This window comes from Sorex fumeus, unplaced genomic scaffold (assembly GCF_029834395.1).
Source record: "Sorex fumeus unplaced genomic scaffold, SorFum_2.1 ptg000058l, whole genome shotgun sequence".
NCBI classification, from domain to species: domain Eukaryota; kingdom Metazoa; phylum Chordata; class Mammalia; order Eulipotyphla; family Soricidae; genus Sorex; species Sorex fumeus.
The window spans coordinates 3284335-3356423 of NW_026606115.1; positions in this window are offsets into that span (position 1 = coordinate 3284335).

Here is a 72089-nt window from a genome sequence, read left to right on the forward strand (position 1 = left end):
CCCAGATATCACAAGTTAATGTTTCTATCCCATGAGAGTGTCCTCACTTCAGATACCAGACATATTGCCTAGATGACTGCAGGTAATCCCATGACCTCTTCAGCATGTTTTATAGTTCTTCTGAATGACATATACCTTGAGTAAAGTACTTTACTTGTAATTACTAGTTTATAGTTAATGGTTTAAAATAAACAAAACAGTCTAATAGAAGATGTCTACAGGCAAGACATGGATGGAGAGCACAGAGCTGCCATACACTCTGGGAACTACACCTTCCAAGTATGTCAGTCTGCTCATCCGAGTTGAAGATCTCTCCAGGACGTCTTTTTGAGTTTTTAGAGAATTAAATCTCCAGTTTTCCCTCCTGTCACTGGAGGTCTAGGAAACCTACTTCCAATCCTCTAATTATATGTTTATTTCTCCCAGAAACACTAACCTTCACCCTGAAGCTAAGTCTTCCATATCTTGAATTATGCATTTGCATAATCTCAGATGTTGAAATGCCTTATTGTGAATACTAAAAGACACTCCTATTACACAGAAAAATCCATGAATTTTAGAAGCTTTGAGATAGGAATCAGGGGCAAAGACCAAGTACATACTTTTAATTACACTACCACTGGTTATATTGTTTTACTTATCTCCAAGGCCAAGAACCATAGACACAAAGAAGTGAAGAAACTTGCATAAAGTCACAAGACTTGGAAGTAGGTAGTAGAGCTAGAAATTGAACCTAGGGCTGTTGTTAAAGAACTACATCTAAATAGTATCCTTTTTATACCACAGAGTGGGTGACTTGATAGAGGGAAGGGTTGGTGCACATATGCTGCTTATATTAAACAACGGAGAAAATAAAACTTACAAGTCAACAAAAATGTTTAAAGCTTAGCTTGAATAAATACCAACATATTAAAATTAATTGTTGAAGACTATTTTTATTTTTGGTTTTGGGATGACTTAAATTCATATGTCTCCTAGTCATCTGATGGTGGTTGGGGTTGAGGAGAGGGATGAGAAGAATTCAAGTATCAAGGGAAGTTGAATTCATCACATTTTGGTGGATTGTGTGTGCACAATTTTCCATACTTTGCACTGAAGATACTCAGTGAAGCAAATGTAGAATAAGGAAGGATTCAGGGAGAGAAACTTACCCACAACAAGACTAATTCAATCTGGAAATGTATCCCAATGGTACATCTTATGTTTCACAGCTATGGTGCCTTTGGATTCCATCCTAGAACAACAACAACAAGCAACAAATAAAGATATATAAAAAGACTAGGAGGGAGACTGCAATGCCTCAACCCATTAATATTAAATCAAGTATCTTGAGAGCCATATTAACCCACTACTATTCATTAATTTGAGGAACCAGCCTTGCTCTACTAGGTAATGAGTAGCCTAAATGTAATTTCTCAGCCTCTACAATTCACCAAGTTACAGGAAAGTCCTGAGAAATGGGTCATTTTATTTATTTATTTATAAATTAATTATTTTTGTTGCAAAGAATGAATCAGGGGTCTTGATACATTCAAAGCATGTACTCTTCCATTGTGTTACATCTCTGGTCTCCATCTATATATTTTAATTTTCTAATTTAAATATTTTTAATTAGAAAAATTTCCCCTTTATCTAAACACCGTGTTTTATAAAGCTTTTCTTGATACATTTGTTACAGGCATTCAATATTCCAACACCAATTCCACTACCAGTGTGACCTTCCTTTTACCATTGTCCCAATTTAGCCAAGCACGCTCAAGCATGCCCCCTTATAGGCACAAAATAATTTATTTTATACTGCTTGTTACTACTAAATGGCTAATGAAGTTATAAAAATACTTCAGTAAAATAAAACTTGTGAAAATTGTTATATCTCATGATGGGATCATTAAATCCTTGTCTGAAGACTTGCTAAGTTGTTGTTGCTAGTTGAGCCTTCTGTTTTTATTGAGCTTAGTTGACTTCTATGTATTTTCCCATATACTTTGGTGTGATCCTACTGGAATGTTAGTATTGTAGAATTTGGAGGCATAACATGGCCACAAATGAGACCACATGCTCCAGAAACTACAGACTACTTAACTGGGTTGCGTATTTACATGGCGATAGTTGTAGGATGTTGAAGTAGCTGCCAGAGCTTCCAGAATTATGGGGGATATTTGCCTGACCAAACTCTGAAAAGACCCCAGGGATCTTAAACTGAAGACCAGTGTACCTGGAATTACAGAAAGTTTAGCCTCCCTGCAGATCTTAGTTGTGAAACAGAGGAGTTGGATCATTGGCATGCCACAGGAAACTGTGGGGTTGTGAGTGTGGCTGAAAGGGCTTTGGCAGGGTGATGACTCAGCCCAATTCACTGGAAAAGGGGCCCAGAATTTTAAGTCAGGAGACCAGTGAATTGATGAATACTTGTGGCTTATTGACATCTTCCGAGATTTAATCATGAGTCTGTAAATCTGGGCCTATGGATGAACTTACTAGAGGTGTTTATGGGACCTGAGTGTACCTGTTGGGAGTTCTGAAAGAATGGTTTTGGGTTAGGGAAGGCTGACTACCCAGAGTGTATCATTTTAGTTTGATAGTTTTCCAAAGAAGCATGAAGTGAGGCTCCATTTCACAGTTGGAGAGGCAACATTGTAGCTATTTGTTGGTCAGTTAGTTTGTTGTTTTCCACTGTATTCTCAAATATGAGAGAAAACTATAGTAAATAAATGAGATTGAGTGGATGTAATAGACTAGATGAATCCAGAACTGAGAGAGCAGCAAAAACAGTGGTCAGTAGAGAGAGTTGGGTGTACAGTGTGTTTATGTAAAGGAGCCAAAGAGTTAAGAAATTAACCATTGAAGAAAAACATGGATTCTTTTTTTTTACTATTTCTATACATTTTATTTTCATAAGTAGTTCACAGCAGTTTATTACAGATAATATTCAAACACCCACCTACCCAGTGAGCATCTTTCCATCACAATAAGAGGAAAGTTATTTTTATCTAATAGGATAAAAAGTGTCAGTCATCCCAAATTCATTCTGGGTCCATTTAAGCCCATATATTCAAGAATACAAGCAAGTATGTTAAAACCAAACACATGTTTGCTACTTTAGGTACATCAGTGGGCTAGAGTATAAGATGTTGTGCAGCCACAAATGCAGCTGTGCACTCCAGGAAATACCACATTGCTCTCTTCTGGAAGCTTTGTTTTATAGTCTCTGGATCTTGGCTGCTGATGAGATTACATGGCACCGGGGACAGTTTGTGAGTGTGACTGCCAAGCTACTGGAAAACTGGGGAGATGGGTGGAGAAGGCTTGGAGATCTCAGCCATGGGTCCCGCATACCTGGTTTCCTCTGCTGGTTCCTTCATGGGTGAGGCTCGTCTGAGTGTGTGGAGAGTGGCCTTGAGCATGGCTGCAGCTGGGTCTGTATGTTTTCGGTTGCTGGGTTACTGCTTGGGGCAGGGAGGGAAAGTCAACCCGCTCCCCCTCTGAGGGGCCCCGGTAAAGACAGCCTGCTGTGGGGTCGGGAGATTCACGTGATAGATTCATTTAGCCTTTTTGGAGACTGAGCTTTTAGCTGTTTTCTTGTAAAGCTGAGAAATGGCTTGATAATATAAAACTTCATGTTTTCATCTTTTTGTGCCTCATGAGGCACGAAAAACATGGGTTCTTAAAGGAGTCTTAGCTAGAGCAAACATTTTTACAGTCTTGAGCTCAATAACGTCTATTCCAGTAAAAAAGACCACCAAAATCCAAGACAGCAAGGTGTAGTGAGATACTGGAATACAGGATTTGAGAACCAGGATATTTGGATACTAATTCAATATCTGCAATTGAATATTTAAGTGCTTTGTTACAAAACAATTATCCTTTCTGACTATTTTATTATCTCACTGTGATAAAATAGATGAAGGCTCCTTGATATATACTCCAAGAGCACAGAAACATTAATTTGTAGATATATATGCACACCTATGTTCATTGCAGCACTGGTCGTAATAACTGAGATCTATAAACAAATCAAGTGCCCAAGTCACTTGAAAAACTCAAGATGTGGTGTATATATAACGGCATACTATTCAGCTATAATAAAAGATAAAATTTTGCATTGTTACAACTGGGATAGAACTGGAGGTTGTCATCCTAAGTGAAGTGAATCAGAATGAGAACAAAACATACCAGATGGTCCCACTCATATATAGAGTGTAAAGAAACACAGCAAGGGAACAGACAAAAATAGCCAATAAAAACAAACCCTAAAGTTATACCTATAGAATAAGTCAATAGTGACAGGACTGACAATAAGGGACCTAGGGTTGAGGGATATCAGCACTCTGGTGATGAGTATGGTCCTTTGTAAACCTAAACATTAATAATAATACTATTTTAAATTATGGTACATAATTAAAAGATTTGATTGGGAAACAGAAGAAATGAAGATAGTAAATGAAAAATTAGGATGGAATAATAAAATATTATTTTTTAAAAAGAAAAATGAGGGGGCTGGAGCAATAGCACAGCGGGTAGGGCGTTTGCCTTGTATGCGGCCGACCCGAGTTCGATTCCCAGCATCCCATATGGTCCCCTGAGCACCGCCAGGGGTGATTCCTGAGTGCAGAACCAGGAGTAACCCCTGTGCATCACCAGGTGTGACCCCAAAAAGCAAAATAAATAAATAAAATAGAAATTTTAATGTCTAATAGGTACTATACACATAAGTATACTCATTAAATATGATTCTACTCATCATCTAAAAAAAGAAAAAAAGAAAAATGAATGGAATTAATTTATCTTTCATACCAGCCATTTCGTTAACAAGGCAAAACTTTATATTGATTCCTGCCTTCCATCTTGTCCTTCCAACACGTTCTTTTATATTACTCTTCGCTGTGGGAAAATTTCAACTTAATTCTGAATTATTATATAATCTAAATTGGGAAAAACTTCAGGAAGCTAACATCTCTAAAAATTCCATGACTTCTTCCGCAGCGAGCACCAGCCCAACTAGTCACACCCCCGCCAACAGGTCTGTACAGGCTTGGCGCCCCTCCCCACCTAAACATGCAACCCTGAAGGCCAGCCACCACTGGAATCCTGGCCTGAGGCACCTGCCTCCACTTCCACAGCGAGTGCCAGCCCAACTAGCTGCCATCCTGCCCCAACAGGTCTGTACTTGCTTGGCGTCTTATCCCCAAATAAAAGCGCGAGGTCTGTGTACTATAATCTGCACTGGCTGGAGGCATGGCCACCACTATAGGGGGCGTGGCCTCCTCAAAAGTGGGCATGGCCTTCTCTGAGGCAGGCAGCCAGTCACACAGCCACAGTTACATTTCTCACTCCCAGCACTCTTGACTTTCATCTCAGCCTTTATCAACTAATTCTGTGGAAAAAATCCTGACCACCTCAACTACAATACAACAATAATCCACTGGCCTACTCTGATTCTAACAAAAGACCAGTACCCAAGAAGCTGTACAAACCCAATATTAAAGAGCACCTCCTAAAAAAGCTTCAGTAGATGTCCGTCACAAGCCAAAGAATAATGCCTGAGAGGAAGGTAAGACTCTAGAAATGAGAAGGGTGACCACCATAGACCGACCTTATCCAGAATCCTTTTCCATGATAAGAGGGAACAGCGCTAGTGAATTCCAGGGTTTTACCACTAGACAATGAAAACAACATAAAGAAACAGCGCAAATCTCCACTACAAGGAGAGGATGAAGAAAAGAGTCCCAAATCCTCAACCAGGGTTATCCACAAATATACTCCCTCCAATAAAGAATTCCGAGACGAAATGCAGAGGATGTTCAAGGAACTGTTCAAAGAATCAATTAAGGAGATATTCAGAAAACTAAAGGAAGAAATGAAAGAAATAGTAGAACAGAGTCTAGAAAATACAGAAAAAAACGAGAGCAGAAATAAAAAATCTAGAAAAAGAAGTGTCACAAATAAAGGATTCGGTAGATGAAATTAAAAACTCAGTAGGTGCCCTCAGCAGTAGGATGAATACAGCTGAAGACAGGATCAGTGAGCTTGAAGATGAGCAACAAAAATCGCATAGGGAACAACAATGGGAAAATAACTCAAAATAGCTCTAAGGAGAATCAGAGACCTAGCGGATGATGCCCAGAGGAGCAACATTAGAATCATCAGAGTACCAGAAGGACAAGGAAGCAACCCCAATGAAAAAGCCACAGTGAAAGAAATCATTTCTGAAAAGTTCCCAGAGTTAAAGAATGCAGACATCCAGATCCAAGGAACCACAAGGATTCCAGCTAAAAGAGACCCTAATAAAAACACTCCAAGACATATCATAGTCAGAATGATGGATGCTATGGACAGAGACAAAATATTGTAAGCATCAAGGTCAAAGAAGGAAATAGCATACAAAGGAGAACCCCTTAGATTTATAACAAACCTATCAGAGGAAACCCTCCAAGCCCGAAGACAATGGTGGGATATAGCAAAAAAAAAAAACTCAATGAAATGAACGTCAAACCAAGAATACTTTATCCAGCTAAACTCCCACTCGAACTCTATGGAATTATACAATGTTTGTAGATAAACAACAACTCAGTAACTTCATAGACTCAAAACCAAATCTAAAAGAATGATTAAAGGGGCTCCTATAAGATAAGAAGGAAAACACTTAGAAACATAACCTACCCCTACAGAAAGATGGCACAAAACCCCATGACAATAATCTAGCTCAATGTCAATGGTTAAATTCATCAATGAAGAGACAGAGAGTGGCAAAAAGAATCCAAAAACTGAAACCAACATTCTGTTGTATACAAGAAACTCATCTGAGCAATCAGTGCAAACACAGACTCAAACTTAAAGGATGGAAAACAATTCTGCAAGAAAGCAGCTCCCTCAAAAAAGCTGGGGTGGCCATACTAGTATCTGACAACATTAATTTCAGGTTCAAAAAGATTAGAGGGGACAGCGAAGGCCATTTTCTATTTATCAAGGAATAGGTACAACAGGAAGAAATCACACTTTTAAATGTATACGCACCTAAAGAGGGAACAGCTAAATATTTAAAACAACTGCTAACAGATTTTAAGGAGGACATTGCTACCAACACAATAGTATTTGGAGACTTCAACATCACCTTATCACCACTGGATAGATGAATACTCAACAAGGAAACATTGGCTTTGAAGGAAGAAATAGAAGAGAGAGGGCTAATAGACCTGTACAGGGCTTTACACCCCCAAACGAAAGAACACACATTCTTCTCCGGTGCACACGGAATATTTTCCAAAATAGACCACGTGCAGGGCCACAAAACATACCTCAATAGAATCAGGAAGATAGAAGTAGTATCAACAATCTTTTCAGACCGCAATACACTGAAAATAGAAGCGAATCACACAAAGACATCAAGAAACAAATCAAACACCTGGAAATTAAACAACTCAATGTTGAACAATGAGTGGGTCAGGAAGTAAGTCAAAGACAAGATCAAAAGATGCCTGGAAACGTATGAGAATGAAAACACGAGCTACCAGAACCTATGGGACGCAGTTAAAGCCATGCTAAGAGGAAAATTTATAGCATTGTAAGCATTCCTAAGGAAAGAAGAAAGGGCCTACATAGATAACCTAACCACACAGCTTGAGATCTTAAAAAAAAACAATAAAAGAACCCAAAATTGACCGAAGGAAAAAAATAATAAAAATAGAGCAGAAATTAATGACATGGAAACCAAAAAGATAATCTGAAAGGTCATTTAAACCAAGAGCTGGTTCTTTGAGAAAATAAATAAGATTGATAAACCACTAGCAAGACTTACAAAGAAAGTGAGAGAGAACCCTAATAAACCAAATCAGAAATGAAAAGGGGGACATAACTACAGAAACCAATGAAATTTAAAAGATCATCAGGGACTACTTTGAGAGTCTGTATGCCACGAAACAAGAGAATCTAGAAGAAATGGATACATTCCTGGATTCCTATACTCCCCCAAGATTGAACCAGGAAGACTTGGGAGACCTGAATAGACCCATTCCTATCAAGGACATTGAAGCGGTAATCAAAAGTCTTCCCAAAAACAAAAGCCCAGGCCCAGACGGATTCACTAGTGAATTCTTCCAAACATTTAAAGAAGACCTTTTGCCAGGTCTCCTAAAGCCTTTTCAAGAAATTGAAAAAAAAACAGGAACTCTCCCAAACAGCTTATAAGAGGCACATATCTCCCTAATACCAAATGCAAACAAAGACAACACCAACAAAGAAAACTATAGGCCAATATTCCTGATGAACAAGTATGTGAAGATCCTCAACAAAATATTAGCAAATAGAATCTAACAACCCATCAAAAAGATCATACAACACGACCAAAAAGCCTCTTCAACAAATGATCCTGGCATAACTGGACAACCACATGCAAAAAAATGGGTTTAGAACTCGACCAAACACCATGCACAAAATTCAGATCAAAATGGATTAAAGATCTCAATATCAGGCCAAAATACATAAGGTACATTGAAGACAAGGTCGACAAAACCCTCCACAATATTGAGGCTAACGGTATCTTCATAGGTGATACTACATTGAGCAACCAAGTGGAAACAGAGATAAACGAATGGGACTATCTTCAATTAAGAAGCTACTGCACATCAAAAGATACAGTGACCAGAATACAAAGACAATCTACAGAGTGGAAAATGATATTTACCCAATACCCATCTGATAAGGGATTGATATCAAGGATATACAAAGCACTGGTTGAACTCCACAAGAAGAAAACATCTAATCCCACCAAAAAGTGGGGCGACAAAATGAACAAAAACTTTCCCAACGAAGAAATCCAAATGGCTAAAAGGCACATGAGAAAATGCTCTACAACACTAATCATCAGGGAGATGCAGATCAAAACAAAAATGAGATATCATCTCACACCATAGGGACTGGCCCAAATCCAAAAGAACAAAAGCAACCTGTGTTGGTGTGGATGTGGCCAGATAGGGACTCTCCTTCAGTGCTAGTTGGGATGCTGAATGGTTCCGCCCTTTTGGAAAACAGTGTGGACGATTATCAAAAAATTAGAAATTGAGCTCCCATTTGACCCAGCAGTACCACTCCTGGGAACATATCCCGGGGAGGCAAAAAAGTACAGTCTAAGTGACATCTGCACTTATAAGTTCATTGCTGCACTATTCACAATAGCCAAAACCTGGAAAAAACTTGAGTGCCTGAGAACAGGTGACTGGTTAAAAAACTTTGGTACATCTACACAATGGAGTACTATGCAACTGTTAGAAAAGATGAAGCCATGAAATTTACATACAAGTGATACTACATGGAAAGTATCATGCTAAGCGAAATGAGTCAGAAAGAGATGGACCGACATGGAAAGACTGCATTCATCTTTGGAATATAGGTTAACAAAATAGGAGACTAATACTCAAGAATAGCCTAGATAATTACCAGGAGGTTTACTCGATGGCTTGGAGGCCAGCTGCACATGCTAGGGGAAAAGGCAGCTCAGATAGAAAAGGGAGCACCAAGTAACGGGTGTTGAGAGGATCCTCCCAGAATGAGAGATGCATTCTGAAAGTAGACTATAGACCAAACATGATTGGCTCTTTTGCAAACCACCCAAAAAGATAGAGAGAACAAAAGGGAATGCCCTGCCACAAGGGTGGTGTAGGATGGAGGGATGGGGATGGGAGAATACTGGGAGCATTGGAGGTGGAGAATGGGCACTGGTGGAGGCATGTGTATTCAATCATTGTATAACTGAAACCCAACCACAAAAATTTGTAAGTCTACAACTGTACCTCATGGTGTTTAACTTATAAAAATTGAACAAAAAATTCCACTACTTAATGTTACTCCCAGTGGTGCTCTGGGTCTATGTGATGTAAGGGACTGAACCTAAACTTCTCACGTGCAAATGCTGCTTTCTGCCCATTTTAGCTATCTGAAATTTTATGGGATTATGGCAAATGTGAGGATCTAGTCTATTCCTGAAGTGGTAAATTGAATGGATAAAATGCATTAACATTCCAATTGTTATTGTTTATCCGCAAATTAAAAAATACCTGACTAGGTTCTCTATGAAAGTTACATCTTTCGTTTGCACAAATAAATCTGTGGGGTATTATTATTTTCTTATTGCAATGTTTACAGATGAAGAAATGAAAACTGAGAGAGGACATACTTTCTTATAGAACAGCAGAAAGGAGATTATTAAACAGGAAAGGGCAATTCCAGGGGCCGAAACAATATTATAGTGAATAGTGCATTTGCCTTACATGTGGATTAGCCGGGTTTGACCCTTAGGCATCCCATATAGTTCCCTGAGCTCACCAGGAATGATTACTGAACACAAGGCTAGGAGCAACCCCTGAGCTTCGTTGAGTATGACCTTTAAAAAAACAACAGTTAGTTCTAGAGGCATGATAGGTTGTTCTTGTAGTGATTGAGAAGAGTAGAAACTTGTACTGGAAACAAGGGTAGGGCCTGAAACTGTGGAATGATGGAATGAGTTTCTCCCATGACAGGGTTGAATGTTAACCAATTTGCTTAGAGGAGAAACAATAATAATCTGATGTTTGGAAACCAGACCAATGGGAAAAGTATCAAATTTACTCAATTTGGTTTGGTTTGGTGGACTCATTAATTTCTTCAAAACATGACATTTTGTTTTCCCAGTGAATTCTTTGTTATTAATAAAATGCATGTACTGGATTTCTGTGGCTTGCCTGTAGAGAGGAATGCACTGTTTCTTTATAGATATGTTTGCCACAAAGATAGTGTTTAGTCTAATCATTCCCCTTCAGGGATGCACTGTACTAAATTGATTGACTGATTTGATGTTCACTACAGTTGATATCATTTTAATTCATTGATATTTAGAGCTATGCCTGGTAGCTTATGTCTTGGAAGCAATCAATAATTTTATATTTAGTTTGAATTTAGCTGTAACAAAATGATGGAATGCTGGCTGATTGTGTCTTCATATTGTAAGTAAAATTTATTATTTCTATGTCATGATCAGAATAAATGAAAAATAAAATTCTTATATACCTAGTATTATCTCCCAAAAGTCACATTCACTGCCAGAATGAGAGAGACAGAATATGGATTTTAATGTGAGATCATCCAATTTTCAAATGACAGAAACTCTTTAGAAAAACATAAATGATCAGGTAGAACTTGTTTATAGGCTCTAGTTTGCATTTTTTACTTTTATTTTCTTTTGTGTTCCCCACCTGGCAGTTCTCCAGGGAACCTCCCAGCTCAGTTCTCAAGGTAACTCACAGAGGTGCCAAAGGGTCTACGAGTACCAGACTGGATGTCAGGCCCCTCATAGGCACGACATGCATTCCAGCTATCTGAACTACATCCCTACTACCTATTTTGCATCTTTTGATTTAAGTAACACTTTAGAAGCTTGTCTTCTTTATCCCACCCTCCATCACTACCCGTGTAGATTCTAATTCTAAGTTTACATAAACAGGACAACAAAAGACAGCCTGTTGTTAGAGAGAAAGCATCAATTTGAAGAAAAATAAACTAGAGGGGAAAGCAGGAGGAAATGGATACCATAATCTTTCTTCTAACCAAATAATTGTAGCTTGGGGTTTCTCCTTATCTTGTGGAATACCATTGAATTTTATATTTAAGGACAATAATTACTCGGTGTGGGAGGCACACCCAGGAATGCTCAGGGTTTTCTTCTGGGATCATTCTTGAAGATGCTTTTGGGACTATATGCAGTGTCAGAGTTCAAACCAGAGTTAGCTGCACGTAAGCAAGACATTTAAACCCTGTACTATCTCTTTAGATTGTAACTAATTTTTCTTATTTTTTGAGTGCCAGTTATTTAACCCAGGGCTCACATATGAAAGGCAAGTGCATTCCCACTGAGCTGCATTCCCGGCCCTCAACCTGTTGGGACACAGTGGGTATTGAGATGTGGGAATGTCCAGGAAAAACTTTTTTGTAGAAATGTACTCCAAGTTTCTCCTTGGGTCTCACCGTTATAATTCTTTCCAGGTTACAGATTCCAGGGTCTTTTCTGGTTTTATTTTTATTAATTATATTATATGGGGTATCCCAAGTGGTATTCAGGATGCCTGAAGTTCACTCCTGAAAGTGTCTTCAGACTAGTAATGCTAAAAGGCTTCCAGGGATACACCCAGAGGTGCTGGTAAGGAAAGGGGTGGTGGCATGCATTGCCAGATCTTAAATTCAGATCCTTGTGCATGCTAAACACGGAGATAACTTACCGGTCTTGTGCTACAGCAATAAGTAAAACTTTCCTTCCATGATTTACAAATGAATTGAGTCTTGGTGATCTTGCAGTCTTGAAAAACTTGACTGCCCCAACCTTCATCTGTAAATGGAAAAGTCCAGACATTGGTGTACAGGCCCATTGCAAAGGGCTTTTAGTAATTGCCCAGGAACAGTTAAAGGTCAAAATGAGACACTTTCCTATTGAGTGACTTCTCAGTGAAATATCTGATTTGTATTGGGGTTTTTTTTTTATCTTTGGAGGGTGGCTGAGACTAGGTTTGGTCAATGAGGGCAATGGCAAAGCACTGGGAAACAAGGCAACAGGAGTGGTGTCATTGAAAGGTCTAGCCTCCAAGTCTTAATTAAAGCCCAAAACTGTTGATATGGGGGGAGTGAAGTGATAGTACACGGCAGACCCTGGTTCAATTCCCAGCATCCCATATGGTTCCCCAAGCATCGCCAGGAGTAATTCCGAGTGCAGAACCAGGAGTTTCCCCTGAGCATCATTGGGTGTGACCCAAAAAGATCACTGTATCACTGTGTCACTGTCATCCCATTGTTCATCGATTTACGCGAGTGGGCGCCTTGAGTAGGAGTTCAAGGAGCTGGACCCAAAAAAGATACATAAATTAATTAATTAAATTAAAAAATGTTTTTCGGCCAGTTTGTTCAATAGGAGATAATTTGTTCTCAGATTTACTCAAAATTCATGATTTTTATTTCCAAAATTATTTTAGAAAGTGATTTTTTATTTTATTAAGTGATTAAGTGTGCCTACCTGCCACCAATAGGAGCCATGGACCAGACTCTCACCCTGACCATCCATGATTTGGCAGCACTTTAAAAACTTAAACCGATAACCATCCCGATCACACAGCTTTTTCTCCCAGAAGGGAGCCACATGATACCTGCCATAGCTATGCCACCGGACCACGTGCCAGGCTGTTTCACTTGGGGCACTCCAGAGAGGGGGTATGAGTGACATCCCTCCCCGCTCCAAGGGACCCAGCCCCGGCAATGGAAAATCTCTAGAACCCAACTGCTGCCATGCTAAAGGATGCTCCCCACACACTTGGGCCGAGCCTCACACACAAGTGAATGTATACCTGGACCACTCGGCTGTAAATCATAAGACACTCCCAACCCATTCTCCATAAGTACCACACCACATTTGATGGAGCTCAAATAGTAGGCAACAAATCATAGAGGGAAATATATCTATATATGCATACATACATATTTTCAGATATATATACAAAAGCTCACATCACTCAACCTTTAACAACATGGTAGTGATAACCTAAAGAATGTCTTAATGGCCCCGGCCAAAACAGAAAAATCTTCACACTGTTTTCTCTGTAAATACATTTTTGTAGCATTTTCAGTAATTTTTTTTATAACAGATAATACAAAATATATTATTTCGGTTGTGCTTTGGAACAGGAAACATCCTACATTTGGTGGTGGGAAGGTCTAATGATGGTGGGATTGGTGTTTGAATATTAAACGTCCATTGTACACTGTCCTCCCATTGTTCATTGATTTGCTCGAGCGGGCCCAGTAACGTCTCCGTTTTGAGACTTGTTGTTACTGTGTTTGGCATATTGAATACATCATGGGTAGCTTGCCAAGCTTTGCTGTGCAGGCGAGATGCTCTCGGTAGCTTGCCGGGCTCTCTGAGAGGGGCAGAGGAATCGAACCCGGCTCGGACGAGCCGGCTGTGTGCAAGGCAAACACCCTACCACTGTGCTATCGAATCAAATATTGTGAACTACCTTATAAAATAAAAAAAATTAAAAGAACTCCAAACTGATAACCAGATTGATGGTGCAAGGGTTAAGGTGCTGGACTTTCACAAATTAACCCTAATTTGATCCTAGCAACACAAGGTCCTCAGAACATAGACCAGGAGTAGCCCCCAGTTCTGTGGGGGATTGTCCTAATCACCACCACCAAAATCAAAAACCCTAAAAAACTAGTTGAAACGTCAACTTCTTGGTGGTCCCACAGTACCGAGAAAGTAATTATCTTGCTCTTAGAGAATGTACAATAAGAATCAACCAGAAAAACACACATCTCCCATACATTCAGACCTTTATTGCTATCCTGTCTAGGTCCTGTGAGCTTTCTTCATTTTATTAAGACAGATACTTCCCAAGGCAGCCTTCAAACTTTATCATATATAATTTAGGGTAATATTGGGTAAGAAGGGTTTAGGCCACACTAGACCACGCTTAGGGATTACTCCTATATCTGTGCTCAGGGAACCATATGCAGTGCTGGTAATAGAACATGATTAAGATGCATGGAAAAATGATCTTACCTGCCATACTAATCTCTCTGTTCCCATATCTATATCTTGAAGAGTAATTGTTGACATTCTGCTAAACAACTTTCCTGTATTTGTTGACTTATTTGACTGAACTGGGATTTGTTGGCAGCCCCTGACTTAATTTCTGAATCATTGAATAAGCATCTTGCATTGGGATGGAATTTAAAGCAGGATAAGAAAGCCTTGCTTCTTAGACTTTGAATTCTTACTGATATATGTTAAAAATGATGCCATGGAGATCATAGATCACGGTCTATTAGTGAGTGGAGCTATCCTTCTAACTTTCTTCCAGTCTTTATATGGAGGCAGCGGTGATTATTTCAGAATTTTGTACACATTTTAAGTGTCTTGTCTATGAATGTATGTTGAAAGGCATCTTGTCCACCAAACCCCTTATTTTACACATAAGAAACCAGACGTCCAAATAGAAGTGGTAACAATAATTTAGTGTCAGCACTTGTAGACAACTTCAATGCTTCTGCTATTCTTTTAAATTATTTTTATTTAATTACCATGAGTTGCAAAGTTAAAATGATATTTGTGATTGAGTTTCAGTCGTACAGTGTTTCAACATCAATCCCTTCACCAGTGTCCACTGCCCTACATCAATGTCTCCAGTTTCCCTCCCACCACCCGCATCCCCCAGCAATCCTCTATGGCAAGCACATTTACTTTCCATGATTGTTCCAGTATTCCTTTCCCTTACTTATTACCCCCACCCCCGCCAGTTCACCCCAGTGGCAAGCTTCAAATTGAAGACTAGTTCTACTGCTCTTTATTTCTATTGCCTTTGAGTATTTGATACTCTCTGATGAAGTTTCTTTATACCCCACATATGAGAGAGATCATTTTGAGTCTGTTCCTCTCCCTTTGAATAATTTCATTCAACATGATAATCTCCATATCTATCCACGTAGCAGAAAATTGTATGAACCCATTATTTTTGTATGGCTAAACAGTATTACAGTTATTTATATTACCATAATTTCTCTATCAAGTCATCTGTTTTAAGACATGTGGGTTGTTTCCAGAATTTGGTTATTGGGAATAGTGCTTCAATGAACATAGGAGTGCAGATGTCTTTTCTTCATTGTGCTTTTGAACTCCTGGGTTATATTGTCAGGAGTGGAAATGCTGGATCATACAGAATTTCAATTCCCAGTTTTTTTGAGGATGGTTCCTATTGTCTTCCAAAAATGCTCAACCAATCAATATTCCCATCAGCAGTGAATGAGGGTGACTTTCCCCACATCCTTACCAACACTGTTTTTTTTTTTTTATGAGTGCCAGCCACTCTGGTGTGAGGTGATATCTTTGTTGTTTTGATTTTTCATTCTCCTGATCCTTAGGATATAGAGCATTATTCATATGATTTTTGATCATTTGCATTTTATCTTTGAAGAAGTTTCTATTCTTTTCCCAGGTTTTATAGGGTTGGATGTGTTTTTCTTTTATTTATTTATTTTTTATTTTTTATTAGTGAGACACCATGAGGTACAGTTGTAGACTTTCAAATTGTTTGTGCTTGGGTTTCAATTATACAATGATCAAATACCCATCCCTCCACCAGTACCCATTTCCCACCACCACGGATCCCAGTATCCCTCCCACCCCCCATCCCCCCCATCATCAGGGAGATGCAGATCAAAACCACAATGAGATATCATTTCATACCACAAAGACTGGTACAAGATGTGTTTTTCTTTTTGAGTTCTAATGGTGCTTTTTATATCTTGAATATTAACTTTTGTTAGGTGAGTAGTGAGCAAGTAGTACCTCCCAGTCTGTGGGCTGTATTTTATTCTGGTCATCATTTACTTTGAGGTTCAGAAACTTCTTAATTTAATGCAATTTTATTTGTTTATCTTTATTTCTACTTGCTTGATCAGTAGAATTTCATTCTTTTTAATTTTTAAAAGTGTACTATAGAAGCTTCGGGCGAGGACCTAAAATTCTGAGTCTCTGGAAAGAGACTCTTTGGGAGGTCCATGACTAATCCTATCAGTTAGAGGGCCTGACTTCACTGAGTCATCCGGTCATTCTTGGGTCATGCTAACTGACCGATTTTTGGGTGGGGAATAGGTGATGTAACCAGAACCCATGCACACTGACCTGGGGTCCTCAGGGGTATGTTGAACTGAACAGTGAAACAGAAAGCTTGAATACTGGTGAGTCAGTGTGTGTGTGTAAGGGGGAGGGATCTGGGTCTGGGGATAATATAATTCTGATTACTCAAGTGAATTTAAGAAATCATGGTTGGAGAGAAGTTTTGGGGGTGGATGGGGAGCCTGACACTCATAGCGCTGTGGGCCAACTTTGAAGAGATGGATGAACTTGGAAACAGAACAAGGAAAAATGATTTTTGTAATCAGACGAGGAAAGAAGAGTCCAGAATAAAGGCCAAGGAATAAGATGCAGTTGGGCACAGAGACCATGAGCCATAAAAAGATGATGTGGGAGAAGGATGATAGATTATAGACTCTTGGACTTGAATGCTGGCTCTGAACCTCATTTCAAGATGTGCCTCCAATAGGCCTCCATGGATTCCCAGGACAGGAAAGTTACAATCTCTGTTAAAGAAGGAAATAGAGTCAAAGGAGAGACCTACATTTGATGTGCATTCCCAGTCAGATCAGGATCCAGATAAGGGTCACAGGTTGCAGCTATATGTTTCATTCTTAATGATCTCCTTTAGCTTCAATGTCATGAAGAGTTCTGTCTGAATTTTCCTCTGTGTACCTTATAGATTCAAGTCTGATATAGAGGTCTTAAATCAATTTTGATTTGTCTTTTGTGCATGGTGCTTGAAAGAGATCTGGGTTCTTTTTGTGTTTTGGTTGTGACTGACCAGTTTCCCAATACTACTTTTTGAAGAGGCTTTCATTGTTTCACTCATTTTTTTACTCCTTTACTGAAGTTTAGCTGTCCATATACCAGAGGATCTATCTCTCGATTTTCTTTTCTATACTATTCATCTGAGGGTCTGTCCTTAATATAGTACCATGCTTTTTAAGTTACTACCACTTTATAGTACATAGTACAGTTTGAGGTCGGGAAAATTGATGCCTCCCATCTTCTTTTTCTTGAGTATGTGTTTAGATATGTGTGGAGGTAGATAATGTTTCATATGAATTTCAGGAGTGTTTGACCACTTTCCTTGAAAAATATCTTGGAAACCAGGTTTTCCAGGGTATCACCCCAGATCCCACTTTGCTGTTTCTGTGCTATCTGCCACCCTGGACCAACAAAGCCTCTCCCAGAACTCTCTGGAAACCAAAACTGCATGAACGTGGTAACGCTTTCATACCCCCAACTTTAAGGGTTGGGTTTTATATATCTCCTCAAATATGCTTATTTTAACACTCCATACAAGTGGATTTATTAGAGACTGAACTGCATGACCAGTGAAGTAGCATCCTAAGTAAACATATAATATAAAAATAATAGATTATAAATAGTACTTCTTCTTCTAACAAATTACATCAGACCTCAGATATATGGCGTCCTAAACTCAAATTTTAGCAACAACAAATCATTAGGAACAATGGTATTGCAAACCACAATGCCCAAAAGAAGAGAGAGAGCAAAGAAGAAGAGTGCCTGCCATAGAGGCAGGCTGGGGGAGTGGAAGTGACAGGAAAGATACAGGGAATATTCATGGTGGGAAACATACACTGGTGGAGGGATGAGTGCTGGAATATTCTATGACTAAAACCTGATAATGAAAAATTCTTGACTGTATCATTGATGAAAAATACAAATCAATGTTCCATGCAATGGTGAATGAACTAAAGCAATCAGTGGAAGAAGAATTCAAACAAATTAAAGAGGAACTGATACAGGGTAACAAGAGTCCCTGCATATGGAATTGAAGGAGTTAAAAAATACAACCACAAGTCACAGCAATAGAATTCAACATATAGGTGACCATATCAATGATAATGAAGACAAAATATTAGCCATCAATAATAACAAAATGAAAAAATAAAGTAAATAAATGAAAGAGAATGTAATATTTTGATGGATATTAAAAAGAAAAATATTTGATTCACATGAATACCAGAAGGAGATGAAAAATATAAAGGCAAAGAATAGTTTGTCAAAGAAATAATAACTGAGAAGTCTCCTGATATCTTGAGTGAAGCTCCTGCACAGACTCAAGAGGCCAAAAGAATTCCAAACAAAATAGTCTAAAATATAAGAATGCCAAAACATACAGTAATCAGAATGGTAAAATAAAAAGAAAAAGATACTATTTATAGCAGCAAAGAGAGAAGAAAGCCCTTAAATATAAGGGAAACAACGTAATAATCACAACAGACCTTCCGCATAACATCTTACAAGCCAGGAAACACTGGAATGACATATTCAAAGTACTGACTGAAAAAATTCAAGTCTAGAGTCTACTATCCTGCAAAACTACCATCTATATTTGGGGCGAGGGTTAAGAAGCTTTTCAAAGAAACAAGAGATAGCAGAATTTGCAACAGCTATACCAATCCTGAAAAAATTACTGAAAGGTCTCTTAAAAAAAAAACTCTCCCCCAAAATAATTGGTATACACAAAAACACGGCAACACGCCTATTTATGTCAATAATCTCTCTGAACATCGTGTACAAAACACCCCTTAAGAAGGCATAGAATGACCAGACCCATCAGAAAAGAAAATCCATTCTTTTTCTTCCTACAGGAAATATATCTGGACTCTCAGGATAAATACAGTCTTAGAGTGAAAGGATGGAAAACAATCCTACAAGCCAAAGGAAAAGAAAATAAGCTTGGATAGCCGTACTTATATCAGACCAGATTCCATTCAATATAAAGAAAGTAATTAGGGACAATGATGGATACTACCTATTGGTTAAGGGAACAATAGCTAAATAAATATTATCATCAATATCTGTGCCCCAAATGAAGGCTCAGAAAAGTTCATAAAGCTTCTGCTCACAAATATAAGAAAACATATTGACTGAAACACAATAGTAGTGGGAGACTTCAGCACACCACTTTCTCCACTTTCTCCACTAGACAGATCAACTAGACAGAATAATAGTAAAGAGAGAAGAGCCCTAAATGATGAGATGAAAGAATTGGGATTGTTGGACATATACAGAGTTCTACATCCCAACCAAACAAGAACATAAATTCTTCTCTCATACATACAGAACATTCACCAGGATAGATCACATATTAGGGGCACAACTCACACATACATACATTTATGAACATAGAAATTGTACAAACTACATTCTCAGAGCACAATGCCATGAAAGTAGAGATTAATCACAGAAAAAAGATAGGGAAAACTTATAACACTTGGAAGCTGAACAAAACACTGCTAAAAATAATTGCATTAAAGCGGGAATCAAATAAGAGTTTAAAAAGATTCCTTGAAACTAATGAAAATGAAGACACAGCTAACAAAATATAAGATATAGCAAGAGCTGTACTAAGGGATAATTTTATAGAAATGCAGAAAGAAGGAAAAGTCCTTAATTTACAACCTGAATGGACAAACCTCAGAAATCTGGAGAAGAAACAAGAAGCAGATACAAAATAGCAAAATGAGCAAAACAATAAAAAATAGAGTAGAAATTAACAGCATAGAAACCAAGAAACCAAGAAAGCAATTAAAAGAATCTAGGAAACCAAGAGCTGGTTATTTGAAAAAAAAGCAAGATATATAAACCTTTACTTAGACTCATGAGGAAAAAATGAGAAAATGTTCAAATAAATGGGATCAAAGGCAAAAGGGAGAAATTACAACAGATCCTTTGGAAATTCAGAATATAATGAAAAGTTACTATGAGGAAATTTATGCTCTTTTTTTTTTTTTGCTTTTTGGGTCACATCCGGCGATGCTCAGGGGTTACTCCTGGCTCATGCACTCAGGAATTGCTCCTGGCGGTGCTCAGGGGACCATATGGGGTGCTGGAAATCGAACCTGTGTCGGTCATGTTGGCTGCGTGCAAGGCAAATGCCCTACCCGCTGTGCTATCGCTCCAGCCCCAGGAAATTTATGCTATTAAACTAGAGAACCTAGAAGAAATGGACAGGTTCTTAGAGTCTTATAATCTCCCAAAGCTCAATAGATAGCCTAAGCAGGCCAATTACAAGTAAGGAAATACAAAAAGCAATGAAGAATCTCCCCAAGAACAGAAGTACTGGTCCAGATGCATTCACTGGTGAGTTCTATCAAACCTTCAGAGAAGATTTACTGCCTGTACTCCTTAACCTCTTCCAAATATATAAGACACAAGAATTCTTCTTGACACCTTCTATGAAACTAACATTACACTAATATCCTAAGTAGAGAAAGACACTTCCAGGAAAAAATTTCAGACCAATCTCCACGATGAATATTGTGCAAAAATCCTTAACAAGTTGTTAGTCAACCAAACCCAGCAACATATGACAAAAATCATACACCCTGATCAATTGGGATTCATCCCAGGGATGCAAGGGTGGTCCAACATATGATCATATGAATTTATGCAGAGAAAGCCTTTGACAAGGTCTAACGTCCATTCATGATAAAAACTCCTCAACAATATAGGGGTGAAAAGAACCTTCCTCAAATAATAATGACCATCTATAACAAGCTACAGCTAGTAACATACTTAATGGTGAAAGATGGAAAAAATTCCCTGAGATAAGGTACAAATCAAGGATATCCACTCACTCCACTTCTATTAAACATAGTATTAGAAGTCTCGGATGCAACAATCAGGCAAGAAAACAAATAAAATGTATCCAAATTGGAAAATAAGAACTCAAACTATCATTTTATTTGCTTATTACATGATTATATACATTGAAGACCCTAAATAATCCACAAAAAACCTCCTAGAAACAATAAACCAGTACAGTATAGTGTCTGAGTGTAAAGTCAATACACAAAAATCCGTTGCGTTTTTAGATTCAAAGAATGAACCAGAGGAGACAGCAATCAAGGAGTCTATCCTTTTTAAAATACTACCCCAAGGGCTGAGGTCGATTCCCAGCATCCCATGTGGTCTCCTGAGCAATGACAGGAGTAATTTCTGAGTGCATGAGCCAGGAGTAACCCCTGTGAAATGCTGGGTGTGACCCAAAAATAAAATAAAATAAAATAAAATACTATCCCAGGGCGTCAAGTATGTAGGAGTTAGCCTAACAAAAGATGTGGTCGATCTATACCATGATAACTTGAAATCACTTAATAGTTAGAGGAATACCTCAAGAAGTAGAAAATATCCCATGATCATGTACTGAAAGAATCAATATTATAAAAATTATTATTCTATCTAAGCTATTCTATAGATTCAATGCAATACCCATTCAAATTTAGATGACATTCTTCCAGGACACAGGAAAATCAATAATGAAGTTTGTATGGAATCAGAAAAGACCACAAAGAACCAAAACCATACTGAAAAATAAGAAATTGGGATGTATTTCATTACCTAATTTGGAACTATATTATAAAACTATCATTATCAAAACTGCATGGTACTGGACTAAAGATATACCATCAAATCAATGAGTCAGAATCGAATATCCTATGACAAAATCCTATATATATGGACAGTTAATTTTCAATAAAGGCCCTGTGAACATGAAATGAAGTAAATACAGCCTCTTCAACTAATGGTGCTGGGAAAATTGGATAATTGCATGTAAGAAACTAAAGTTGGATCAATATCTTATACCTCAGATAAATCAATTTAAAGTCGATCAAAGACCTTTTATCCTGCCAGAATAAATAAAGTACACTGAGGGTAAATGTTTCAAGATTTGGACTTCAGATGCATTCAATGATCTGATACCACTGGCAAAAACAACAAAATAAAAAATAAACAAATATTTGCAGTCAACACTTCAGAAAAAGATTTAATATCCAGTACCTATAAAATACTCACAAAGATCAACAAAAAGAAATTCTAAAACCTTATCAACAAATGGGGAGAGGAAATGAGTAGACACTACTCAGAGGAAGACAGACAGATGACCAGTGGGCACATAAAAAGTTCTCAACATCACTTATCATCAGAGAAATCCAAATCAAGATGACAAAGAGATAGCATCTCACATCAGTGAGTATGTCACATAGTACAAATATTAGGAACAATCTGTATTATCAGGGATGTGGTACTCTTATCTGCTGGTGGATAATATTTTCTGTTACAACCCCTGTGGAAAACAATGTGGTGAATTCTCAGTAAACTTAGAATTGAATTTCCATGCAACCATACAATTCTGTTTTGAGAGTAATCTACCTCCAAAACATAAAAATATGTTCTCGATATGTGCTGATAGTAGATAAAGGACCAAAAGTGATGACCTCTTGGTATCTGTGTTTCAAACCATAATGCCCCTAAGTAAAGAGAGAGTATGTGGGAAATTATCTTCCACTGAGGCAGGGGGAGGTGGGAAAGGGGGAGTATACTGGGGAGATTGGTGTTGGGGAGCGTGCACTGGTGAAGGGATGGGTGTTTGAACATTGTATCATTGTAACTCAAACATGAAAGCATGTAACTATTTCATGATGATTCAATAAAATAAAAATTTTAAAATACTCTCTCAAAAGACATACACACTATTACTCATTATTGCATTTAGTACAATGGCTAAGATATGGAACCAAGTATAGGTGTCCAACAACAGATGAATGGATTATGAAGATGTGGTATATATACACATTGGAACACTATGCAGCTGCAAGGAACGATGAAATTATGCAATTTTCAGCAACATGGTTTGAACTGGGAGATATGTTGAGTGAACTGAGCCAGATGAAGAAAGACAAGCACAAGATGATTTCCCTTACCTGTGGGATATAGACTACTGGATGATGAAACGTACTGTAGTAAAAGGGGGATGCTTAGATCATCTTTCACTCAGGTGTTTAGAGAGGAGACAGACAGAGAAGGAAAGAAATCAAGCAGAGTAGGAGAGAACAAGAAGTAGTGGGTGAACAGCATCAGGGCTTCGCTATACCAGTGATGTGAGTGAGGGTTATAGCCACATAACTCATACACAGATTCAACAGAATTGAAAACATGAACTCTAAGTTGCAACCACTGAAAGTTTGTAATGTGTCTGTCATTTTGACAGATGATGGTGGGATGAGGGTTGAAATGGGGTGGGAATCTGGGAACACTTGATGGAGGGAAGTTGACACAGGTAGAGGGATTGGTGTTGAATTACTGTATCTCTAAAATGCAACTATCAGTAACTTTATATATCATGCTTCTTTATTTACTTTTTTTCATTGAATTACTGTGACATACAAAATCACAAAGCTTATCATAGTCAGGTTTCAGTCTTACAGTATTCGAACACCCATTCCTTCACCAGTGAACATTTCCCACCACCAGTATCCCCGTTCGCCTCACTTCCCAATTCCCCCAACCTATCTCTATGTCAGGCACTTTTCTTCTTTCTCTCTCATTCTCTCTCTCCCAAGATTTGGGGCATTGCTCTTTACAGTACAGGTACTGAGAGGTTATCATGTTTCTTTCTTTTCCTGTTTTAAGCATGCAGTTCTTATCCAGAGTGATCCTTTACAACTATCTTTATCATGGTTATCCCTTCTCTATCCTAACTGCCTTCTCCCCCAGCATTTGAGGTAAATTTCCAACCATGGGCCACTCCTCCTGGCCCTTGTTTCTTTTTTTGGGATTGGTAATTGCTTTATTTATTTTTTAATTTTTTATTAGTGAAACACCATATGGTACAGTTGTTGACCTTACAAGTTTTTGTACTTGGGTTTTGGTCATACAATGATCAAGTACCCATCCCTCCACCAGTGCCCATTCTCCACCACCAATAATCCCAGTAACCCTCCCACCTCTCCCATACCCCCATCCCGTCCCACCTCTGTGGCAGGACATTCCCTTTCATTCTTTCTCTCCTTTTGGTTGCTAAGGTTTGCAAGAGAGGCATTGAGTGGCAAATATGTTCAGTCTATAGTCTACTTTCAGCATGCATCTCCCATCCTGGGAGAATCCTCCCACCACCCTTTGCTTGGTGTTCCCGTCTCTGTTTGAGCTGCCCTTTGCCATAGCATGTGCATCTGTCCCTCAAGCCATGGAGTAAACCTCCTGTAACTTATCTTGACTATTCTTGGGTATTAATCTCCTACTTTGTTACATTATGTCCCCCAGATGAATGCAATGTTTCTATGTCTGTCCCTCTCTTTCTGACTAATTTCGCTTAGCATGATACTTTCCATGTAGTACCATTTGTATGTAAATTTTATGACTTCGTCTTTTCTAACAGCTGCATAGTACTCCATTGTATAGATGTACTAAAGTTTCTTTAACCAGTTTTCTGCTCTCGGCTGGCCCTTGTTTCTACTGTCCTTGGGTATTGGTCTCACATTATGGTTTTTTATATCCCACAAATGAATCCAATAATTATCTGTCTATATTTCTCCTTCTGATTAATTTCACTAAGCATGTTATTCTCCATATCTATGCATTTATAGGCAAATTTCACAGCCTCATTTTTCCTAACAGCTGCATTGTATTCAATTGTGTACGTGTACCATACTTTCTTTAAGCAGTCATCTGTTCTCAGGCACTCAGGTTGTTCAAAGATTCTGGCTATTGTGAATGGTGCTGCAATGGACATAGAAGTGTAGATATCATTTCTGTTGTGTGTTTCTGAGCCCCTGGGGTATATTGCTGGGTAGTATAGAAGCTCAATTTCTAATTTTTTGAAGAATGCCCTATTGTTTTCCAAAATCACTGGACCAGTCAGAATTCCCACCAACAATGAAGAGTCCGTTTCCCCCCACATCCACACCAGCGTTGGTTAGTTTCTCTTGTTCTTTTTCGTTCTATAAAACCCAGCTCCCAGCTGCGTGACATCTTATTATTTCATTCTCAGTCTGGATAACCTGGCAGGCTACCGAATGTAAACTGCCCACGCGGCAGAGTCTGGCAAACTCCCCGTGGCTTACCCAATATGCCAAGTACCAGTAACAATGATGGGTCTCATTATCCTAACCCTGAAAGAGCCTTGAATATGGCACTTTTTAAAATCTCAGGGCTAGGATAAAGGAGATGTTACTGGGGCCTTCTCGAGACAATCAACAAACAACAGATCACAACCGTGATCATGATCATTCTTTTTCATGTGTGCCAGTCTCTGTGGTGTGAGATGATATATCTTGTTGTTTTTGATTTGCATCTTCCTGATGATTAGCGATGTAGAGCATTTTTTCATGTGTCTTTTGGTAATTTGTATTTCTTCTTTGAGGAAGTTTTTGTTCATTTCTTCACCCCTACTTTTTCTTGGCGTTGTGGTTTTTTCTCGTAAAGTTCTACCAGTGACTTACATATCTTTGATATTAATCTCTTATCAGATGGATATTGATTAAATATATTTTCCCAATCTGAAGTCTGTCTTTGTATTTTGTTCAGTGTTTCTTTTGAGGTTCAGAAGCTTCTTAGTTTAATGTAATCCCATTTGTTAGTTGGTTGTTTCCACTTGCTTGGTCAGTGGTGTTTCATCTTTGAAGATGCCTTTAGCTTCAACATCATGGCAGGTTCTTCTCACATTTTCCTCCATATATCTTATGGATTCAGGTCAGATATAAAAGAATTGAATTCATTTTGATCTGACTTTTGTTAAAATGAGGTCTGAGTTCATATTTTTTATATGTAGATGCACAGTTTTCCCAGCACCAATTGTTGAAAAGGCATTTCTTGTTCCACTTCATATTTCTTGCTCCTTTATCAAATGTTAGTGATCATATAGTTGAGGATATGTGTTAGGATATTTGACCCTGTTGCATTGATCTGCGAGTCTGTCTATATTCCAGTACCATGGTGTTTTAATTGCTACCGCTGTGTAGCACAAAATTTGAAGTTTGGTGAGCGTTGCCTCTCATTTCCTTTTCCCCAAGGATTGCTGTAACTACTCATGGGGTATTTTTTCTGGGGTACTTGTTTTCTGTTTATTTGATTAGGATGTTGATTATATGTTCTTTCATTTTGAGACTGTAATCAAATCACATACTTAAAACAGTGAAATTTCACATATTAAATAATACTTCAAGTAACAAAAATGCAAGGAAGTTTCCCATATTTGAGACGTCACATAGATATTAAGGATTTCCTAGTGCTCTAAACAATTAGAATTCATTTGTAAATATTACTATTACATAAAACCAAATTAAGCTTAATAAGTGATATGTTTATTTAAGAGTATTATTTCAATAGAATAATTTGACTACAGTTCTGAAAGACTCTTATAGGTCAAGCAGAAAAATATTTTAATTAATACTAGAGGTGGTAAATAGCTAGAAAGAATGATATATATTATTATACAACATATACAGTTGTATAATAAGACCTTCGAGTAGAAAACATCTTTCCAGAGGTCAGCTGAGAGGGGTTACTCTGGGTTTCAATATTTTTATTACCCTTATTTATCTTTTTTATTAAATCACCATGATATATGTGATTAACTTTAATGGTTAAGTTTCACACATACAATGATTGAACACCCATCTCTCCACCAGTGCACATTTTCTACCACCAATGTTCCCACTATCCTTCCCCCCTACCTCCACCCCATCCCACCCCCTGCCTCTGTGGCAGGTACTTTCCTTCTTACTCTCTCTCTCTACTTTTGGGCATTATGGTTTGCAATACAGATAATGACAGGCCATCATGTTTGGTCCTTAGTCTACATTCAGCATGTATCTTCCATCCTGAGTGACCCCTCCAATCATTATTTACTTAGTGTTTTGTTCTCTATCCCAACTACCTTTCCCCCCAGCACATGAGGCTGGCTTCCAAACGTTGGAGTGATCATCCTGGCCCTTGTCTCTATTTTCTCTAGGTGTTAGTCTCATATTACATTATTTTATATTCCACAAATGAGTGCAGTCATTCTATGTCTGTCCTCCTCTTTTCTAAAAATTAATTAATTTATTTATTGAGTCACCGTGAGAACAGTCACAAAGCCTTTCAGTTCAAGTCTCGGTCGGTCATACAATAAACAAACACCCATCTCTTCACCAGTGCACATTTTCCACCACCAAGAACCCCAGTATACCCCACTGCCAGCCACCCCCCACCTTGTCGCAGATTTCCACTTTACTCTCTCTACGTTGATCACATTCAATATTATGACAAAAGACCCAACATTGTTATTTGGAATTTTCCCCAACATTCAGACCTGCCACAAAGGTCTGTCCCTCTCTTTCTGACTCATTTCACTTAGCATGATACTCTACATATCCATCCACTTATAAGAAAATTTCATAACTTCATCCTATCTAACAGGTGCATAATATTCCATTGTGTAGATTTATCAAATTTTCTTTAACCAGTCATCTGTTCTTGGGCATTTGTTTTTTTTTCCAGTTTCTGTCAATTGTGAACAGTGCTGCAATAAACATATAAGTGTAGATGTCATTTCTACTGTGTTTCTGCATCCTCAGATATATTCTTGGGGGGGGGTTGTTGTTCCATATGAATTTCAGTAGTGTTTGATTTATTTCTTTTTTTTTTCTTTTTTTTTTGTTTTTTTTTTTCTCTTTATTTTATTTTATTTTTTTTAAGTTGTAGATTTACAATTTTTTGTGCTTTGGTTTCAATTATACAATGATCAGATACCCATCCCTCCACCAGTGCCCATTTTCCACCACCATGGATAATATCCCTCCCACCCCCATCCCCCCATCCCCCCTGTCTCTGTGGCAGGGCAATCCCCTGTGTTCTCTCTCTCCTTTTGGGTGTTGTGGTCTGCAAAAGAGGCATTGAGTGGCAAACATGTTCAGTCCATAGTCTACTTTCGACATGCATCTCCCCTCCTGGGAGGATCCTCCAAACATCCTTTATTTGGTGCTCCCTTCTCTATCTGAACAGCCCTTTCCTCTAGGATACCCGGCTGGCCTCTAAGTTATGGAGTAATCCTCCTGGTGCTGATCTCAGCTATTCTTGGGTATTAATCTCATACTTTGTTACTTTATATCCCCCAGATGAATGCAATCTTTCTATGTCTATCCCTCTCTTTCTGACTCATTTCGCTTAGCATGATACTTTCCATATTGTACCACTTGTATGTAAATTTCATGACTTCATCTTTTCTAAGAGCTACATAGTACTCCATTGTGTAGATGTACCAAAGTTTCTTTAACCAGTCATCTGTTCTTGGGCATTCAGGTTTCTTCCAGTTTCTGGCTATTGTAAAGAGTGCTGCAATGAACAAACAAGTGCAGATGTCACTTCGACTATACATTTTTGCCTCTCTGGGATATATTCCCAGGAGTGGTATTGCTGGGTCAAATGGGAGCTCAATTTCTAATTTTTTGAGAATCGTCCATACTGTTTTCCAGAAGGGCTGAACCAGTGGACATTCCCACCAACAGTGAAGGAGTGTCCCTTTCTCGCCACATCCACGCCAGCATCGGTTGCTTTTGTTCTTTTGAATGTGGGCCAGTCTCTGAGGTGTGAGATGGTATCTCATTGTGGTTTTGATCTGCATCTCCCTGATAATTAATGATGTAGAGCATTTTCTCATGTGCTTTTTTGCCATTCGGATTTCTTCTTTGAGAAAGTTTCTGTTCATTTCATTGCCCCATTTTTGGATGGGGTTGGATGTTTTCTTCTTGTGGAGTTTAACCAGTAATTTGTATATCCTGGATATCAACCCCTTGTCAGATGTGTATTCGGTGAATATCCTTTCCCATTCTGTAGACTGTCTTTGTATTTTGGTCACTGTCTCTTTGGAGGTGCAGAAGCTTCTTAGTTTAAGATAGTCCTATTTATCTATCTCTGTTTTCACTTGCTCGGCCAGTGGCGTGGCATCTTTGAAGATACCATTAGCTTCAATATCATGGAGGGTTTTGCCAACTTTATCTTCAATGTACCTTATGGTTTCTGGTCTGATGTTGAGGTCTTTAATCCATTTTGATCTTACTTTTGTACATGGTGTTAGGCAGAGTTCTGAGCCTATTTTATTGCATGTAGCCGTCCAGTGATGCCAACACAATTTATTAAAGAGGCTTTCCTTACTCCACTTCACATTACTTGCACCTTTATCAAAGATTAGATGAGCATATGATTGAGGAGAGATGTCAGTGTATTCAACCCTGTTCCATTGGTCTGCAGTTCTGCCTTTGTTCCAGTACCATGCTGTTTTGATTATTACTGCTTTGTAGTACAGTTTGAAGTTCGGGAGATTGATTCCTCCCATTTTCTTTTTCCCAAGAATTGCTTTAGCTATTCGTGGGGGCTTATTGTTCCATATAAATTTCAGGAGTGTTTGCTCCATTTCTTTGAAGAATGTCATGGGTATCCTTATAGGGATTGCATTGAATTTATACAATGCTTTCGGTAGTATTGCCATTTTGACAATGTTAAGTCTCCCGACCCATGAGCAGGGGATATCTTTCCATTTCCTCATGTCCTCTTTTATTTCCTGAAGTAGCGTTTTGTAGTTTTCTTTGTACAGGTCCTTTACTTCCTTAGTTAAGCTGATTCCTAGGTACTTGATTTTCTGGGGCACAATTGTGAATGGGATTGTTTTTTTCATGTTGCTTTCTTCTCTCTCACTGTTTGCGTATAGGAAAGCCATGGACTTTTGGGTATTGATTTTATAACCTGCAACTTTACTATACGAGTCTATTGTTTCTAGGAGTTTTTTGGTGGAAGTTATTGGGTTCTCTAAGTAGAGTATCATATCATCTGCGAATAGTGAGAGCTTGATTTCTTCCTTTCCTACCTGAATGCCCTTAATATCTTTTTCCTGCCTAATCGCTATTGCAAGTACTTCCAGTACTATATTGAACAGCAGTGGAGAAAGTGGGCATCCCTGTCTCGTCCCTGATCTTAGAGGGAAAGCTCTCAGTTTTTCCCCATTGAGGATGATGCTTGCTGTAGGCTTGTGGTAGATGGCTTTAATTATGTTGAGGAAGGTCCCCTCTATACCCATTTTGGCTAGGGTTTTCATCATAAAGGGGTGCTGGATTTTATCAAATGCTTTCTCTGCATCTATTGATATGATCATATGCTTTTTATCTTTTCTTTTGTTGATATGGTGGATTATGTTGATTGATTTCCGAATGTTAAACCATCCTTGCATCCCTGGGATGAATCCTACTTGGTCATGGTGTATGATCTTTCTAATGAGTAGTTGGATTCTATTTGCTAGTAGTTTGTTGAGGATCTTTGCATCTGTGTTCATCAGGGATATCGGCCTGTAATTCTCTTTCTTTGTGGTATCTCTGTCTGCTTTTGGTATCAGTGTGATATTTGCTTTGTAGAAACTGTTTGGAAGTGTTTTTGATATTTCAATTTCGTGGAAAAGCTTAAAGAGCATTGGGAGTAAGTCCTCTTTAAAGATTTGGAAGAATTCACTAGGGAATCCATCCGGGCCAGGACTTTTGTGCTTGGGGAGACTTTTTATTACCATTTCAATTTCCTTGATGGTGATAGGTCTGTTCAGGTATTCCAGGTCTTCTTGGTTCAGCCTTGGGAGTCTGTAGGAGTCTAGGAATTTATCCATTTCCTCGAGGTTTTGATGTTCCGTGGCATAACGCTTCTCAAAGTACTCCCTGAGGATCCTCTGAATTTCTGTGGTTTCTGTTGTAATGACCCCCTTTTCATTTCTGATTCGGTTTATTAGGGTTTTCTGTCTCCCTTTCTTTGTGAGTTTTGCTAGAGGCTTATCGATCTTGTTAATTTTCTCGAAGAACCAGCTCTTGGTTTCATTGATCTTTCGGATTGTTTTTTGGGTTTCCATCTCGTTAATCTCTGCTCTGAGTTTTATTATTTCCTTTCTCCTGTTCGGGTTGTGCTCCTTTTTTTGGTCCTTCTCCAAGCTCTTAAGCTGTGAGGTTAGGTTACTTATGTGTGCTCGCTCCTCCTTCCTGAGGAATGCGTGTAGAGCTATAAACTTTCCTCTTAACACAGCCTTTGCTGTGTCCCATAAGTTTTGGTAACTCGTGTTCTCATTTTCATTCGTTTCTAGGAATCTTTTGATTTCCTCTTTGATTTCCTGTCTAATCCACTCGTTGTTCAATAGTGCACTGTTTAATTTCCAGGTGTTTGATTTAGTTTTCTGTTTTTGTGTGTGATTTACTTCTAATTTCAGCGCATTATGGTCTGAGAAGATTGTTGATACAATCTCTACCTTCTTAATTTTATGGAGGCATGTTTTGTGGCACAGCATGTGGTCTATCTTGGAGAATGTTCCATGTACGCTTGAGAAGAATGTGTATTCAGCTTTTTGTGGATGAAGTGTCCTGTATATATCTACTAAGTCCCTTTCTTCCATTGTTTCCCTCAAATGAAGTATGTCCTTGCTAAGCTTGAGTCTGGTTGATCTATCAAGAGGTGACAAAGCAGTGTTGAAGTCTCCCACTAGTATTGTGTTGCTATTGATGTCTTTTTCCAAATCTATGAGTAGTTGTTTTAAGTACTTTGCTGGTCTCTCATTAGGTGCATATACATTTATTATTGTAAGTTCTTCCTGTTGTACAGATCCTCTGATCAATAAGAAATGGCCTTCACTGTCTCTTATGACCTTCCTCACTCTGAAATCGATGTGGTCTGATATAAGGATGGCTACCCCAGCTTTTTTATGGGAGCTGTTTGCCTGTAGGATTGTTTTCCAGCCTTTGACTCTGAGTCTGTGTTTGCTTTGACTATTGAGATGCGTTTCTTGCAGGCAGCAGAATGTTGGGTTCAATTTTCTAATCCATCCTGCCACTCTATGTCTTTTAATTGGTGCGTTTAGCCCATTGACATTGAGAGAGATTATTGTTATGGGATTTTGTCCCATTTTTCTGTTAAAATTTGGTGTATTTGAGGGGCCTTTCTTGCCTTAAAGTAGCCCATTTAGTTGTTCTTGTAACCATGGTTTTGAGTCTATGAAGTTCCTGAGCTGTTGTTTGTCTGTGAAACTGTGTGTTGTTCCTTCTATTATGAATGAGAGTCTTGCTGGGAAAAGTATTTTGGGGGAGGCATTTATTTCATTGAGTTTTTTTACTATGTCCCACCACTGTTTTCGGGCCATGAGGGTTTCATCAGAAAAATCAGCTGTGAATTTTAAGGATGCTCCTTTGTAAGAGATTTCTTTCTTCGATCTTGCTGCTTTCAGAATTTTGTCTCTGTCTAAGGTTTTGGTCATTTTGATCAGAATGTGTCTTGGGGTATTTTTATTCGGATTTCTTCTAGCTGGTACCCTTCGGGCCTCCTGAATGTGGTCACAAGTTTTCTTCAGCTCTGGAAATGTTGTAGCAATGATGTCTTTGACAGTTTCTTCTTCGTCGAGGTTTTCTTCCTGTCCCTCTGGGACTCCAATAATTCTTATGTTACCCCTCTTGGCTTCATCACGATCTTCTCTTGCCATCTGTTCCCGAATTGTGAGTCTCTTTTCCATTTTCTGCTCTTTTCTGGAGAGTCTCTGAACTTCATCTTCGAGCTCACTGATTCTGTTCTCAGCCGCTCTTACTCTGCTGCTGAGGCCTTCCACTGAGCTTTTCAATTCGCCTACGAGATTTTTCAGGTCTGACATTTCTGATTGCATTTTCCTCATTTCTGCCTTCAGATCCTCTTGTCTTCTATTAGCATTGCTTTCCATTGTTTCTTTTAATTCCCTAAGCATCCTAAGTAGCTCCCTTCTGAATTCCTTGTCAGAGAGGTTGTCTAACAATACAGTACTGTTGTTGTCATCTGGGCTAGACTCTTCAATATGAATGTTTGATGGGCTTTTGCGTTGCTTTACCATTGTGAGAGGTGTGGTTTAGTCCTTCACGTTCAGTGTTACTATTCTGCTTGATATGCAGTGTGAGTTAAGATAGGCTTATGAGTTATTGGCAACTGTGTTTCTAGTGGCTGAGCTAAAATAGAGAAGTTTCCATCTAAGAAGTTAGCTTATGGTTCCTATGGCATATGTAGTGGGAAAATATTTCGCGGCCGCATTAGCGGCCGCGGCTCCAGAAAGAGTCCCTGGCACTGGGCGAGGAGTTGGGAATGTCTCCTGTTTGGAATTGGAGCCTTTCAGCTTTGTTGCCCAGAGCTGGGCCTCTGTGCCCGTTCCACGCAGATCAGGGGTTGAAAACCGGCTGTCTAGGGGCTGTTTCTAGCTGCGCGTGCCCAGAGAGGAACCCAGGCCCTTGGGGGCGGGCTGTACCTGTTGGAATTGGAGCCGTTCAGCTTTGTTGCCCAGAGCTGGGCCTCTGTGCCCGTCCCACGCAGATCAGGGGTTGAAAACCGGCTGTCTAGGGGCTGTTTCTAGCTGCGCGTGCCCAGAGAGGAACCCAGGCCCTTGGGGGCGGGCTGTACCTGTTGGAATTGGAGCCGTTCAGCTTTGTTGCCCAGAGCTGGGCCTCTGTGCCCGTCCCACGCAGATCAGGGGTTGAAAACCGGCTGTCTAGGGGCTGTTTCTAGCTGCGCGTGCCCAGAGAGGAACCCAGGCCCTTGGGGGCGGGCTGTACCTGTTGGAATTGGAGCCGTTCAGCTTTGTTGCCCAGAGCTGGGCCTCTGTGCCCGTCCCACGCAGATCAGGGGTTGAAAACCGGCTGTCTAGGGGCTGTTTCTAGCTGCGCATGCCCAGAGAGGAACCCAGGCACTTGGGGGCGGGCTGTACCTGTTGGAATTGGAGCCGTTCAGCTTTGTTGCCCAGAGCTGGGCCTCTGTGCCCGTCCCACGCAGATCAGGGGTTGAAAACCGGCTGTCTATGGGCTGTTTCTAGCTGCGCGTGCCCAGAGAGGAACCCAGGCCCTTGGGGGCGGGCTTTACCTGTTGGAATTCTGTTTGATTTATTTCTTTGAAAAAAATGTGTATATTGTTATAGGACTGCATGGAATCTGCATAATCTGCTTTAGGGAGTATGCCATTTTGACAATACTTAATCCTCCCAATTCATGAGCAGGGAATATGTTTCCATTTTCTCTTTCCTCTAATATTTCTTGAAGTGTGATTTTTTTTAAAAAAGACAAACCTACATTTTATTTTTTATTCTTACTTTTTAAAATTTCTATTAGTGAGACACCATGAGGTACAGTTGTAGACCTACAAATTTTGTGCTTGGATTTCAATTATACAATGATCAAATACCCAACCTTCACTACTGGTGGGAATGCCTACTTGTTCAGCCCTTTTGGAAAACAGTATGGACAATCCTCAAAAAATTAGAAATTGAGCTCCCAATTGACTGAGCAATACCACTCCTGGGAATATATTCCAGAGAAACAAAAAAGTATAGTCGAAGTGACATCTGCACTTGTTTGTTCATTGCAACACTCTTTACAATAGCCAGAATCTGGGAAAAAAATTAAGTGCCCGAGAACAGATGACTGGTTAAAGAAACTTTGGTACATTTACACAATGGAGTTACTATGTAGCTGGTAGAAAAGATGAAGTTATGAAATTTACATACAAGTGGTACTATATGGAAAGTATCATGTTAAGCGAAATGAGTCAGAAAGAGAGGGATTGATATAGAAAGATTCCATTCATCTGGGGAACATAAAGTAACAAAATAGGAGACTAACACCCAAGAATGGCCGAGATTAGTGCCAGGAATTTTGCTCCATGTCTTGAAGGCCAGCCACACATGCTAGGGGAAAAGGCAGCTCAGATAGAGAAGGGAGCACCAAATAAAGGATGTTGGGAGGATCCTCCCAGGATGGGAGAAGCATGCTGAAAGTAGACAATAGATGAAACATGATTGCCACTCAATGCCTCTTTTGAAAACCACAACACCCAAAAGGAGATAGAGAACAGAGGGGAATGCCCTGCCACAGAGACAGGGTGAGATGGGAGGGGGGGGTGGGAGAAATACTTGAAGTAGGATTTTTAGTTTTCTTTGTCTTTCACCTCTTTAGTTAAATTGATTCCAATGTACATGATTTTCTGAGGCATGATTGTGAATGGTATTTTTTTAATCTCTCTCTTCATTATATATATATATATATATATATATATATATATATATATGTAAGCCTGTTATGGCTCTTTAAAAATTTAAAAATTAAATGAATAAAAGATAAGATAAGCTTCTCCAAAAAAGGGAAAAATGTCTTGGGTATTCTTATAGAGAATGCTTTGAATTCATATAATGCTTTATAGAGTACTCCCAATTTTATAATGTTAATCCTTATAATCTGTGAGTGGATAAGTTTCAATTTCATTGTGTCCTCTTTAATTTTATTTCTTTTCTTTATATAGGTATTTCACTTCTTTAGTTTAGAACATTACTAGCTCTCTTATTTTCCAAGGCACAATTTGGAATGAATTGTTTTTTATATCTCTCTTCAATTTAATTATTTGCATATAGGAAAGTCACCAACTTTTTCTTTTATGTTTTTTTGGGGGGGGCACACTGGCAATACTCAGAGCTTACTCCTGTTTCCGTGCTCAGGAATCACATATGGCATGTTCTGGATAGTACTGGGGATCAAACCCAGGTGGGTCGCATCCATCACAAATGACATATCCACTTTACTATCGCTCAAGCGCTAAGCAAGACCTTTGCATGTGAATTTTTATTTTTTATTGACTCACAGTGTGATACACAGTTTCAAGGTTGTTCATGGTAGGGTTTCAGTTGTATAATATTCCAACACCCATCCTTCACCAGTGTACATTTCACACCACCATTATCCCTAGAGTCTCTCCTGCCCTGCTCCTCTCCACCTGCTTCTGTGGCAGGAACTTTATTTCTCTCTTTCTTTCTCTCTCTCCCCACTCCCTTTGGACATTATTGTTTGCAGAACAATACTAACGTTAACATGTATGACCCTTAGTATATTCCTTATATCCCTTTACATACTTTCAACACTCAGTTCTTGACCAGAGTGATCATTTCTAACTATTATTGTCATACTGATCCCTTTTCTATACTACTACCCATATTAAACTTTTGTAGCCTGTCACTTTACTATAAAAATCTATTATTCTTAGGAGTGTTTTTGTAGTTTTTTCTGTTTTCTTGATATGGTGTTGTATCATCTCCAAAGAGTGAGAGCTTAATTTCTTTCTCTCCTATCTAGATGTCCTTAATATCTTTTTCTTGCCTATTTACTATGGCAAATGCTTCCAATAATATATTGAATAGAAGTGGTGAGAGTGAGTAATCTTGTCTTGTGCCAGATCTTGGGGGAAAGTCTTTTTGTTTTTCCACATTGAATATAATGTTTTTGTGAGCTTGTTGTAACTGACTTTGACTATATTGAGAAAAGTTCCTTAAATTCCCATTTTATTGAGTATTTTGTTTTATCCTGAGCGGTTGTTTGATCTTGTCGAATGCTTTTTCAGTATTTATTGAAACTATTTTTTCCTGTATAGATATGGTGTATCATGTTGCTTGATTTACACATGTTAAACAATCCTTGCCTCCCAGGAATGAATCCTACTTGGTCGTGGCATATAATCTTTTAATTAGTTGACCGATTTGATTTTCTAGTACTTTGTCTAGGAGATTTGCATCTATGTCCATCAGGATTATTGATCTTTAATACACCCTTTTGTCCTGTCTGTGTCTGCTTTTGGTATCAATATAATGTTTGCTTCATAGGAAATGTTTGGTAGTGTTAATGTTTCTTTGATTTACAGAAAGATCCTAACAAGGATTTGCAGTAGCTCTTCTTTAAAGGTTTGAAATAACTTACTAGTGAATACATCTGGATCTGGGCTGGCTTTAGTTTGGAGGAAGACATTTGATTACTATTTTGTTTACTTCAACAATGATAGGTATGTTCAGATATTTCATATCAGCTGGATTTAGACTTTGTAGGTTATGAGTCCAAAAACATATCAATTTCTTCTAGGTTCTCTTATTTCATGATATAAAGATTTTTAAATTAATCTCTGATGAAATTTTGAATCTCTGTGTTGTCTGTTGTGATGTCTCCCATTTCATTTCTGACTTTATTAATCAGAAATCAACCAAATTAAAATACTAAGTTAAAAAACCTCTCTTTTAGTTAGTGGTTTATCAATCTTGTTTTTTTTTTCAAAGAACTAGCTCTTAGTTTCATTATCTTTGGGGTTTTTATACCAGTTCATTAACTTCTGCCTACGTTTTATTACCTTATTGGCCAGCCTCCAATACCTCCACTACCTCCACTATCCAGCTACCACCTCACTCCAGGCCGCTTTCCGGACACTTGGGCTGAGCCTCATGCATGAGTGAAACCGCACAGAACCAGGTAAGCAGAACTTTAAGACCTTGGACTCCAGGCTCAATGGGACCTGGAAACAGAGATTCTCTGCCTGCTTCCATTAATCTCCAGCGACCCAGGGATCACAGCCAGAAGACCCACCCTGCTGGTGCCAGATAAATACCTCATCAGCCGTCCTCCACTACCTTCACTACCCAGCCTCCGCCATGCTCCAGGCCACTTTCCGTACACATCATAAGACACTTGTACCCATCTTCCAAAATTACACACCAAATGCTCAGTACTCCAGCCTTTCTGGAAAACAATAAGAACAGTTCTTCAAAAACTAGAAATTGAGCTTCCATATGACCCTGCAATACCATTTCTGGGAATATATCCCGAGGATGCAAAAAAGCACAGTAGAAATTACATCTGTACCTATATGTTCATTGCAGCACTGTTCACAATAGCCAAAATCTAGAAACAACCCAAGTGCCCTAGAACAGATGACTGGTTAAAGAAACTTTGCTGCATCTACACAATGGAATACTATGTGGCTGTCAGGGAAGATGAAGTCATGAACTTTGCTTATAAATGGATAGACATGGAGAGTGCCATAATAAGTGAAATAGTCAGAAAAAGAGGGACTGGCATAGAAGAACTGCACTCATTTGTGGAGTATAAAACAACGTAACATGAGGCTGACACCTAAGGATAGTAGATACATGGGACAGATAGATTGCTCCATAGCTGGAAGCCTGCCTCATGAGCAAAGGGGAGAAGGCAGCTGGAATAGAGAAGGGATCACTAAGAAAAAGATGGCTGGAGGAATAAGTCAGGATGGGAGATATGTGCAGAAAGTGGATAAAGGACCAAGCATGATAGCCTCTCAGTGTCTGTATTGCAAACCATAATGCCCGAAAGTAGAGAAAGATTATGAGGAATCATGTCTGCCATGGAAGCAGGGAGAGGGTAGGATAGGGGGGATATACTGGGGATATTGGTGGTGGGGAATGTGCACTGGTGGAGGGATGGGTGTTTGATCATTGTGTGATTATAACCCAAATGTGAAAGCTTGTAACTATCTCATGGTGATTCAATAAAATTAAATTTTTTTAAAAAAAATTACCACACCATATTTGATGGGGTTCAAAAATGGTGTGAATCATAGGAACACCTGTAAGGGCGATTAGAGGCCAACTTAAAGCCCCCTTCTCTCTCAGAGAGCCCAGCAAGCTACTGAGAATATCCCGCCGACATGGTCGAGCCTGGTAAGCTACACGTGGTGTAATTGATATGCCAAGAACAATGTGCCTCAAAGAAACCCCAATACAGCAGTGTTAAGAACGATGAGCAAGGAGAGGCTGATGAAATTTCAGGCCTGAATGAACTAGGCTGCCAAAATGAGGAAGGGCTAAAATGTCTGTACTTTCAAAGCCCATATGCTGGCATCGGAAGAATCCATGTAGGGCCTTATGGATGCAAGCACAGAAGATCAAGTACAACATCATTGGTCTGACCGAGACAAGAAAGTATCAATCACATCATACCGTTTTCGACACTGGAGAAGAACTGTTCCTCGGAAAAAGCAACATAGAGGCATTGTTGTTGCCAGTGTCCTTGTAAAGAAGAAATTAGCCATGAACCATTCATTTGAATGCCTAACATCCCGAATTGGATGCTTACACTTGAATAGACTTGTCTCACTACCAGCAGTTTCTATCTTCGTCATCTACGCACCAACATCCAACTACAATGAAGAAGAAATTGAGAAGTTCTACATGGAGCTGGAGAAATTCTATAAAGAAGACCACACCTTCTACGAGATCATTGTCAGTAATTTTAATGCCAAGATAGGACCGAGAAGGTCACCTGAAGAACTCCACATCAGGACCAATGGCCTAGAATGGAGCGAACAGGGTGAGAGATTGTCTGAGTTCATCATGTAGACCAAGACCATTCATGGTAACTCACAGTTCCAGAAGGTCAAAATCTAAACACTGGACATGGGAGTCTCCTGGTGAACGGTTCCACAACGAAATTGACCGCATCATATTCAATCGACAGTTTTGCCTGACCGATGTCGTTGTTGTCCCAAAATTCCAAATGGGATCGGACCACCGTCTCCTTCATGCAAAATTCTACTTCACAGCGGGGAGAAAAGGCTGCAAAGTTTAAGAAGAGAATTCCCAGACCGACCACCAACTGGGAGCTCTTTGGCACTATTGCTGCAACATGGGAAGATGCCGTCGTTGACAACATTGAAGAGGAATAAAATTGACTGGTTTAGCACCTTCATGACTTTCCAAAGAATGCCGAGAGTGGAAAAGTCACAAACAGACGCCTGTCTTCAAAAATTCTCGAGCTCAGTCGCCAATGGGCTTTGGCACGAGCCTCGGGCAATCACAAGCTAATGTCTGGGTTCACAAATCTGTGCAGAGAAGTGATAAAGAAAGACCTCAAAGAGAGAAGAGCAGCAGTGTTGGCCAATGCGGCAGAAGCCGGGAAAAGTATTCACAATGCTTGTCTGTCCTTTGCCAACTACAAGACCAAGATGACTGCCCTCCGACATCCTGATGGATTTTTCACATTTTACAGAAGGGCAATGGAGAAGAATATCCACGACTTCTACTCGGATATCTTTGATATCCACGTCCACCTGCCCAAATACCAAATTCTGCAGGATGGATATGTCTTTCCCAACTTTTTCCCTTCCGAAATCCGACACACCATTTCGTCAGTAAAGCAGTGTACAGCACCCGGTCCAGACAAGCTCAGACCCTAACACCTGAAGAATCTGCCACCAATACACTGGCTTGGCTCTTCTCATGCTACCTGTCTGAAAGCAAGGTTAGGTCCCAATGGAAAACCAGCAGGACCGTTCTGTTCTACAAGAAGGGAAACATTCACTACATCTGCAACTATCACCTGATCTCCCTGCTATCCATTGTCTACAAGTTGTTCACTCGTGGATATCCTGAATAGAATAGTCAGAACACTAGATGAAGGACAAGAATGCGAGTAAGCCAGGTTCTGAAAAGGATTCAACCCAATCGACCATATCCACATGGTGACCAACCTCATTGAGGTTTCACGAGAGTTCAAGATGCCTCTCTGTCTAACATTCATCGATTTAAAGAAGGCCTTTTATTATGTTGATACTGAAGCGGTCATCGAAACCCTAGCCAAACAGGATGTTCAAACTCAGTACATTAATTAGGATCTTCCATGAGCTGTATTACAGATTGACCACAAGGATCTTACCATTCTACAAGTGATCATCCATGTCAGGAGAGGGGTTTGGCAGGGTGATAACGTTTCACCGAAACTCTTTAGTGCCACCCTCAAGAATATCATGTGACGACTGGAATGGGAAGAAATGGAAGTGAAGATAGACATTCGGCAACTGTACCACCTCCGCTTTGCTGATGACATCATTGTAATAACACCAAACATTAGCCAAGCGGCAAAAATGCTGGCCAACTTCGACCATGACTGTGGAAATGTTGGACTGCATCTGAATCTCACCAAGACAATATTCATGAAAAACAAACTAGTGCCTGATGTTCCATTTGCTCTCAATTGAACAAACATCTCTGAATGCAGCAGCTATGTGTACTTGGGTTGAGAACTCAACATGAGGAACAACTTGGCCCCAGAACTGCGCAGGAGGAAGAAAGTGGCATGGAAGGCCTTCAAGAGCATCAAAGAAGGGCTTAAGAGGACGAATAACCTCTGGCTCCAGGCACATCTTTTTGACTCCTCCACTCTTCCTGCAATAACATACATCTCAGAGACTGGATCCTACAAAAACAGGATGAGAACGCTATTCAGGTCTCCCAAAGAGGATTCAAAAGAGCTATACTTGGAATATCACATTTCACTCAAGTGAGAGGAGGATCTGGAGTTCTGACCTCTGTTAACAATCAAGAATCAGGGATGCTGTCTCGTTTGCCAAGGTGTCAAAAATCAAATTGGCCTGACACATAATGTGATTCAGAGATGACCTCTGGACTAGAGCTGTTACCGACTGGAATCCACAGGATATCAAAAGGATGCATGACCGCCTGCCTATGAGATGGTCAGACTTCTTCTGTTAGAAAAGATAAAGTCATGAAATTTATATACAAGAGATACTACATGGAAAGTATCATGCTAAGCGAAATGAGTCAGAAAGAGAGGGACAGACATAGAAAGATTGCATTCATCTGGAGAATATAAAGTAACAAATTGGGAGACTAACACCCAAGAATAGCTGAGATAAGTACCAGGAGGTTCACTCTATGGCTTGGAGGCCAGCCGCACATGCTGAGGGAGAAGGCAGCTCAGATAGAGAAGGAAGCACCAAGTAAAGGGTGTTAGGAGGACCCTCCCAGGATGAGAGATGCATGATGAAAATAGACTATAGACCGAACATGATTGCCACTCAATGCCTCTTTTGCAAACCACAACACCCAAAAGAAGAGAGAGAACAAAAGGGAATGTCCTGCCACAGGGGAGGGGTGAGATGGGGGGGTGGGGGGTGGGAGAGATGCTGGGAGCATTGGAGGTGGGGAATGGGCATCAGTGGAGGGATGGGTACTCAATCATTGTATAACTGAAACCCAAGCACAAAAAATTGTAAGTCTGCAACTGTACCTCATGGTGTTTCACTAATAAAAAAACAAACCTGAACAAACGGTTTGAGGCTCTTCTTGTTCCTGGAGCGAGCAGATGTCATTGGGCTACTACGCCTCAGGGAAGAACGGAGATGTTACTGGTACCCGCCCAAGAAAATCGAAGACCAATGGGATGACAAATGATGCAAGTAATACATTTTATTATTTCCTTCCTCCTGCCTGGTTTGGCCTTGTTTTTTTTTGTTGTTGTTATTTTCCAACTTTTTAAGCTGTGAAGGTAAATTATGTGCAGGAGGCCCGCAAAACCACTCTCTGGCCCACGGAGGTGGCCCTAGGATCCGTAGGTGCAGGGAAGGACCAACCGAATGAACACAAGACACAAGAGACAGAGTGCAGTTTAGAAACAGAGAGAAAAGGGGACAGACTTTATTGGGGGCAATCAGGGTATATATCCATTAGTAAGGCAGCTACACAAAAGGTCGTGCCCATATATGGTTAGGAAGATTTGTTTTCACATATCATGCATTACAAGGTTTGTGTGTATCTCGTACCAGACACGAGGTGATTACACAAAAAGTCATGTCCATATGATTTACCAGACACGAGGTAGATACACAAAGGACCATGTCCATATGTTTACCAAGTTTTTATATATCACGTACCAGACACGAGGTAGTTACTTCTTGTTATTACTGACAGCCATGATAGATGTTCTCTCAGAATGACCATACATCAAGATAACCATACATAGCGCTGGCTTTGCCTGCCGCGGTGTCACGTAGGTCAAGACAACCATACATAGCACAGGCTGTGCCTGCTGCGGGGTCTCGTAGGTCAAGATGACCATACCTAGCACAGGCACGTAGGCCCTTGGTCAGTTAAAGGGCCAGCTTCCCACAATTATGTGTGTGGGCCTTGTCTTCTTTCCTAATGAATGTTTTCATAGTTATTAACTTTCCTCTAAACACCGCTTTTGTTGTGTTCCACAAGTTTTTGTAGCTCGTGTCCTCAGTCTCATTTGTTCCAGGAATCTTTTCATTTCTTATATTATTTTTTTCTATTTCCCATTGGTTGTTCAATAATGAGCTATTTAATTTCAATTTTCAGGTCTTTGAGTTATCTCTCTCTCTGTGGTCTTCTCAGTGCTTCATGGTCTGAGAAGAGAGTTGACATGATTTCTATCCTCTTGACTTTATGAAGGATGTTTTGTGAAATAGTATGTGGTCTATAATGGAGAATGTCTCATGTGCACTGGAGAAGAATGTCTATTCAGCCTTGGGGAGATTGAAAGTCTCCTATATATATCTACTAAGCCTCTCTTATCTTTCTAATCAAGTGAACTCGTGCTGAGTTTTAGTCTCATCGACTTTTCACGTGGTGATAGAGTGGTGTTGAAGTCTCCAACTATTCTATTGCTATTAAACTCTTCCTTTAGGCCCCTTGTTAGATGCATATGTGTTTAGGAGTGTGAGTTCTTCCTGATGTACGTATCCATTGATCATTAAGAAATGACCTTTGCTGTCTCATGACCTTTTACAGCCTGAAGCCTACATTGCCTGATACTAGTATAGTCACCACAGGCTCTTTGGGGGAATTGTTTGATTGAAGAATTATCTTTTGACCTTTGACTCTGAGTCAGAGTTTGCTCCGAATGTGATTCTTGCAGGCAATAGAAAGTTGGGTTCAATTTTTTTAATCCATCCTGCCACTCAGTGTCTCTTAATTGGTGCCTTTAGGCCATTGACATTGAGTGATATTATTACCATGGAATGTTGTGCCACCTGCAGAAGTTTCATATGTTCATGGGAATCTTCTCTTAGTAGTCTTCTTGTAAAGATGTTTTTGAGTCTATGAAGGTCCTGAGCATTTTATCTGTGAAGATTTGTATCATTTCTTCAAATCTGAATAAGACTCTGACTGGGTTCAGTATTCTTGGTGAAATGTTCATTTCATTTTTTACTATATTCCACCATTGTCTTTGGGCCTAACAGGCCTCATTTGATAGATATACTGTAAATCTTACTGACATTTCTTTGTACCTAATTTAATTTCTTTCTGTGATATTGTTGCTTTCAGTATTCTATCTCTATCTGTGGTTTTTGTCATTCTGATTAGGATGTGTCTTGGAGTATTTTTTTAATAAATCACCATGAGATACAATTAAAAAGTTATTCATGGTTTGGTTTCGGTCATACTGATGTCGGTGGGCCCCACGGGTGACTTATGTGAAGTGGGCAGGAGAAAGACGGCCACTTTCTCCCCACCCGCCTCTGCCACCCGGAACCCTGGGTAGGCTAGGACCGGTAAAGTCTGCAGTGAGCACCTGCTCGGCACGGGCCTAAGCCCCGCCAGCCCCACAAGGTGGCCGTCAAGCCACACCTGAAGTCCGCTTGATCTTCTCGGCATGGGAGTTAATCCCCACCACCCGATTGCTTGGAGAGCCACGGACTCAAGCTGGGGCGAGAATTTGCTCTTTGCAGGAAAGGAGAGACGAGTCCCAAGCCTTACCTGAGGTTTCTGGGGTTCTTGTCTCGCTCGCAGAAAAGAATTTCAGTAGACGAGCAGTGAAGTAACAGGTTTTATTTGGAGGCTTTTGGAGAGGGAGAGAAAGGGATAAGCAGATAGAGAGAGAGAGAGAGAGAGAGAGAGAGAGAGAGAGAGAGTAACGCATCCAGAGGGAACACGGGCTTCTCCGAGGGTGGAGAGAGCGCCAAGTGGGCTCTCGAGCTGGTTCTTATAGATTCTTCTGACTCGGAATGTTCGGGAATCTCCTTGGGACTTGGTCGCTGGAATTAACCGGATTGAAAGGGGGTTCGAGAATCTTCTGACTTGGAATGTCCTGGAATCTCCTTGGGGCTTGGTCGCTGGAGTTAAGCAGATTGAAAGGGGGGTTTTTGGGAAGGAGGAATTTCATGGGGAGGAGGCCCATATCTTCAAGGTCTGGGGATGTCTTATCAAGTCCTTATTCTCTGTCTCCACAGGGTGGGTCGGTCCTAGAATTCTTCTATGAGACTTTGTTTCATTGCAGAGAGCCTTTCCCTATCTACCTGCCTACATCAATACAATATTCCAATACAATGTTCCAATGCAATGCTCCATACAGTGGTTTTTGTGTAAACACAAAAAGGGCGGCAGCTGCGGTCTATCTCTCCTTCAGTCCGCGTTCAGTAGTCTCAGACCCTTTCCCCACTCCAGGGAGGTCGATGGTGATGGGCAGGAAGGAAGGAAAAGAGGGACAGGCTGGTTGGTCTTAGTAGCAGTTTATTACAAGGAAGAAATTTATGTCATGAAGGGCCCCGGATCTCTCAAGCACGTGTTCTCCAGGTACTCTCAGGCCTGTGTTCCCCATTCTCTCAGTTCTCTTAAACACTTGTTCCCCCAAGAGAGCCCAGAGAATCTCCTTATATAGATCATGGTACCTCTAAAGGGCCAATACAGTGATGTCATCAAAAAGAGTTACAGAAAGAACATTGAGGTGGCAAAACATATATTGTTTCTTTACATCTGCAGGTCAGTAATTTTGGTCTCCGGAAAGAAGATACAAAACCAAGACTGAAACCTTTCACTAGCACTTTCACAAGCTACAAGCACTTGAATTTGCATTCCAAAGAACGGTCTGCCTTCGAGATCTTGGAATCTACATCCCAAAGACAAGTGTCTGAGCTTTGCATCCCAAAGACTAGCCTGGCTAGAGCCCAGAATCTACATCCCAAAGATTTGGCCTGGCTGGCACCTGAGAACTCTGTGAGAAAAAAAGCATACTGCCTCTTACAATATACTGAAATTATTTTCTGAAGGCAGTTGGAAAGGGAAAAATATTCAGCCTCATCCAAGCTAGTCAGGACACACACACACACACACACACACACACACACACACACGGGAAAGCCGCTTCTAGGACAGATTCTCATTTAGCAGATCAACTCACCCTAGAGTGGAATCCCCTGGGTGGGCTTCTCCTCTCCTTGTCCAACAAACATATAAGCATATATAATATGAATCATTTTGTATGGACACAGTAAGAAACACTTTAAGCTTATAGAATTTCTCTCCTAGGGCCATCTCGATCTCAGACTACAGTGCTCAGGCCATGTATCTTTCCTATCCCTACCTAGCAGGGTCCTAGTCTCGTCGTTACTTTAGAATCATGACAGCATTTGTCTATGATCAAACTCCTAACTTATAGGAGTTTGATCATAGACAAACACTTTGGCCTGGCCCATTTCGGTGCCAGGGTAGCACATAGCTTACCTGCTTGCTCTGGTTCCATCCAGTCCCTCGTCGGGACCCTGCTTTTGGGGGTGCTAGGAAGTGAGGGAAATTGAGGCTTAAGTTGAGAAAGCAGGTGCTTGGGAATGAATAATATTCAAAGCCAATTAAATCCTAAATTACAAAGCATAATATTAATTGTCTTCCTGTATCTATACAAAAAGGACATTGCATTAAAGTAAACTATTCAAAAGACATAAGGAGAGGAGAAAGGCAATATTAACTTACAGTACAAGTTCAGTGTCCTGGAAGGATCTGACCTTACAAATTAACAGATTCTGATTAGGGGAAAAGCTGATTAACTGGTTGGGGAAGAGAGCATAGAAGTGGTTACAGATAAATAAAGGAATGGAAGTGACTCAGGAGCATTGTGATGAGTGTAACCTGATAAACCTAAGCTCCTTGTATTCCAACAGTTTTCCTTCACCAGTGTACATTGCCCACCACCATTATCCCCAGTTTCCCTTCTTCCACCCACCCACACCCCTAGTCTGCCTCTATGGCAAGCACTTCTCTTCTCTTCTCTTCTCTTCTCTTCTCTTCTCTTCTCTTCTCTTCTCTTCTCTTCTCTTCTCTTTCTCTCTCTCTGCCCTTTGGGGCATTAGGGGTTGCAATACTAGTACTCAAAAGTTATGTGATTCGAAGTGACATCTGCAATTGCCTGTTTATTGCGGCACTCTTTATAATAGCCAGTGTTAGGGCGCGGATCGTGATCTCCTTTAACGACAAAAAGACTCCAGAGACTGCAAACAGCAAACAAGGTTTATTGTAAGACTGGCTAGCCAGGGTCAAGCCACCTACACAGACACGCAGGTCAGTTAGGTGAGGCAAGACCCCGAACTTCTTCAAAGGGGTTCTTATATAGGCCTTCACTGGCCGTTACAGCAAAGCCCGCGCATTTCATAGCCAATAGATTTCTAACAACGTATGCTTTCTTAACCAATCCATTTAACAGTACATCACTCCTTAGCCTATAGATTCAAAGATCAGCATTTACATACATAGGCATTGTGACTAGTGGGCATCAGGTAACTGGGACATTTGGTTATCACCTGGCTTCCTTTGATTCTCAGCCCTGCATTCCGGAGGTGGATAAGGGAAGAGTTCCTAAGGGAGGTAACAGATAAGGAGGGCCCAACAAATGGTTCCCGACTTTACGTTCCAACAGGGAAGAGTTTCATTCTAAAGCTCTGCTAGGGAGGGGGCAGGAAAAGGAGAGTTTCTAATTTATAGAGTTTTAACTCTGGAATCTCCCTCAGGGTCCCTAGGGACCTAACAGCCAGAATCTGGAAAAAACCTGAGTGCCTGAGAACAGATGACTGGTTAAAGAAACTTTGGTACATTTACACAATGGAGTACTATGTAGCTGTTAGAAAAGACGAAGTCACGAAATTCACATACAAGTGGTACTACATGGAAAATAAATTGTTAAGCGAAATGACTCAGAAAGAAAGGGATAGACATAGAAAGATTGCATTCATCTGGGGAACATAAAGTAACAAAATAGGAAACTAACACCCAAGAATGGCCTAGATTAGTACCAGGAATTCTACTCCATGACTTGGAGGCCAACCACACATACTAGAGAAAAGGGAGCTCAGATAAAGAGGGGAACAACAAATAAAGATGTTGGGAGGACCCTCCCAGGATGGGAGAAGCATGCTGAAAGTAGACTATAGACCAAACATGATTGCCACTCAATGTTTCTTTTGCAAACCACAACACCCAAAGGAGAGAGAGAACAGAGGGGAATGCCCTATCACAGAGCCAGGGTGGGATGGGGGGGATGGGAGGTGGTAGGAATACTGGGATGCATGGTGGTGGGAAGTGGGCACTGGTGGAGGGATAGTATTTGATCATTATATAATTGAAACCCAAGCACAAAAATGTGTAAGTCTGCAACTGTACCTCATGATGTCTCCTATTAAAAACATTTTTTAATAAAAAAAGAAAAAAAAGTTATCATGTGTATCCCTTTACCTACTTTCAGCACTCAATCCTTGTCCAGAGTGACAATATCCAACTATTATTGTCAGAGTGGTCCCTTCTCTATCCTAACTGTCCTCTCCCCCACCACCACTTGTGGCAAGTTTTTTGGAGTACGTCATTTGTATCTCTTTTAGCTGGCACCTTTCTGTCATCCTGGGTTTGGCTTCATGAGGCTGGATGGGCTCTTCAGCCCTAGGAACCTATCAGCAATGATATCTTTGACTGTTGCTTCTATACTGGGCTGTTTTTCTTTCCCTCCGGGACACCAGATTCATATGTTATTCCTCTTGAATTCATCCCAGTGTTCTCTTGTCTGCTGTTCATTTATTTTTGAGGTTTTTTTTCATTATTTTGTTTTCAAGTGCTGTCATTCTGCTGCTGAAGCCGTTCAGTGATTTTTTAAATTTTACCTACCAAATTCTTTTGGAGGGGAGAGAAAAACGGATGCCATCCCCTACCAAATTTTATAGTTTTCCATTTCTCTTCGTAGTTTTCTCATTTCTGATCACATACCCACTTACATTCTACTGGGTGCCCACTCCATTGTTTCTTTGAGCTCCTTAAATATCCTTTATATTTCCTCTTTCCCTTTTCTTCCAATTCCAGTCGTTGCATGACGTTATCGAGAGTAGCACTGAAGAGTTTCAGTGAGGAGTTCACTGAAGAGTTTCGGCAAGGTATCACCCTGCCGAACCCCTCTCTTTACGTCTATGATAACTTCCTTGTAGAATAGTGAGATCCTGGTGGTGAATCCATAATACAGCTCGTGGAGGATCCTGATGTACTGAGTTTGAACACCCTGTTTGGGTAGGGCTTCGATGGCACTTCAGTCTCAGAAGAATCAAAGGCCTTCTTTAAATCGATGAACGTTAGACAGAGCAGCATCTTGAACTCTCAATGAGCGTGTGGATAAGGTAGATTGTGCTGAATCCTTTTCGGAACCCGGCTTGCTCGCATGGTTGTCCTTCAACTAGTGTTCTGCCTATTCTATTTAGGATGACTTGAGTGAACACCTTGTAGATGATGGACAGCAGGCAGATTGGGCGATAGTTGCCAATGTCATGGATGTTTCCTTTCTTGTACAACAGAATGGTCCTGCTGGTTTTTCATTGAGACCGAACCTTGCATTTAGACAGGTAGCATGTGAATAGCTGAGCCAGCGTATTGACGAGTACTGGCAGCAAATTCTTCAGGTGTTCGGGTCTGACCTGGTCTGGACTGGGTGCTTAAGATAGACCATCAGCAACTACACGACCTCCGCTTTGCTGATGACATCATTCTAATAACACCAAACATTAGCCAAGCAGCATAAATGCTGGCCAACTTCGACCATGAGTGTGGAAAGGTTGGAATGCAGCTGAATCTCACCAAGAAAATGTTTATGAAAAATGAACTAATCCCTGATATTCCATTTGCTCTCAATGTAACACACATCTCTGAATGCAGCAGCTATGTGTACCTGGGTCGAGAACTCAACATAAGGAATGAGACTTGGTGCCAGAACTGCGCAGGAGGAAGAGAGTGGCATGTAGTGCCTTCAAGAGCACTGAAGAAGGTGTTAAGAGGACGAGGAACCTCCGGCTCTGGGCACATCTTTTTCTTCTTTTTTAAATTAATTAATTTATTTATTTTATGCTTTTTGGGTCACACTGGGAAATGTGTGAAAAATGTGTGAAAAGCTGCTCACCAAGCTCCCGGGAGAGAACAAGGCAGAGTCTCCTACCCTGTGCCTGACTGTCTTCACTAGGGCCCGACAGCTGAAGACCTCCGGGCCCCAGCCAAGGTCATGCTGGGACCACTCTCCACACACTTGGATGAGCCTCACGCATAAAAGAACTGGCAGAGGAACCCAGATGTGTGGGACCTGGGGCTGAGATCTCCAAGCCTGCACGGCTTGGGACTGGACCTGCCAGTAGCTAGAGAGTTACACCCACCAACTGCCCTGTAACCCCAACAATGGCCAGGATCCAGAGATTATCACACCAAGCTCCCAGGAGCGTGAGGCTGCGCGGCCTTTTATTTGCATTTATTTAATTTTTCAGGGTACCTTAAATATCCCACCCACACGGCAGAGCCTGGCAAGCTATCCGTGGTCTATTCGATATGCCAAATCCAGTAAAAAAAATGGACCTCATTCCCCTGACCCTGAATACGGCAGAGTCGAGAAGGATGTGGAAGGAGAAGCTGATAAAATCCCAAGGCAGAAATAGGCTGCCAAAACAAAGAAAGACAAAAATGATTGTCTGTACTTTCGATGCATGTACGCTGGCATCTGATGCATCCATCGAGGACCTGATGGTACAAGCGCAAAAGATCAGGTACGACATTATTGGTCTGACCGAAACGAGAAGACATCAATCACATCATGCCATTTTCGACACTGGAGAAGAACTGTTCCTTAAAACATGTGATAAAAGAGGCGTCGGTGGTGTTGGTATCCTTGTCAACACGAACTTAGCCATGAGCATTGATTCATTCCAATGCATAACAACCCGAATAGAATGATTACACTTGAATAGATGTGGCTCACTGCCGGCAGTTTCTATCTTTGTTGTCTATGCACCAACATCCAATTATGGTGAAAAAAAATTGAGAAGTTCTACATGGAGCTGGAGAAGTTCTATAAAGAAGATCACACCTTCTACAAGATCATTGTCGGTGATTTTACTGCCAAGATAGGACCAAGAAGATCAGCCGATGAACTCCACATCAGGACCCATGGCCTAGAATGGAACGAACAGGGTGACAGACTGTCTGAGTTCATCATGTCAACCAAGACCTTCCATGGTAACTCACAGTTCCAAAAGGTTGAATCTAAACATTGGACATGGGTGTCTCCCATTGGACGATTCCACAATGAAATAGACCACATCATATTCAATCGGCGGTTTTGCCTAACCGGTGTTGCTGTTGTCCCAAAATTCCAAACGGGATCGGACCACCATCTCCTTCATGCAAAATTCTACCTCACAGAACAGGGAGAAAGGAATGCAAAGTTTAAGAAGAGAACTCCCAGAAGGACCACCAACTGGGAGCTCTTTGGCTCTGTTGCGGCAATATGGGAAGACGCCGTCATTGACAACATTGATGAGGAATACGATCGAATGATTCAGCACCTCCATGATTGTGCAAGGAATACCAAGAGAGAGATAACCACAAAAAACCGCCTTTCTTCAAACACTCTTGAACTTATTCGCCAACGTGGCTTGGCACATGCCTCAGGTAACCGCAAGCGAATGTCCGAGCTGGCAAAACAATGCAGAGAAGCCATGAAGGATGACCTCAAAGACAGGAGAACAGCAGGGCTGGTAGATGTGGCAGAAGCTGGGAAAAGCATTCGTAATGCCCGCCTATCCTTCACCAACTACAAGACCACGATGACTGCCCTCCAACATCCTGATGGATCTATCACATCTTCTAGAAGGGCAATGGAGAAGATTATTCATGACTTCTACTCAGATCTCTTTAATAGCCACGTCCACTTGCCCACATACCACAATCCGCATGATGGATATGTCGTTCCCAATGTTCTCCCTTCCGAAATTCAACACGCCATCTCGTCGGTAAAGAAACAAAGAGCACCTGGCCCAGATAAGATCAGACCTGAACACCTGAAGAACTTACCATCAGTACTCATCAATACACTGGCTTGGCTCTTCACATGCTACCTGTCTGAATGCAAGTTTCCATCCCAATGGAAAACCAGCAAGACTGTACTACTATACAAGAAGGGAGACATACACGACATTGGCAACTATTGCCCAATCTGCCTATTGTCTGTCATCTACAAACTGTTCACTCGAGTCATCCTGAATAGGATTAGCAGAACACTAGATGAAGAACAACCATGAAAACAAGCCGAGTTCTGAAAAGGATTCAGTACCATCGACCATATCCACACGATTACTAAGCTCATTGAGGTTTCTCAGGAGTTCAAGATGCCACTCTGTCTAACGTTCATTGATTTAAAGAAGGCCTTTGATTCTGTTGAGACGGAAGCAGTCATAGAAGCCCTAGCCAATCAGGGTGAACAAACCCAATACATCAGGATCCTCCTTGAGCTCTATTACGGATTCACTACCAGGATCTCACTATTCTACAAAGAAGTAATAATCCATGTCAAGAGAGGGGTTTGGCAGGGTGATACCATTTCACCAAAACTCTTTAGTGCCACCGTTGAGAACATCATGCGACAACTGGAATGGGAATGAATGGGAGTGAAGATAGATGGTCGGCAACTACACCACCTCCGCTTTGCTGATGACATCGTTCTAATAATACCAAATATCAGCCAAGCGGCACAAATGCTGACCGACTTCGACCGTGAGTGTTGAAAGGTCAGACTACAGCTGAATCTTATGAAGACAATGTTTATGAGAAACAGCCTCATTCCTGACGCTCCATTCACTCTCAATGGAACCACCATCTCTGAATGCAACAGTTACATATACCTAGGTCGAGAAATCAACATGATGAATGACCTGGCAACTGAGTTACGCAGGAGGAAGAAAGTGGCTTGGAATGCCTTCAAGAGTGTTGAAGAGGACAAAGAACTAAGAGGACAAAGAACCTCCAGCTACGAGCACATTTCTCAATTCCACTGTTCTTCCTGCATTAACATATGCCTCAGAGACCTGGGCCCTACGAAAACAGGATGAGAATGCTATTCAGGTCTTTCAAAGAGGAATCGAAAGACCTATGCTTGGAATATCACGCTTCACTCAAGTGAGAGATAGAATCTGGAGTTCTGATCTCCGTCAACACTCACGAATCAGGGACGCTGTCTCATTTGCCAAGGCATCAAAAATCAGATGGGCTGGACACGTAATGAGGTTTACAGACAACCACTGGACTAGAGCCATTACTGACTGGATTCCACGGGACATCAAAAGATCGTGTGGATGCCCACCTACAAGATGGTCAGACTTCTTCGTCAAGACCCTGAATGATCGGTTTGAGGCTCTGCATGTTCCTAGAATGAACAGATGCCATTGGGCTACGTTAGCACGCAACAGGGATGAATGGAGACGTTACTGGCACCCGCTCAAGTAAATAGATGAATAATGGGGGATCAAGTGATCAAGTGATGCTTTTTGGGTCACACTGGGAAATGTGCAGGGGCTACTCCTGGATCTGCACTCAGGAATTACTCCTAGTGGTTATCAGGGGACCATAAGGGATGCTGTGAATCGAACCTGGGTTGGCCGTGTGCAAGGCAAACGCTTTCCCCGCTGTACTATCGCTCCAGCCCCAGGGGTACATCTTTTTGACTCTACCGTTCTTCCTACGCTAACATATGCCTCAAAAACCTGGGCCCTATGAAAACAGGATGAGAACGCTATATGGGTATCCCAAAGAGGAATCGAAAGAGCTATGCTTGGAGTATCATGCTTCACTCAAGTGAGAGAAGAAATCCGGAATTCTGACCTCCATCAACAATCAAGAATCAGGGATGCTGTCTCATTTGCCAAGGGGTCGAAAATCAGATGGACTGGACACGTAATGCAATTTAGACACAACTGCTGGACTAGAGCCATTACCTTCTGGATTCCACAGGATGTCAGAAGGACGTGTGGCCACCCACGTACAAGATGGTCAGACTTTCATCAATATCCTGAACAAATGGTTTGAGGCTCTTTGTGTTCCTGGAGCAAGCAGATGCCATTGGGCTACACTAGCACACCACAGGGATGAATGGAGACGTTACTGGCGCCCGCTCAAGCAAATCGAAGATCAACAGGATGACAAGTGACAAGTGATGTTTCTTCTCTAAAGTATCATAGAGGTTATATAGCTGGTTATTACTGTTTGAATCTTTAGAGCTACCATCTTTGCTTACTATGTGTGACGGAGTTCTGCATTGGTTTTGCATTGTGACTTTTGCAGTCTGGAGGTGTTACTTGTGCATCGTGTGGATAGGTGACAAGAGTTAGGATGTCAGTGTATTCTCTCTGTGAGACATAAAGAAGTGAAGTATCCCAGACTGAACAAAACTGAAAACAAGAGATCGAAACTGCAACCACTGAAACTTTGTAATGTGCCTGTCAATTTCACAGGCGTGATGTTGTGTGGGTTGATGTGGGGAGGGAAGATGGGAACACCGACAGAGGGAAGTTGAGGCTGGTGTTGAAATATAATATGTCTAAAACTCAACAATCAATAACTTTATAAATCACAGTTCTTTAATTTTAAAAGTGAGGTATCATATGGCCACATTAGCAGCCAAGCAATTCACAAGGATTCTGACCTGGGGGGAGAGATTGCACACAGAAAAGGTCTGTGTGCAACTTCCCAGCTATTTCATAGACATTTTGAGTTAGTGGGGCCAGGGGCGGGGCCTTCTGAGGCCTAGCCAGGACCCTCTGGGGCCTTTTGGGGCTGACCTGGGGCCTAGCTGGGTTGTAGTAGCCTGTTATTCTTATTTTAATCCAAAGCTCTTCACCTTTCTGTGTTCCTGGTGAATGGTAGCTACACTGATCTATTATGGAGGCAAACCATTCCCTTTATTATTACTGACATTTTTCTTCCTGAGAAGTAAAATATATTATGCATTCTTCATGAATGATAACTACTACAGAAAGTGTAATAAAAATTATGTCTCAATCTGTAAGCTTGCTTATCATGTGCTTAGGGGGTTCTCAGACTTGGCAATCAATAGAAGCAGTGAGGATTACTAACCTTTCCATTTGCCTACTGACAGCCCACATATCCTCTGTATAAAAGTGCCTCATTCATCATCTCTTCACCATTAGTTTGATAGAGTTATTAATTTCTTGTTGTGGAGTTTTGTGAATGTTTTATATATCTTGACTATAAGTCCTTCATTTGATGTATTGTGTGAAAATATTTTCTCCCATTAAGTAGTGTCTTTTTATTTAGCCCAAGTGTCTTTTGCCATGCAAAAACTCTTTAATTTTATGTAGTCCCATTTGTTAATGTTTATTTGTGTTCTTTTTCCCTCAGGAGTCAAATCTTAAAAGACATCCTTGGGGCCCATATTCTCAAGACTTCTGCCTCTGTTTTCCTAAATGCACTTTATGGATTTTGGTGTAGTCCATGTTGAATTAGCTTTCTGAATGGTTTGGAATTGACTACTATTTTATTTTATTGAGGATATGTAGATATGTAGATATGCTCCTCCCAGACGGGAGTATAAAATGAGGCTCCCAGAACCATGCCACCGGTCTCCCTGGTAGACTGTGGAGCAGGTGAGAGCCCTCCCCATACCAGGGGAGCCAGTCCTGGCAGCCGACCTCCACTCCCCAACCACCGTCACACTTCAGGCCTCTTTCCAGACGCTTGGACCAAACCTTACACATGAATGAAGTCGCACGGAATCCAGATAATGCCGAACTTTGTGACCTTGGACTCTGGACTCAACGGAAACTGGGAACAGAGATCCTCTGCCTGCATCCCCAGTCTCCAGTGACTCAAGGATCACACCCTACTGGCAACAGATAATATCCTCATCCGCCACCCTCCAGAACTCACAGATGCTCCTCCCAGATGGGAGTATAAAATGAGGTTCCAAGAACCATGCCTCCGGACTCCGTGCCAGTCTGTGGGGTGGGTGAGAGCCCTCCCCACACCAAGGGACCCAGCCCTGGCAGCCAATCTCCATTACCCAACCACTGCCATGCTCCAGGCCGCTTTCCATACCTTGTGGCCACATAGTGGCCTCTCAACACATTATAAGACACTTCCTACACATTTTCCACAATTACTACACCATATCTGATGGGGTTCAGACAGTAAGCAACAAATCATAGAGAAAAATATACAAATATATGTCTCTCGGAGAGCCCAACAAGCTACTGAGAGAATCCGCCCACATGGGCAGAGCCTGGCAAGACCCCCGTGGCATATTCGATATGCCAAATACAGTAACGGCAACATGTCTCATTCCCCTGACCATGAAAGAGCCTCCAATAATTGGGAAAAGACTACTAAGAAGAGGCTGCTAAAATCTCAGGGCTGGGAGGAATAGAGACGTTACTGGCACCTGCTCAAGTAATTTGATGATCAGTGGGATGACAGTGATGACAGTGATGATGTAGATACCCAGTTTTCACAACACTATTTATTGAAGATACTCTCCTTGGTTGATCTCATGTGACTAGCTCTTCTGTCATAAATTATGTTCATAAATCTGAAGATAAATCTCTGGACTTTCAGTTTTGTTCCATCAGTCTGAAAGTATAGCGTTATTCCAATGCCACACCATTTTGATTTCTCTGACTTCAGTTTAACCAAAAAGCAGAAGACCTGTTTCCCTAAGTAAGCCCTTTACAGTAATGCTTTAATTTTAAGTTGACCTCATACATTTTGCTCATTGGGTAATATTTTCTAAGCCCTTTCTATACATTCTGCAGATGTCAGTAGAAAATGTAGCATTGTCCATTGCTTTTTAACTAGGAAACAGAATAAGATTTCCTATAAATAAAGGTCAATGGACAAAGCAGCAAAATCTAGAATTGCAGTAAATTATTTATTTTTCTATTCATATTTATTGAGTACATAGGAGTAAAAAAATTAGCATAACATCTTTTGTTTTTCAGTAATATCTGGGAGTTCTCAGTGGTTAGTACCAGCTCAGTACTGAGGAGTCATTTTAATTGTTGCTTGGGGGCATATAGTGTTGGGGAACAAACCCAAGGCTCTCTCATGCAAGGTATGTGCTCTGGTACCTTAAGCTACCTCTCCAGCCCTGGCATCACTTTTAAAACATAAGATTTGGGGAGAAGGTAGGGAATTATAGTCTTTGCTTGCATGTGGGAATCTTAGGTTTGATTCTTGACAATACATGCTTTCTGAACACCATTTAAGAAGTAGCCCGGGAGCATATCTTAATGTGCCCTCTCCAATAAAATAACCATTAGAAATTTAGCTATAACTAAGATTATAGATATTTAACCAAACAGGCTAGTAGAGATTAGGGGTGTGGTATTTGCAAAATATAAGGACTATTTATTTTTCTATTTAAAAGTTTTTAATCACTACAATCTATGTTGGACTGGAGCAATAGCACAGAGGGTAGGGCATTTGCCTTGCACATGGCCAATCTGGGTTCGATTCCTTTGTCCCTCTCGGAGAGCCCGGCAAGCTACCGAGAGTATCCCGGCTGCACAGCAGAGCCTAGCAAACTCCCCGTGGCATATCCAATATGCCAAAAAACAGTAACAACAAGTCTTACATTGGAGACGTTGCTGGTGCCTGCTCGATCAAATTGATGAACAATGGGAGGACAGTGCTACAGCGCTACCTTGGTTGCTGGCTAGAGAATGAACTACAAATGGACAGGGAATGAATATAGAAACCTGTTAGGAAGCTAGTGTTATGATCCAGAAAAGAAATGGTGGTAACTTGGGAGAGAATTATTGTAATAGGACAGTAAACAGTGATCTCTCTCCAGAAGGAATGTCATTGACTTTTGCTATGAATCAGGTTGATACCAAAAGAGGATATTGTTATCTGAATACTTAGGAGACTGGAGCTGGCATTCACTGAGATGGGAACACTGAGGGAGGAGTCAAGTTTGTGCCAAGGAGTTTGTGACTAGCTCCTTAAGACCTGTCAAATCTGAACTGTCTAACATACATCCCAGTCAAGATGCCTGGTAGACAGTTGAAGGGATGGATTTTATTGTTGTTTGAGTTTTTGGCCCACACTGGTAGTGCTCATGGCTTATTCATAGCTCTGTGTGCACTCCAGGTCAGTGTCTGAAAGGCAAGTGCCCTACTCACTATATTATCTCTCCAGGCCCTAGAGGGATGGATTTTGAATTTAGGGCAAAGTTCATACTGTGGTTCACATTTTCCCACATTTCTGTGGTAGGAATGTGGTGTATTAGAAACACATTAGTAAATTGTCTTTCTACACATGGAATGCATCCAGAGGGCTCATAGCTTCCAGTCCCAGTCACATGAGGCCACATTTTCATTGGCATGTGCACAGACAAACCCTTGCTCTTGCCCTTAACCAAATGGGTTCAATAAACATGTCCTCACTTTCTTCTAGCTCTCCAGGGGATGATTTGTGAAGCTCAACAACAGTTCCTTAGAACTAAATTTTATAATCTAGGATCCAGAGAATTGCTTTGCAATTGCCAGGATGTTCTTGGCAGCAGGGCTTGGGGGTAGAGATTACATAAAACCTTTATTTTAGGTTCTCAAGACTGATGGCATAAAGTTACTGTATTAGCCTCCTAAGATATTTTGTATTTCTGAAGTGTCTGTTGTGTTTTCCCCCATCACCCCGATCCTATTTTGGGGGGTTTCTCTATTTACTTTGTGAATCTAACCAAAGGTTTGTTAATCTTATTTATTCTCTCAAAGAACCAGGTCCTGGATTCATTTTTCCTGTTGTTGTTTCCTTGTTTTCTATATTGTTGATTTATTCTCTGGTTGTTATTTTCTTTTATTTATTTGATGATTCATTTGTTGTTTTTTTCTCATTTCTCTAAATTTGAGGCTAGGTCATTGATTTGAGCTATTTCTTCATTCCTGATGTTAACTTGACTAGCTAGGAATATTACCCCTTTGTATGACTTTTGCTGTGTCTGTGTGTTGTGGTAATCATCATTCTTGTTTATTTTGAAGAATATATTTATTTACTCCTCGATTTCTTCTGATTCAATTGCTACTTAGCAGAATGTTCTTAAATTTCCAAATGTTCTACCTTTTCCCAATTTTACTTTGGATTGATTTCTCCTTTTGTAGCTTTGTGGTCTGAGAAGATACTAGCAATTATTTCTATTTTAGTAATTTTATGGATATTCAAATTGTGTCCCAGCAAATGATCTATTCTGAAGAATGTTCCATGTCCATGGATAAGAATGTGTATTCAGATGTTAGATCAACAGATTGGGGGTGGTGCCAGATTTCATATTGTTATGAAGTCTGGCACCACGGGTATTCAATAAAGAAAAATAAGTTTATATAAATAAATAAAATGGCCTATGAATTTAAATGGAAAAAGAGAATATATATACATATACATATACATATATATAATTTGGGGGATGGTTGGAAATTCCTGAATATTTTTTAGAACAAGTTCTTCTAGCTCCTCATTTAGGATTATATGTTTTGTCTGGTTGATTTGTTGAATGATAATAGTGGGATATTGAAGTTTTCTACTACTATTGTGCTGCCATAAATACATCTCTTTATATCTATTAGAAGTTATTTTATAAACGTTGATGCCCCTTCACTTGTTGCATTCGTGTTGATGATCATTAAGTACTTTTTATCTGTTAATCCTTTAATAAGTATGTGATGCTCCTTCCTATCTTTTATTATTTCTTTAGTTTGAATGCTGTTTGGTATGGCCATCTCAACTTTTTTTAGTCTGTGATTAACCGGTATTGTTCTCCAGCCATTAGATCTGAGCCTGTGTTTATCCTGAGAGTTTAAGTGTATATCCCGTAAGCCACAGAAGTTTAGGTTCTGTTCCCTGATCCATCCTACTACTCTGTTGTTTATGTAAGAGCTTAACCCATTATTTAAAGAAACTTTGGTACATTTACACAATGGAGTACTATGTAGTTGTTAGAAAACATGAAGTCATGAAATTCACATACAAGTGGTACTACATGGTAAGTATCATGTTAAGTGAAATGAGTCAGAAAGAGCGGGATAGACAAAGAAAGATTGCATTCATCTGGGGAACATAAAGCAACAAAATGGGAGACTAACACCCAGGAGTGGCCGAGATTAGTACCAGGAATTTTGCTCCATGACTTGGAGGCCAACCACACGTGCTAGGGGAAAAGGAAGCTCAGATAGAGAAGAGATTACCAAATAAAAGGTGTTGGGAGGATCCTCCCAGGGTGGGAGAAGCAAGCTGAAAGTAGACTATAGACCAAACATGATTGCCACTCAATGCCTCTCTTGCAAACCACAGGACCCAAAAGGAGAGAGAGAGAGAGAACAAAAGGGAATGCCCTGCCACAGAGGCAGGATGGTTTGGGGGGGGGGGATGGGGGGTGGGAGGGATGCTGGGACCCGTGGTGGTGGAGGATGGGCACTGGTGAAGGGATGGGTACTTGATCATTGTATAACTGAAACCCAAGCACAACAATTTGTAAGTCTATAACTGTACCTCATGGTGTTTCACTAATAAAAAAATTAAATATAAAAAAGTTTAACCCATTGTCATTTAGAGAAATTATTGATATGAATGGATTAGTTGCTATATGTATATAAGGAGTTTTGGCTGCTTTTGCTTTTGGAACTTTCTTTACAATGGCTTTTCAGTGTCCTTGCCAGAGCTGGATTAGATGCCAAATTTGTACTCAACTGTTTTTTGAGAATGTTTTTCCCCTTCTTCCATGTTGAGTGACAATCCTTATGGGTAGAGGATTCTTGGTTGAAGGTTCTTTTTATTTCATATTTTGTGTATGATTTTTTCATTCTTTTCTTGCTTATAGGTTTTCATTTAAGAAATCTGCTATTATCTAATGTTCTTCTTTGTATATGTGGTTGTAGAGAGTGGTCTTAAGCATGGCTGTGACTGGTTCTGGAGGTCTTCAGCTGCCGGGGCTCTGCTTGGGGTGGAGAGGGAAACCCAACCCACCCTCCTCCAAGGGTCCCCAATGAGGACAGCCAGGTGTGGGAGCAGAAGACTGCCTTGGAGGGGGACAGGTTGAGATTCCATCCCTGCCCTGAGCAGAGCCCTGGCAGCTCAAGACTTTGAGAACCAGACACAACCATGTGTTTGTTTTTGTTTGGTTTTGTTTTTTAAATTTTTATTATTGAAACACCATAAGGTACAGTTGTAGACTTACAATTTTTTGTGCTTGGGTTTCAGTTATACAATGATCAAGTACCCATTCCTCCACCAGTATCCCTCCCAGCCCCCCATTCCCCCATCCTATCCTGCCTCTGTGTCAGGGCATTCCCTTTTGTTCTCTCTCTCCTTTTGGGTGCTGTGGTTTGCAAAAGAGGCATTGAGTGGCAATCATGTTAGGTCTATAGTCTACTTTCAGCATGCATTTCCCATCCTGGGAGGATCCTCCCAACACCCTTTATTTGGTGCTCCCTTCTCTTTCTGAGCTGCCTTTTCCCCTAGCATATGTGGCTGGCCTCCAAGCCATGGAGTAAACCTCCTGGTACTTACCTTGGCTATTCTTGTGTGTTAGTCTTCTATTTTGTTACTTTATGTTCCCCAGATGAATGCAATCTTTCTGTCTGTCCCTCTCTTTCTGACTCATTTCGCTTAGCATTATATTTCCCATGTAGTACCACTTGTATGTAAATTTCATGACTTCATCTTTTCTAACAGCTACATTGTGTAGATGTACCAAAGTTTCTTTAATCAGTCATCTTTTCTTGGGCACTCAGGTGTTTTCCAGATTCTACCTATTGTAAACAGTGCTGCAATGAACAAACAAGTGCAGATTTCACTTTGAATATACTTTTTTGCTCTCTGGGATATATTTTGAGGAGTGGTATTGCTGGGTCAAATGGGAGCTCAATTTCTAAATTTTTGAGAATCATCCATTCTGTTTTCCAAAAGGGTTGAACCACTCGTCATTCCCACCAGCAGTGAAGGAGGGCCCCTTTCTCGCCACATCCGTGCCAACACAGGTTGCTTTTGTTCTTTTGGATTTGGGCCGGTCTCTGTGGTGTGAAATGATATCTCATTGTTGTTTTGATCTGCATCTCCCTGATGATTAATGATGTAGTGCATTTTCTCATGTGCCTTTTAGCCATTAGGGTTTCTTCTTTGAGAAAATTTCTGTTCATTTTGTCGCCCCTTTTTTTTGATGGGGTTGGATGTTTTCTTCTTGTGGATTTCAAACAATATTATGTATATCCTTGATATCAATCCCTTGTTAAATAGGTATTGGGGGAATATCCTTTCCCATTCTGTAGACTGTCTTTGTATTTTGGTCACTGTGTCTTTTGAGGAGCAGAAGTTTCTTAGTTTAAGATAGTCCCATTTGTCTACCTCTGTTTTCACTTGCTTGGTCAGTGGTGTGGCATCTTTGAAGATACCATTAGCTTCAATATCATGGGGAGTTTTGCTAACATCTATGTTTAAGACTGCCCTCCACATGCTCAGACGAGCCTCACACATGAAGGAACCGGCAGAGGAACCCAGGTGTGCAGGATTCGGGGCTGAGATCTCCAAGGTTGCTCGGATTGGTACTGGACATCCTCCACCCAGATCTCCCATCTTCCAGTAGCTAGGCATTACAGCCACCAACTGCCACCCGGCACCGTGTAATCCCATCAACAGCCAAGACCGAGAGTCCATAAAACAAAGCTCCTGGAAGAGTCCTCTTATTGTCTAGTTCTTGCTCTCAGAGTTCCCGGCAGGCTACCAAGAGTACACTACCCACACGGCAGAGTCTGGGAAGCTCCCCGTTGCATATTCGACATGCCAAAACCCAATAACAATGATGGGTCTCATTCCCCTAACCCTGAAAGAGCCTCCAATGTGGCACTTACTAAATTATTAGGGATAGGACAAATGGAGATGTTATTGGTGCCTGCTCAAGGAAATCAATGAACAATGGGATGACAGTGATACAGTGATACAGTGATGCTGTTATAAGGAGTTTGCTTTTGTTTCTTAGTATTTTTATTGAAAAATGTCTTTTATCCTGTGATAATTAGTTGAAAGAGATTTTTATAATACTTTTATAATTTACAAAGTTAATCTTAGTTAAATTTTAGGAATACAGTCTTATAACACTAGTCCCATCACTAGAGTAAACTTCCCTATGCCAATGTCCCAGTTTCCCTCCCATGTTCCAGTCTACCTCCTTGACAGGCACATTTTTAAGTTTTATTATTGTAGTATGGATCTCATTATTTCAGTTCTGTTGGTTCTGTGGTTCATGTCTTAACACAATCAATAAATCTGAGGCCCTCCTGTCCCTGCCCCTGTTACCTCCAGTCTGCTCTCTTCTTACTCCCCTACTCCTAACAACCCTCATTTCTTTCCTTCCCTAGCCTTCTCAGTTATATAATCTAGAGACAAGGGTAATCTATGTAGCCACTCTCTAATATCTTACATTCCCTGTCTTGTTACTATGTATACCTCAGCTGAGTGAGAATATCATGTATTTGTCTTTCTTTTTCTGATTTATTTTGACTAACATTATATCCTTCAGTTCCAACAAAGTGTTAGTGGATTGCATGATTTCATCCTTCTTGGAGCTTCATGATACCACTGAATATATAATATATATATATATATACCACATCTTCATTACCATTGGACACCAGGACTGGTGTTATATACTAGCTTTTGTGTTAAGTACTACAGTGATCAATGGTGTGGATATTCTTTAAAATGAAAGTTTTGTGTCCTGGAACAGATGCCAAAAAGTGAATTGCTGGGTCAAATGTCATCTCTAGTCTTATTGAGAACTATCCATACTCTTTTCCAAAAATATCTTTTTATTTTTTTGGGTTCATTTTGGTTGGTATTCATTTGGACCTCTTGGATTAGTGCTTCCATATTGCTATCAGGCTGAAAAAAAAGTTCTCACCAATTATTTCTTCAACTTCTATTTTTCCTCCTCTCCCTCTTTCTTTTCCTTCTATAATTTCTATGACTCTGCAATTGTTTCTTTAGGCATTCTTAATAGTATCCCATATGTTCTCTTCTTTTTAAATTTTTTTTTATTTCTTCTTTCTTGTTGGAGTTTTTAGTGTATCTTCAAGTGTGCCAGGTCTGGAGCGATAGCACAGCAAGTAGGACATTTGCCTTGCACACGACTGACCTGGGTTCTAGTCCTCCACCCCTCTTGGAGAGCCCGGTAAGCTACCGAGAGTATCTCCTTGGGCTTATTGATTCTTTGCTTGATGTCATTTTTAAATCACTGAGCATTGATAGATGTCCAAAATGCTTTTTAAGGTAGATTACATAAGTCTGATACTATTGGGCAGGTCTTCCTGAACTTTCGTTTCACTCTATTGACACATCTGATTTCTTTCATCCTCTAATTGTCTCAGATGCTCTGTTCACTGTTAATGGAGGTTGGGATCGGCTGATGTTATCTATATCTGGACAACATTCTTGGTCTGGTGCTGGAAAAGGGGAGGTTTCTAGAAAGACTTGGACCTTTGCTACCAAAGGGCATTCCTAGGTCTCACATTTTAATGTTGACTCTTCTGTGCTGATAGGCTGAAGTCTGAGGATTACTTACAGGATTTGGTGTAAAAAGGGTCTAGTACAGTTGTATAGGGCAAAGTTTGGGGTTAACTGGTCCACACAAGGTTTTTGTGAGCACAGATAGTTCAAAATTCTCTTATGAGAACACCTAAAACATGCATCCAGGGTGAATTCCAACTAAAGGAGCTGCTCTCCTGCTTCTGCAGAAATGCAGTCGAAGTTGTACACAAAGACTGAGGTTAGTGCAGGTGACCTCGTTCATAATTGTTACCAGTACTCTTCATGTCAAAGGTTTAAAGATTTAAATGAAAATATTTGTGTTTTATTTTACATAAGACAATTTCTCTTACTCTGTGTTACACAATAAACTAGTGTTGCACTAGGTAATTGGGTGTTTTTCTTCTTCAATTTAAATTATAGAGTGCTTACTGTCAACAAAGTGATAACTTTGGAAGTCACATGTTAGAGCATCCACCCAACATGTCCTTGTGAATGTGATCATGTAGGTCTAGGATACTCAGAACAGGAGATAGTGCAGTTAGATCTAAATTTTCCACAGATTACAAGATGCTTCTATGTTGCAGTGGTAGAACTCTTTATCTAATTGCCCAAATAGTATGAATAATAGATAGCATGCAAAATTCCCAGTGTTATTTAAGAAAACAAATTTAGGATAGAGAGAGAAAGTTCAAGTGGTAAGTTGCATGCCTCAAATATACCCAGCCTTGGTTTGGTTTCATGGTCCTCTGAGCTCTGCTGGGTGTCACTCTGGAGACCTGTGAGCATCACCAGGGTGACCTTGGTGGTCCCCAATTCTGCATGGCCCAAGTGGTCCTGCGTTCTCAGTCCTAGTACTGAATCACAGGCCTGATTGACTAACAATCACTGGGAGTGGACCCTGGGCCCACTGATCACCAGTTGGGCATTCCCTCCAATAAAGCAAATTTACAAAGAAAGGGTGATTACTCAATGTATTGACGCTTATACTTTAGAATATTAAGAATAAAAAAAGAATTAAAAGTGATACAGAATTCTTCTAAACCAACTTTTTATGTTTAGACCCAGAGTATTATTTGGTATAGTCCAATGTGCTCCCTCCTCCCAAGATTTTGTAAACAAGAGGTTGGAGAAATAGCACAGAGATAAAGCACTTACCTTTCACATGGTCATCAATGGTTCAATCCCTGGCACAGTGTATGGTTCTCCCAAAAAAAACATAAAAGTAATCCCTGAACACCAGGTGTGACACCCAGACAACAATTTTTAAAGAACAATATATAATTAGGGCCAGAGAGATAGTTCAATGGACTGGAGCTCAAGCTCTCTGACTACTTTTGGGTACTACCCCTGAGCACTGAGCCAACAGTAGCCTTTGATCACTGCAGGTGTGAGTGTGATTCTAAAATTAGAAAATAATAAAATAAAGCACACACAGCAGTAGGGCGTTTGCCTTGCACACAGCGAACATGGCCGACCCGATTTCGATTCCTCCACCCCTCTCGGAGAGCCTGGCAAGCTACGGAGAGTGTCTCGCTCAGACGGCAGAGCCTGGCAAGCTACCAATGATGTATTCGATCTGCCAAACACAGTAACAACAAAGTCTCCAATGGAGATGTTACTGGGCCCGCTCGAGCAAATCGATGAACAATGGGAGGACAGGACAGGACAGGAAAATAAAGCAATATCTAATCATTTTATAATGGTTTTGTTAAACAAAGAAAAGTTTAACAACGCAAAACTAGCATCCTCCCTTGGGGTACCTGTTCTTATTTTTCCTGGTGTTAGGCAAGATTGGACCACCACATCCAGCAGTGCTCAGGCTTAGTCCTGGCTCTCTATTCAGGGATCATTCCTGGAAGAGCTTGGGGGACCAAACCCGGGTTGGTCACATGCAAGGCCTTACTCACTTCTCTTAAGCCCTGAGTGGTACCTGTTCTTAATGATTAAATCACATGTAAAAAAGTAGCACTGTGGCACTGTCCTCCTGTTGTTCATCTATTTGCTCGAGCAGGCACCAGTAACATCTCCATTGTGAGACTTGTTGTTACTGTTTTTGGCACATTGAATATGCTATGGGGAGCTTGCCAGGCTCTGCCATGTGGGCGGGATACTCTCGGTAGCTTGCCGGGCTCTCTGAGAGGGACAGAGGAATCGAACCTGGGTTGGCCGCATGCAAGGCAAATGCCCTACCCACTGTGCTATCACACATACATGCATGGAGCAATAGCGATAGCATGTAACAAGTAATTACTGTAAGTACAACAAATTATAGAAGTTCACAAAGAAAAATGGTGGACTAGATCCACAAAATCCAACAAATTGTGCATCACCAATTATCATTTGGTCTTCAGGGACTTGTCTTCAGGGGGCTTTGCCAGTTTTCCTTGCCCTCATCCCAGGTTTCCTGCCCCAAATACCCGACAGTTGGCAAGGAAGTATAGTGACAAAGTGGCCAGCAAAGTGACTGATTGACAGGATAATCTTGAGAACCTGAAGGCTGATAAGATGCATTGTCATTGTTGTAGTCACTGTAGTGATAGAGTGGGCTGTTTCTGGAATGAATCTCTTATTCTGTCCTCCCATCTCACCTTTAAAGTTAATCGGTTGACAAATATTTGTTGAGCAGAATTGAGCAAAACTAGTGATAGAGGAGTAAGAAGCCATTAAAGGGCAGATTCATGACTTTATGGAAATAATAGACAAATGAGACGAATAAACATTAAATAATTATGTCAACAGAGTCCTGGAATTGATGCACTTCTCTGATTTTCTTTTTTTTATTAATGAAACATCATGAGGTACAGTTATAGACTTATAAATTGTTGTGCTTGGGTTTCAGTTATACAATGATCAAGTACCCATCACTGAACCAGCGCCCATCCTCCACCACCACAGGTCCCAGCATCCCTCCCACCCCCGCCCCCCAACCCCACCCTGCCTCTGTGGCAGGGCATTCCCTTTTGTTCTCTCTCTCTCTCTCTCTCTCTCTCTCTCTCTCTCTCTCTCTCTCTCTCTCCCCCTTTTGGGTCCTGTGGTTTGCAAGAGAGGCATTGAGTGGCAATCAACTTCTCTGATTTTCATTCTGAACTTCCTCTTGGGAAGGGGGCTATTTAAAAAATGAGAGACGCATTATGCCTGTATAATCTTTTATATGTATGGTTTTTCTATGCACATGGTATGCTTACCTTGTGTGCTTGCAGATGAATTATACATACATACTCAAGGTATGTATAAATGGAGTCATAAAGCACCCATCTGATGCTTTATGGAGATTTAATTGCAATAGCATTTTTAACTCTGCTCTTTTCACCTCATACGCTGTTTTAAAATTAACCCCTAGATGAGCTGAAGCTTTACTGTGATGAAGGAGGTGAGGAAACAACAAAAGGTGCTTAGGGTCCAGATAACCTGAAGACCCTGTTTAGATTGGGAAAGAGGGAAAAGCTTACAATTGCAGTTCTTTCCCAATCACTGGTAGATCCTTGGAGACTTAGAGTAGGTCTTTATCAAGATCAGGAGCCATTGAGTTGGAATATTGCCTTGAGACATCAGTTTAGATTTTCAAGAAATAAGAAAGGCAGGAGTGGTAAACTGCAGAGTTAGCTCAAGCAGTGCTTCAGAAATGTTCGATCATGCTCTTCCTACAGAACCAGTCTTTGTTTCATATCTGGTATCTTCTACTTGAATAATTGCCATTCTTGTTTTTTGATGCAATAATCCAGCGTTCATTGTCATGATAAAAATAGAAAATGACAGATGTTGATTTTTTATAGCAATTAGCCTCTTGTCTCTTTTCTGATTTCTCTAACATACTCAGGCAAAACAGGCAGGGCAGAAATATGGAAGTGGGAGTGCCTTGTGCACGTGAAGCAGCCAGTTGTTTTGGTAGTTAGAAAATCTGGAGGAGGTTTCATTTCAGAGGGACTGTTTTCCCTTTCCAGATTTAACCTTTTCTCATACATAAGAACATCTGCTAGGGATAGCAGACTTAATATAGTTTGAATAATAGCAACTTTCTCAGAGTCTTATCCATTTTGATAGTTGCCATTTAAGTCACTACTTTTCAACTTCATCAGTTTTTTTTTTAAATCCTGCCAACACAGCACACTGTTTATTCAGTTGTCAGGATAAATGATGCACAATGACAGAAAGGTATTCTAAATTTGAAGTCACCAAAGTTCTTGCAGATTAAAAATGTTTTAAATTATTATTTACCTAATTATAATTTTAAGAAAATTTACAAAGGCATTTTTTAATCTTATATGACTAAAACTGTGGTATAAGTATTATTTTTAAAAATTTTTTTTTATTAGTGAAACACCATGAGGTACAGTTGTAGATTTACAATTTTTTGTGCTTGGGTTTGATTATACAATGATCAGATACCCAACCCTCCACCAGTGCCCATTTTCCACCACCATGGATAATATCCCCCCCACCCCCATCCCCCCATCCCCCCCTGCCTCTGTGGCAGGGCAATCCCCTGTGTTCTCTCTCTCCTTTTGGGTGTTGTGGTCTGCAAAAGAAGCATTGAGTGGCAAATATGTTCAGTCCATAGTCTACTTTTGACATACATCTCCCCTCCTGGGAGGATCCTCCAAACACCCTTTATTTAGTGTTCCCTTCTCTATCTGAGCTGCCCTTTCCTCTAGAATGCCCGACTGGCCACTAAGCTATGGAGTAATCCTCCTGGTGCTGATCTCAGATATTCTTGGGTATTGATCTCATATTTTGTTACTTTATATCCCCCAGATGAATGCAATCTTTCTATGTCTATCCCTCTCTTTCTGACTCATTTCGCTTAGCATGATACTTTCCAAGTTGTACCACTTGTATGTAAATTTCATGACTTCATCTTTTCTAACAGCTACATAGTACTCCATTGTGTAGATGTACCAAAGTTTCTTTAACCAGTCATCTGTTCTTGGGCATTCAGATTTCTTCCAGTTTTTGGCTATTGTAAAGAGTGCTGCAATGAACAAACAAGTGCAGATGTCATTTCGACTATACATTTTTGCCACTCTGGGATATATTCCCAGGAGTGGTATTGCTGGGTCAAATGGGAGCACAATTTCTAATTTTTTGAGAATCGTCCATACTGTTTTCCAGAAGGGCTGAACCAGTCGACATTCCCACCAACAGTGAAGGAGTGTCCCTTTCTCGCCACATCCACGCCAGCATCGGTTGCTTTTGTTCTTTTGAATGTGGGCCAGTCTCTGAGGTGTGAGATGGTATCTCATTGTGGTTTTGATCTGCATCTCCCTGATGATTAATGATGTAGAGCATTTTCTCATGTGCTTTTTTGCCATTCGGATTTCTTCTTTGAGAAAGTTTCTGTTCATTTCATTGCCCCATTTTTGGATGGGGTTGGATGTTTTCTTCTTGTGGAGTTTAACCAGTATTTTGTATATCCTGGATATCACCTCCTTGTAAGATGTGTATTCGGCGAATATCCTTTCCCATTCTGTAGACTGTCTTTGTATTTTGGTCACTGTTTCTTTTGAGGTGTAGCAGCTTCTTAGTTTAAGATAGTCCCATTTATCTGTCTCTGTATTCACTTGCTCAGTCAGTGGCGTGCCATCTTTGAAGATACCATTAGCTTCAAGGTCATGGAGGGTTTTGCCAACTTTGTCTTCAATGTACCTTATGGTTTCCGGTCTGATGTTGAGGTCTTTAATCCATTTTGATCTTACTTTTGTACATGGTGTTAGGCAGAGTTCTGAGCCCATTTTTTTGCATGTAGCCGTCCACTGATGCCAGCACAATTTGTTAAAGAGGCTTTCCTTACTCCACTTCACATTACTTGCACCTTTATCAACGATTAGATGATCATATGATTGAGGGGAGATGTCAGTGTATTCAACCTTGTTCCATTAGTCTGCAGTTCTGCCTTCGTTCCAGTACCATGCTGTTTTAATTATTACTGCTTTGTAGTACAGTTTGAAGTTCGGGAGGTTGATTCCTCCCATTTTCTTTTTCCCAATAATTGCTTTAGCTATTCGTGGGGGCTTATTGTTCCATATAAATTTCAGGAGTGTTTGCTCCATTTCTTTGAAGAATGTCATGGGTATCCTTATAGGGATTGCATTAAATTTATACAATGCTTTCGGTAGTATTGCCATTTTGACAATGTTAAGTCTCCCGACCCATGAGCAGGGGATATCTTTCCATTTCCTCATGTCCTCTTTTATTTCCTGAAGTAGCGTTTTGTAGTTTTCTTTGTACAGGTCCTTTACTTACTTAGTTAAGGTGATTCCTAAGTACTTGATTTTCTGGGGAACAATTGTGAATGGGATTGTTTTTTTTCATGTTGCTTTCTTCTCTCTCACTGTTTGCATATAGGAAAGCCATGGACTTTTGGGTATTGATTTTATAGCCTGCAACTTTACTATACGAGTCTATTGTTTCTAGGAGTTTTTTGGTGGAGGTTATTGGGTTCTCTAAGTATAGTATCATATCATCTGCGAATAGTCAGAGCTTGATTTCTTCCTTTCCTACCTGAGTGCCTTAATATCTTTTTCTTGCCTAATCGCTACTGCAAGTACTTCCAGTACTATATTGAACAGCAGTGGAGATAGTGGGCATCCTTGTCTCGTCCCTGATCTTAGAGGGAAGGCTCTCAGTTTTTCCCCATTGAGGATGATGCTTGCTGTAGGCTTGTGGTAGATGGCTTTAATTATGTTGAGGAAGGTCCCCTCTATACCCATTTTGGCTAGGGTTTTCATCATAAGGGGTGCTGGATCTTGTCAAATGCTTTCTCTGCATCTATTGATATAATCATATGCTTTTTAACTTTTCTTTTGTTGATATGATGGATTATGTTGATTGATTTCCGAATGTTGAACCAACCTTGCATCCCTGGGATGAATCCTACTTGGTCATGGTGTATGATCTTTTTGATGAGTAGTTGGATTCTATTTGCTAGTAGTTTGTTGAGGATCTTTGCATCTGTGTTCATCAGGGATATCGGTCTGTAATTCTCTTTCTTTGTGGTATCTCTGTTTTTATAATAGCAAAAAAAACTCCTCATGGGATCAATAGTATTCATTTATTTCAAAAATGTTAATTGAGGGACTGCTCTATAGCAGACGGTACTAAACATTGGAAAATATAAAGAGAACAAAGCAGGCAAAAGGTTAGTCTGTGACTTCATAGAACTTACATTCTAGAAAGGATTAAATTCAATAACTAAGAATATGAGACCTAAGTTCATCGTGTAAATAATCTGCCCTTCAAAATTCCATTCAGGCATCATTTCCTTCAGTAAATGTAATTGATTCCCCTAACCCACTTCTCCCATCATGATAGGGAAATATATCCTTCACAAACTTCTGATAGGACTTGGTTTATTTAATCCATTTCTTCTGTTATATTGTGACCTCCTTC